Source organism: Gossypium hirsutum, chromosome A05 (genome assembly GCF_007990345.1).
Source record: "Gossypium hirsutum isolate 1008001.06 chromosome A05, Gossypium_hirsutum_v2.1, whole genome shotgun sequence".
In the NCBI taxonomy this organism is placed as follows: domain Eukaryota; kingdom Viridiplantae; phylum Streptophyta; class Magnoliopsida; order Malvales; family Malvaceae; genus Gossypium; species Gossypium hirsutum.
Window position 1 is genome coordinate 19,148,243 of NC_053428.1, and position 60,948 is coordinate 19,209,190.

General features: G+C 32.4%; 3 protein-coding genes and 1 long non-coding RNA gene across 5 annotated transcripts; 1 reads left to right on the top strand and 3 right to left on the bottom strand.

Moving 5' to 3' along the window:
- The first annotated feature begins 9,091 nt into the window (after positions 1-9,091).
- On the top strand, positions 9,092-10,067 carry LOC121229443 (uncharacterized). The gene is made up of 2 exons (XR_005927180.1): positions 9,092-9,389; positions 9,515-10,067. It is a non-coding gene; the product is annotated as an uncharacterized lncRNA (long non-coding RNA).
- Positions 10,068-37,506: 27,439 nt separating this feature from the next.
- LOC121202885 (4-hydroxyphenylalkanoate adenylyltransferase) lies at positions 37,507-39,426 on the bottom strand. Its single transcript, XM_041111889.1, has one exon. The coding sequence runs from the start codon at positions 39,424-39,426 to the stop codon at positions 37,507-37,509; it is 1,920 nt and encodes a 639-aa protein (XP_040967823.1).
- A 750-nt stretch (positions 39,427-40,176) lies between these two features.
- Positions 40,177-44,004, bottom strand: LOC107960425 (probable DNA-3-methyladenine glycosylase 2). 2 transcript variants are annotated; one of them, XM_041113810.1, is made up of 2 exons: positions 42,516-44,004; positions 40,177-40,404 (listed from the first exon to the last, which is right to left on the bottom strand). In XM_041113810.1, exons 1-2 carry the CDS (start codon positions 43,679-43,681, stop codon positions 40,383-40,385), a joined length of 1,188 nt encoding a protein of 395 aa, XP_040969744.1. In that variant the 5' UTR covers positions 43,682-44,004; the 3' UTR covers positions 40,177-40,382. The 2 variants fall into 2 exon arrangements, with proteins under 2 accessions (XP_040969744.1, XP_040969745.1); XM_041113811.1 differs by lacking the exon at positions 40,177-40,404 and adding an exon at positions 41,020-41,255 and having other exon boundaries at positions 42,516-43,996.
- A 1,093-nt stretch (positions 44,005-45,097) lies between these two features.
- LOC107960424 (3-ketoacyl-CoA synthase 4) lies at positions 45,098-47,390 on the bottom strand. Its single transcript, XM_016896776.2, has one exon. The coding sequence runs from the start codon at positions 46,973-46,975 to the stop codon at positions 45,428-45,430; it is 1,548 nt and encodes a 515-aa protein (XP_016752265.2). The 5' UTR covers positions 46,976-47,390; the 3' UTR covers positions 45,098-45,427.
- Between the last annotated feature and the right edge of the window lie 13,558 nt (positions 47,391-60,948).

Below are 60,948 nucleotides of genomic sequence, written 5' to 3' on the forward strand. Positions count from 1 at the left end.
TGGTGTTTTTGCTGATGAGAATGCAGAAAAATAAAGAGAAATCTAGATAATTCCACTTTAGTCCTAGCTTTATTAAGTAAATTTTGCAATTTTCCAATTTTGCCCTTAATTCCCCTTATTTTCTTGGTGATTTCATGCTCTTGCCGTCCAGCCCAAATATACCTTGGGTATATTTGCCTTTTAAACCCTCTTTCTTTTATCATTTAAGCTATTTAATCATTTCCCACAATTTTGCATTTGATACAATTTAGTCATTTTTGTTCAATTAGCTATCAGTACTTTAAAATTTCTTGACGAAACTTTAATACTAACTTATTAACACTCCATAAATATTTATAAAAATATTTATGGCTCGATTTAAAATTCCTGAGGTCTCGATACCTCGTTTTCAATTCTAATTATTTTAATATATATATTTAGTACATTTCACTATTTCAAAATTTTTCCTAACTTCACATTTAACTTATACTCACTAAATTAATAATATTTCCTACTCATTTGTTGGATTTAGTGATCTCGAATCACTGTTCCGACACCACTGAAAATTAGGTTGTTACATCAATACTCCAACCAATGATTAAGTATACTCAATTACATCCAATTTATATCAAATAATAATTTAATACCTTAGTTTAAACAATATAACATGTTAGTATATATGTATAATTAATAATATTTATTTCATTTCAATTATTTAATACCAAATCTACCATTTCATAACTTCATATCATATTCATAATCCAAAACATTATAATCATTTATATACAACCAAAATCATTTAACTTAATGTATACATATAATTTATATGCAACTACCTAGTACATGCCACTTAACCAAAGGAAGAAATACATCACCAAAATCTTTTTGTTGGAGTCGGGTTTGTTTTGGATGCTAGACCGGATCCGAAACTCTAATAACCTGCGCACGGAAACAACCGTACGCTGAGTATTTCATACTCAGTGGTATTACTATAAATCAGGACTATTTAACATTAATAAATTACAAGCATCAACCATAAATTTTATAATTATTTAAACTAATTTTATATATAATTATTTTACTTCATAAATCTTAAATTCATAATTCATTTTTCTCATACCAACTCAATTCATATTTTAGTTCATACATTCTTTCTCATACTTTTCAATAGTGCCAAAACAAATAATCTTAGTTTCAAAATTTCATTTCAATTATTTACCCTATTAACAAGGCTCGGACTCTGACAGATACGCGAATTCCACCCAAACACACCAGAATGTCCAACCCAAACACACCTAGAATATTATAAATCCTCCATAACACACCAGTAAGGCATTAAGTGCCTCTTCGGATAAACCGAAGTATATAATAACAGAAACATCTTCTCGGCCGAACTACAATCTCCTCATCACATCACAAATCCAATGGCATGCCATTTGTATCAAATCTAGTCCGACAAGTTAATAGGGTATTATTTTACTTTTTCTAATTTCAATTTCATTTACACAAAAATTTTCAATGCTCAATCAATTCAAATATCTATTATCTTAATTCATATACAAATTAATTTTCACACATACTTATATTTAAATTTAAATATAATACTTGCCTTATCTTAATTATTCCATAACTATAAATTCAATATACATTTAATAAATAGTTTGAGTTATAGTAATACAAACCCGAAACACGAGTTTACTCCTCAACGATCTTTTCTTTTCCTTTGGATGCCGATGCCTCGTTTTCCTTGTTAGCAAACAAGTTTGAAGCTTCAAAATCCCAATTTTCCCCTTTTCTTTTCTTTCCCTTTTCTTCCCCTGTTTTTCGAATGCTCTCTGTTTCTTATTCTGTTTGTTTCTTTTTATTTCATTCTTTTATTCTTTTATTTACTTTATTTATTTAATTAACATATATTATAATATATTTATTTTAAATATCTATTAAGCATTTAATTATATACACACAAGTGTACACCATCAATACCATACATTTGTCACAATTTATTTTATTTTATTTTATTCACACAATTATTTAATAATTTAATTATTTAATTAACAAATATCTTTTACTTTAATATTAAGTAACTTAATTATTTTATTACAAGTGTACATGTATCTATTTATTACAAATGTACCAATATTTTTATTACAATTGTCATTATTCAATTTGTTTGTCAAACAAAAATTTCATAAATTAATTATTTAATTAATAAATATCTTTAACTTAATAATAATAATAATAATAATAATAATATAAAACCATACTAATAATTAATATTAATAATAAAATCTTAGATTTTTTTTAATGCATATGGCGCCTAATCTTTTGTAAATGGTTTAATTTCCATTTTAATCCTTTTTATTTTCTATTACTTTAGAATTAAACTTTTACCCCTTATTCAATTTAGTTCTTTTTACTAATTTCTCTAAATTAAGCTAAATTCACTTAATTAAAACCTAATTAGACACGCTACTAAACTCATAAATATTTCTAATAAGTATTTTCGAACTTATTTCACTAAGGCTGAAGCCCTATAGCTCACTTTTTCGGTGCCCGTGAATTTTGGGTCATTACAAATACCATAAAATATTGGGTCATTACAATTTAAAAGTTTTTTTTTGTTAAAAGGAAAAGGTAAATTACATCAAATCAAATGCACAAAAAGCACCACTCTCTTTATCTTTTTGAAATAACTCTAAAATTTCTTTGGGGGCCTCATCAAAGACCTATAGACTTGCTTTCACGTCAGACTCAGTTTAGCCAGTCTATTCACAACCAAGTTCTGTTCTCTCGGCATATGTCTGATCTTCCATTGCCCTTTAGCTCTTATTATCCGCTGGTCCTTCTAAGCACAATAATACCTGGATCTTCCAATCCAAATTCAGTCAAGGCCTGAACTACTTCAAGATTGCCAGTGTGAATTGTGACAACTTATTAAACATTCAAACATAAATTCATATGTGATGAATGATTAATACATTACCATAATTAATGCACAAAATACTCATTTTAATTAAAGAATTCATATGTGATTTGAATAAATTTTATTTTTTATAAAGTTAAATTTACATTATTAGATAGGTTTTATTAATAAATTGGCCCTTAAACTATATCTTAATTTTCAAATTAGTACTTAAAGATATTTGTAATACCCCAAAAGTTGTTATAGTAAGAAAGTGAGATATTGCCCTTGATATAGTAAAATAATGGAATAAAGTGACAAAAAGGGAAATTTTGAGTTATATCAACAAAATTTATTTGGGAAGCATATTATGATATATTAATTCAAGAAAGGAATAAATTGCAAAAGTGAGAAACGTTTTGTGGCCTAAGAGTAAATACTCAAAATTTAAAGGGTTAAAAAGTAAATATGAAAAATTTGAAGGACCAATAGTGCAAATATTTAAGGGTGGAAGGATCTAGAAGCTAAGAAAAATGAATGAATTGGACCAAATTGAATAAGTGGAAAAAGTATGAAGGGTTAAATCACAATTTTACTGAAATGAGTGATGAATCAATGGAGGAATTTTAAAGGATCATAAGGGGCAAAATGGTCATTTAATAAGGAAAATAATTTTGAAGAGTAATAATGATGTTGGTGATATTTTAGAATAAATAAATAAATATTAGTTGATTAATACGTTGATTTGACATTTATTTATATTTTATTTATTTTTGTTTAGTATATAAAGAAAGAAAGATGATGAATTATAGTCACCTTTCCATGCTACTAACGTGAGAAGAAGAAAGAAGGAAAGAAATTTTCTTTTCTTTACAATTTGGCCCTTTCACAAAAAATTCACCATTCACTTAGAAATTAAAAGAATTACCATAGCTACCAAGAGAGAAAGATAATAAGGAGACTATGAGGAGCTAGAATGTCAAGTTAGATTCAAGAAATAGAAGCTGGAGGAGAGAAAAAGTTAGGTTAAAGTTTGGTTTCGAGAGAATAAGATATGGACGTTAAGGTTTTATGTTATTTTTAAGTTTAGTAGTGATAGAAAAACATAAAAATGAAAAAATAGGTTTTATTGAATGCCATGAATATTTATCTAGCATGGGTTTGCATTAAAAATGGTTAATGTGCATGTTTTAGACTCATGGACTAAATTGAATAAAAGTAAAATTTTAGGGTAATTCTGTAAAAATGTAAAAAATGACCAAATTGTATGAAATGAATTGTTTTATTGAATAAATTAATTTATTGAATGAAATTATTAATTTATATCAAGGTTGAGTGGAAAATCGAGGAAAATGGAAAATTTTCAAAATGCCCCTGAATATTGGTATTTCTGCAATTTAACCAGGTATGTTCGTATGAACTGTATTCTGTATAATTTTGATTAAAGTGAATGTTAATTAGTGATTGGTAATATATATATATATATATATATGTTCTGTTGTTGGAATTGAATTATTGTTGGAAAAATATTATCGAAATTAATACTCAGTTTGGATTGAACGCGGGATTTGAGTACATTCGTGATTTGGCGTTTAACAACCCGATTTTGGGCTTAGTCGGAATAGTGATTTTGGGACCACAAATCCGACGTAAGAAAATTCATTTTTATTATATTTTTATGGTCTAAAATTTCACAGAATAATTTCGTGAAAATATTGTTCGAAAATTTTGATGTTTGGGCACTCAATTTAGTCAAAAGAACTAAATTTTGATGTCTGAGGTAAGTCCTTAAGTAATTAAATTTGATTTGTTGCGCGCTTAAGATTATATAATATGATATGTAATTATTTGACCTTTACAAGTTCGATTTGCAATAAGTATATTGAATTTAGGCTATAAAGCCGAATATGAAATGAATGATTTATGTATATAATGTGGCCGAATGACTATTAAGTGATGATGTGAAAGTGTGTAATATGTGTATACAATTTTATTGTACTTGTTTGTATAAAGTCGAATGTGAATTGAATGGTATATATGTGGTGACCGAACAGCTATTATGAAACAAAGTCAAAGAATGGGATATTGGTATAATAGAAGAATTGTGACTATTGTTCCTACTGGATCGAGGTTGTGTGTGAAATAATTTGTGAATATGGCATATAGCCGAATGGTTATTAAAAGTGAAACTGGGATAGTGAAAAGATTTTGTGTTCCTTGTGTATGATTATTGAACCGAAAGTTAAAGGGTAGGTGTACATTTTGTGCTTATATTCGAATGAAGCAATTGAATTGCTAATGTGATATGTTATGTGAAATGTGTTAACATGTGAATAAATATGCAAGGCACTGGAAATGTATCCGGGCTAAAGTCCCGCAGGCTTCGTGCTGGAAATGTATCCGGGCTAAAGTTCCGCAGGCTTCGTGCTGGAAATGTGTCCGGGCTAAAGACCCGCAGGCTTCGTGCTGGTGCTGGTAATATAATTTCGGGTTTTATACCTAGCAGGCCAAGTGCCGATGAATTTGATAAAAGTATACAACTACAAGATCCTACACTAAGTTGACAAATTGAAAGTGCATTACATATTAAGTTGGCCAGGTACGTATCATGTACTCGTATGCGATTTGATTTGAATTAAATTATAAATATATAAAGTGATTCATCTGTGAATAAGTGTTATGACTATAAATGTGATCGTGATATATTCGGTAAATGTGTGAAGTTATGTGAAGTGATTCTATGTTTATATTCAAATATAAACACTTGGTCCTTGTGGAAAGGTTTGTGGAAGTATATGATTTATTTTTAGGTGATTACGATCATGGAAAATTAAATGTGAATATGATATTGTATTTTATTCGTTTCAATTGAACTAAAGCTGTTAGTGAAGCATTTTAATGCCTATGTTATATGAGTTCGAACTTGAATGACATGATATACATGTTTAGATAATTTGAATGCAAGGAATGTGTGAAAGAGCAAATTTGTAATAAATCTGCTTGGGACAGCAACAGTAGCTTAATTTTGGAAAATCACCATAAATTGTAGAAATTGAATTAGAAGCTGAATAAATTATTTAATTAAAGCTTAATGAGTATAGTTTCTTATAAAAGAAACCTTGTAAGCAAAAGAATTGTAGATAATGAGATATTTGAAGTGGCGTGAGATAGAGTCAAAATGACTTTGAAATCCCCTGTTCTGTTTTTAGAAAATCATTGTAAATTGTACAATGATGATTATAAGATAAAATTTATATACTTAGACTCCTTAATGAGTCTAGTTTCAAATGAAATAAACGATAACATATTTCAAATTCTGTATAATGAGAAAATTGATTCGTAGTGAAGAGTGGTCAGAATAGTCAAACAGTAAAACAGGGGAAACTTCAATAAAAATCTGGTATTGATTGGTGAAACCAAAAATTCTGAAAATTTGATGGATGGAAGATATATGAGTCTATTTTCAGGAAAAATTAACGGCACTTGAATTGGAGTTTCTTAGCTCCAGTTATAAATAATTTAGTGACTGTTGCTCAGGAAGACAGCTTGTAGTGAATTTGTGATTTTGTTGCAAACATGGTTAAAACTAGTTAATGAGATGCTTTTCGAGTTCTTATGATCTTATTTGTGATTTCAATATTTGGTTTTAATTGATTTCAGATTCAAGTGAGGTGAATTTGCTAAATATGCGTTATGTTCATGGATACTTGGCCAAAATGGCAATTATCTAGGAATGATTTCTTGAAAATTTAAAGTAATCGATCTATAAGTAAATTAATTGTTTGCATTGCTTAAAACTTACTAAGCATTGAAGCTTACTCCGTGTTCTCTTTTCTACTTCTTATAGGTTTATACTTTAGCTCGAGTTGAAAGAGCAGGAGATATCATCACACTATCGAGTCATTAGGTGAGTTGAGAAGATTGTATATCATCATGGTTTAAGGCATGTATAGGATAGACTATAGGTAAAATGATATTTCGACTTTGTATACATTATAGCCATGCGAAGATGGCTTGCTCATTTTGTTTAGGGAAGCCTTATAATTGAACTAAAGTGTTGAAATTTTTTTATTATAACTTGATAGTAGTTAATTTGTTATTAGATATTCGGTTATATTTTGATAGTGAGTCATTTTAGAAATTTTATAAGAGCTCTTATGGAAAATCAATGAGACAGGTTTGCATTGTTGATAATTTATGTCTGGTAAGTATCTTTGAACTTATAGAAGTTTTGTTCAGTCAAGTAATACCTCATAACCTTGTTCCGGCAACGGATACGAGTTAGGAGTGTTACATATATACAAATTTAACAACTAAAGTTTCGTTTATCCTAGATATATGCCATAACCAATCCTGATATGTGCGGTACATGATCTTTTATAGGTGATGTGATCCAAAAGTTGATACAATCCTCAACAAATCTCTTTACGAGATCGACATCTAATCTATGCATTAAAAACAATCCAACTTGCTAAGCATTCAAGCATGCTAAGTAATGGTCAAATAAAATTCCAAATTACCTTACCTTTATGCAAGTATCAACTAAAACATAATATCATTCTTCTCAACCATTAGGGACTTAATTAATTCAATTATTACATCATTTTTAAACATACCATGATCTTCACTTAATTAATTCAAGTTATACTTTTTTTTATTTTAAAAATAGTTATATTTATTAATTATAGTTTCCTAAAAAATGAGGGCATTTAATTTTGCAATAATTAAGATTACAAAAATAGAAGAATTTATTTTTAAAATATTTTGAATTTATTATTACTTTACATTTATATTTTAATTATGAAACTGAGTCTAGCGGGAAAGTTAAGTCTTCAGGTTTTTCATAGTGTCCCGATTGAAGTCCTAGAGCTCTTTCGACAATATAAGACTAATGATGCTTTTGCTCAATTCAACTTGATGTAATTCTATTAATATTCCTATATATTTCACCTAAAAAAAAAGAAGAATTTATTTTTAAAATATTTTGAATTTATTACTACTTTACATTTATATTTTAATTATGAAAAAAATCAAAACTAATTCCTAACTTAAAAAAGTTCAAGTTAATTTTGTATTTTGCATTTATTACAATTGGTTATAATTATAAGAATAATAAATTTGAATTTAACATATTATACATATATATAATGCCTATATTAATATAATAATTCCATGCCTAAAATTAAGGTGTTCTTTCAATTTTAGAACTAAATGGTTTATATTTAATTCAATAAAAATGGTTTATATTTAAAGGAAGGAAACATATTTTCATTTAAAAGGTTGAAGTCGATAAAATTTTAATTATGATAAAATATATTAATTAAAGGAAATATCCCAGTTTGAATAATTTTCATCGAAACAAATTAGTATGTAATACATTTTTTTTAGTTTCTAAAATTTTAACCCGATTTTCTACCTTGGTACTCAAAATTTTAATTATGATACAATTTTAATAGCTTCCAATAATTAAAATAATCCAATCATAGAAATACTAATAATAATATTCAAAGTAAGTCATACATGCACCTACAATAATAATGCTAAGAATATCAATATAACATAAAATCATATATATAATAAATGATTAAAACAAATAACCAAGATAAATAGCTATAGAGATGAATTGAATAAATAAAAACTGAAATCAAAAGCTTAGTGGCATAGGCCGCAAACTATAAAGGACTAAAATGTAATTATCCCATCCTATAAAAATTATGTCTGACGGTAGGTTATTATGGTTTTCAATTTTTGTTTTTAAATTCATTTATTTCATTTGTTTTTCTAAAACAACCCCAAAGTTCTTTTTTTTTTATCTCCCTCGTTCTTCCAACATCACCATCAACTATATATATAAAAACAAAATATATTTTTCGGTCTTCAAGGGATTCTAGATCACAAAAAGTTCCTTTTATTTTTTTGAAATTTGATTTTGTACTCCTAAGCTTTCTATATCATTTTCTTAACATGTATTGACACTCTTTCTAAATCTATCAGTTTCACCAATTTTTCGAGTTTCTTCACATTCATCATCAATCTCACTGCTTCCCTATTCAAGCCGACATTAAATTTTTTAATCGTTTGAACTGATACACCCAACTATAACACTTAGTTCACAACTTTGAGATCATGTAACTCTTAAGTGGACTTATGAAATACCATAAACTTACAGCATGTTTGGTTGGCTATAATACTAAGCCATTACAGGTCAATTCTGTGGCTCATCCCTATTTCATTGTTTGGTTGGCTGTAATGGGCTATTACAGCACTATTCCATACAGCCTTATTTAGGACAAAACTGTCGTTTACAATTTAGCACTCCCCCACGGAATACCAATTCAGCATGAAAAATTTAGGTCAGAGTTCAACTTTACCCTTCCATTTCTTTCTCAGGTCTAGACCTTTCTTCATCCATTTCTTTCTCACCTTTGGAGCTTTCTTCTTTTTTTCATTCTTTTCCCCATTTCCTTCCAACCTCTTCCCAAGTTCCAACGAAGGATTTTTCAATTAGGTATTCTATCTAATGACAGCTTATAGTTGGTGATTTGTTTGAGTTCCTGTTCCTTTTCTTCTCTTTTGTCTGTGTTTATTTTTTTCATCAATTGACTTTAAGGAATGTGTATATTTGGATGACAGGAAAGGTCTACCACTGTGGGACTCATCGGCGATCCATTTCTCGACAAAGAAAACTCATAAACCTCAAAAATACAAAACCCCCAAACCCAAAAAAAAAGCTTAAGCTTGAAGAAATTTGGGAAATTTAATGGTCGGTGGATCAAGATCCAGTAATAGTTGATAGTATTTCAGTTTTTTTTCCTCCTTTTTGATTGAAGAAATTTGGGAACTTAAGCTTATGGTTTACATTTTTCTTATTTTCTATTTTCACTTCAATCTAAAAATCGAAACTTTACTTTTAACAAATGGAGTTTTTGGATTTCAAAAAACGGAGTTTGCAATTTTCTTCATGGTCAGAATATTTTAGCTTCTTAAAAAAGGTATAATTCTTCGAAGGTTGTGCAGAACTTTTATGGTTTTGAGCATGGTTCAGTTTTGATTTACTGTCTAAGGTAACATGCTGAAAGTCAATGATTTGTTATTGATTTTCTACTTTTCTTGGAAGCAAGAATCGAGAGTTGTTTGATTGATTTCTTTTTTAATTTGGTATTTTAAGTTATCATCCGTTCAACGCCTTTTTTGAATCCTTAAGTAATTATTTGTATAAATTCTGACATATTAAGAATGAGCAGTATGGTATAGTGTGTGGTCTCTGTGATTGCTACCTTTATCTCTTTCTGTTCTTGGGTTAACAATTCTTTTCTTAGTCTGAAACGTAACCTTTTTTTGCAATCACTAGTTGGAGTTTAGAATTCAGTAGTACTGATAGGGCACATTTCTGGACAGTTTCACTGGTCACCTCTATTGCCTTCTACATGAAGGTGAAGGATCATGTTAAAGCCTTCACTATCTTTTTGAAAATATTGAAATAAAATGTATTTTTAAGATGTAGCGACCTAAAAATTTTAGCACGGGCGCTAATCGAAATAAATATTGAAAATTTGAAAACAGAATCTCGATCTATTTGAAAAGGGAGTCGCCACCGATCTTTTTTCATAGGTGTGATCGGACACCTAATGGATTCTCTTTTTAGAAGAAAAATTTATTTTTAAACTTTTAGGTCTACGTGAAAATCCAGAGAAAATCAGAGTTCGGGAGTCGGTTACGCGCGAGGAAGGTATTAGCACCCTCGCGACGCCCAAAATTGGTATCTCGTTAAACGCATGTTGTCTTAATTTTCAAAATACGAGTTCCATTTAATATTTAGTCGTGATCCGATTGAAAAATGAAAACTTTTTTTTAAGACACGAGAATTTTGAAGCACGAAAATTTTTTTTAAAAAATGAAAGTTTTTTTTAAAAACACGAGAATTTTTAAACACGGAAATTTCAGAAACACGAAAATTTTTAAAACACGACATTTTTGAAACACGAGAATTTTTAAAACAAGACATTTTTTGAAACACAATTTTTTTCTTAAAAAAATTTAAAATACGAGAATTTTTAAAACACGAAAATTTTTAAAACACGAAAATTTTTGAAACAGGGAAATTTTTTAGAAAACGATTTTTTTAAATCACCGGAGTTTTTGAAAACACGAAAATCTTTGAAACACCGAAATTTTTGAAAACACGAAGATTTTTGAAACACGAAATTTTTTTGAAAATACGAAGATTTTTTTTAACACGGGAATTTTTGAAACACGGTCATTTTTTTTTTGAAAACACGAAAATTTTTGAAAGACATGATTTTTTTGAAAATACGGAAATTTATAAAACACGAAATTTTTTTCTAAAAACAAGAAAATTTTTGAAACACTAGAATTTTGAAAACACGAAAATTTTTGAAACATGAGAATTTTTAAAAGCACGAGGATTATTGAAATTACAATTTTTTTGAATATTTTTTTATTTTTAAAAGGGCGTATCGAGTTTAACGCAAACCGGTGATATTCACCCAACATAGCGATGAAATCAACGATTTTATGTTAAATCGATTCGTTGCCTTATTTATTAAAATTATTTAAAATAAAATAAAATAAAAATCAAATTAAATTAAAAATATAAATATAAATATGCATAAAATGCTAATAATATTAAAACGAAATAACATAAAAATACGAGCATTAAAATAAAATAAACGAAATTACCGAAAAGCTACCGAAACACGAGCTTCGTTGAACGGGTTACACGAACTGAACCTCTTTTTTTTCTTTTTTTCCTTCTTTTTTCCTTCTCTTTTTCTTCTTTTTCTTTTCTTTTTTTCTTTTTTTTCTCTGCTGGGCCAACCCGTTGGACCTGCTTCTGCTGGGCTGGTGCGTGCGGGCCTGGCCTGCTGGTGCTGGCCTGCTAGGCTGCGCTGGGCCTAGGCTTGGGCTGCTGCTGGTCTGCTAAGAAATGGCCTGCTCTTTTTTTGGAGGGGGCTTGTTTCTTTTTTTTTGTTTTTGTTTTTGTTGTTTTTTCTTGGGCTGCTGGGTCGGATCGGGTCGTAGGTGGGTCGGGTCGGGTTGACCCGACTGTTATAAAATTTTTTATTATTTCTTTTCTTTTTCTTTTTTCTTTCTTTCTTCTTCCTCTTTTCTTCTTCCTTCTTCTTCCTTCTTCTTCTTCAAAGTCTAGCCTCCACCGTTGCTTGCTCCGTCGTCGACTGCTGCCGCCAACGCCACGGTGCCGCCGTCGACTCCTCCTCTTCTCTTCTTCCTTTCTTCCTCTTCTTTCTCTTTTCTTCTTTTCGAAGCTTTTTCTCTCTCTTTTTGCAAGTTTTTTTTGATTTTTTCGTGGGTGTGGGGGTTTGATTTTGGGGTTTTAAACCCATTTTATAGTTGATATTTGCTTCCTTTTTGCAGGTGGTAGGTGAAGAAGGAGCAGCCACCCATGTTTGTGGCCTGAAAATCTGGGAAGTGGGTGCCCCAAATCACGTAACCTGTCTGAAGGACCAAATCACAAATGCAGCAAAACTTCTGGGGCTAAATGTAATTTTTAGAAAATTTAGGATTAAAATGAAATTTAATGAAAGTTTAGGGGTCTAAGTGAAATTTAAAGAAAGTTTAAGGGTCAAAATGAAATTTAGGAAAAGTTTAGGGGTCAAAATGCAATTTTTATTTTTTAAATTTTTTTTTTGAAATTTTGAAAATTAAACACAAATTCTAGTGGGACAAAAATTTAGTGCTTACAACTGCCCCTCTTTGCTCATCATTGTGAAACAAGGATAGTGCAAAAACTTAAAAGCACTAAATTTTGTTCAATTGTCCAATCTTTATTCTTTACTCGGCATGTGATCCTGAGCTCAACTCATTTCTCGCAATATGAATTGACTCTTTAAAACTAGACATTAAAAATAGAAATTGAAAATAGCTCAGCACGTGAGCCAAGGCTCAACTCACTTCTCGCAATATGAGTTGATTTTTGAAAACAGAATTTGCAAAAGGCTCAACTCACCTCTCGCAATATGATTTGATTTTTTGAAAAATAGAAAAAGGCTCAACTCACCTCTCGCAATATGAGTTGGTTTTTGAAAAATAGAAATTAAAAGGCTCAACTCACCTCTCGGAATATGAGTTGATTTTTGAAAAACAGAAATTGAAAAGTAGAAATTGAAAATACCTCAGCGTGCCCTGAGGCTCAACTCACCTCTTGCAATATGAGTTGACTTTTTTTTGAAACACAGAAATTAAAAAAAATAGAAATTAAAAATAGAATTTGAAAAGACCTCAGCGTGTGGCCTGAGACTCAACTCACCTCTTGCAATATGAGTTGATTTGAAAAGTAGAATTAGTAAAGCAGAAATTGAAAATACCTCAGCGTGCCTTGAGGCTCAACTCACCTCTCGCAATATAAGTTGATTTTTGAAAAGCATAGATTGAAAAAAACATAAATTGAAAATACCTCAGCATGTGAGCCGAGGCTCAACTCACCTCTTGCAATATGAGTTGATTTTTGAAAAACAAAAATTAAAAGGCTTAACTCACCTCTCGCAATATGAGTCAATTTAAAACATAATCTAAAAATACCTCGGCGTGCCCCGAGGCTCAACTCATTTCTCGCAATATGAGTTGATTTTTTTAAAAAAAAATTTAAAAATACCTCAACGTGTCTTGAGGCTCAACTCATTTCTCGCAATATGAGTTGATTTTGAAAAACAAAAATTAAAAGGCTTAACTCACCTCCCGCAATATGAGTCAATTTAAAACATAAACTAAAAATACCTCGGCGTGCCCCGAGGCTCAACTCACTTCTCGCAATATGAGTTGATTTTTTTAAAAAAATTTAAAAATACCTCAACGTGTCTTGAGGCTCAACTCATTTCTCGCAATATGAGTTGATTTTGAAAAACAAAAATTAAAAGGCTTAACTCACCTCTCGCAATATGAGTCAATTTAAAACATAAACTAAAAATACCTCGGCGTGCCCCGAGGCTCAACTCACTTCTCGCAATATGAGTTGATTTTTTTAAAAAATTTAAAAATACCTCAACGTGTCTTGAGGCTCAACTCATTTCTCGCAATATGAGTTGATTTTGAAAAACAAAAATTAAAAGGCTTAACTCACCTCTCGCAATATGAGTCAATTTAAAACATAAACTAAAAATACCTCGGCGTGCCCCGAGGCTCAACTCACTTCTCGCAATATGAGTTGATTTTTTTAAAAATTTAAAAATACCTCAACGTGTCTTGAGGCTCAACTCATTTCTCGCAATATGAGTTGATTTTCCTTGGAAAGCATGAATATTAAACATCAAAATACCAAAACCAGTCCTTTGGTAGAACTCGGGTATCTTTTCCTTTGATTCAGTGCGGGTATCATGATATGCACATGTTTGTCTTAAATGCCTTTATGCCTACATGATTATGCAGTGCTCCTTAAGCATATTGGTCGTATGTCATTTTCGCCATGATTGTTGAGGATCTGCGTTCATTGCTTTGATTCTCGACCTTCTCTTCAGGCCTCATACCTGTCTTCGAGCTTTACGAGTAATCAACGTTTCTCAGATATCACCCTTTTTGCCCTTGGTTAAACTTTGTTCTTGCTTTGAAGATCTTGCACTTATCAAATTCTTATCCGGGTAATGCTTGACATTTCTTTTGTTTAGAGTATGTCATTTCACTATTTATCATTAAATAAACACATAATGAGATGCATGAAAATGGTCAGGTAGGGACACAAAGGATATCTCATATTCTTTTATTTCAAGTGTGGCAAACAAAGAAAGTTAACCAATGAGAGTAAAAATGTCAAAAAGAAAGAAAAGGTCGTATTCAACGGATACAAATGCTCTAGATATTCAACACATGAACTCTTCCACGTTCCTCAATCAATAATCTTTTCGAGCATGGCTTCTTGCGTAGAAAATTTCGATCTTTCAGAAGTGCTTCAAATACTGTAGTCTCACTACTTGACCTATCGTTCGACCGCCAGGTTTGTTTCATTAGGACGCCCTCTCGGGTTTTCATCCTAATCTTTTTGTACTAATCAAGACGCCCTTTTCGGGTTTTCGCCCTTTTTTTTTTAAGATGCCCTTTCCGGGTTTTCATCTTAAGCATAATATTTCTTCACCGCATCCGAATTTACCGGATTCGGTAACTCCTTCCCATCCATCTCGGTAAGGATTAAAGCTCTTCCTGAGAATGCCTGTTTTACAACGTATGATCCTTCCCAATTTGGTGCCCATTTTCCTCGCAGGTCTTTTTGTATTGGGAGAATCTTTCTCAGAACGAGTTCTCCTTCATGGAACTCTCTTGGTCGTACCTTCTTGTCATGGGCTGCGATCATTCTCTTTTGGTACATTTGCCCATGACAAATTGCCCTTAGACGTTTTTCTTCAATGAGGTTCAACTGATCATATCGAGCTCGAACCCATTCTGCTTCTTCTAACTTTGATTCCATCAATACTCGCAGAGAGGGGATCTCAACCTCGATAGGTAGCACAGCTTCCATTCCATAGACTAGAGAGAAAGGAGTTGCTCCCGTAGATGTTCGCACAGATGTCCGATATGCAAACAAAGCAAATGGAAGTTTCTCGTGCCAATCTTTATATGTCTCAGTCATTTTCCCAATGATCCTCTTAATGTTCTTGTTAGCTGCTTCAACAGCCCCGTTCATCTTTGGGCGATAGGGCGAGGAATTATGATGCTTTATTTGGAACTGCTCGCACACTTCTTTCATCATCTTATTGTTCAGATTCGTGGCATTATCTGAGATGATTCTTTCAGGCAAACCATATCGGCAAATGATTTCCTTTTTCAAAAACTTGCACACTGCAGTCTTCATCACATTGGCAAACAAAGCGGCTTCAATCAATTTTGTGAAGTAATCGATAACCACAAAAATGAATCGATGTCCATTTGAAGCTTTTGGAGAAATTGGCCCTATGACATCCATGCCCCACATAGAAAAAGGCCACGGAGAAGTCATGACATGAAGGGGTGAAGGGGCTACATGAATTTTATCGCCGTAGATTTGACATTTGTGGCATTTTCTGGCAAAATTGATGCAGTCACTTTCCATTGTCAGCCAATAATAACCGAGTCTCATGATCTTTCTGGCCATATTGAAACCATTGGCATGCGTTCCGCAAATTCCCTTATGGACCTCTTCAAGTATTTTTCTGGTTTCAACATCATCCACACATCTCAAAAGCATCTGATCCTTTCCTCTTTTATACAGGATATCCCCATCAAGAACAAATCCCGCTGCCATTCTTCTAATTGTTCTTTTATCATTCTCATTCGCTTGTTCGGGATACCTTTGATTCTTGATATATTCTAATATATCATGGAACCAAGGACGTCCGTCTACTTCTTTCTCAATGCTACAACAGTGTGCAGGGACCTCGTATATGCTCATTTTGAGGGGCATTATTTCTGCTTCTCTACTTGCTTTGAACATTGAAGCCAAAGTGGCTAGGGCATCAGCCAGTTGGTTCTCTTCTCGTGGGAAGTAATGAAAAGTTATTTCTTTGAATTCCTTGATCAATCCAGCCACTAAATCGCTGTACTTAATCAATTTTGAGTCCCTCACTTCCCATTCTCCACGGATTTGGTAAATCATTAGGGCTGAGTCCCCGTACACCTCCAAGATCTCGATATTTCGTTCGATAGCTGCATGAAGCCCCATGATACAGGCCTCATATTCTGCGATATTATTGGTACAGAAGAAGTTCAGTCTTGCAGTGAACGGATAATGATTCCCGTTTGGTGATACCAGGATTGCTCCAATTCCATACCCTAAAGCATTTGACGCACCATCAAAGCACATCTTCCATTACTTCTCTTTTGATGACTTAGATTCTATTTCTGTGATGCACATTAAGTCTTCGTCTGGGAAATCGAATCTTAAAGGCTCATATTCCTCTGTCGTTCGAGTTGCTAAGAAGTCAGCTATTGCGCTCCCTTTTATTGACTTCTGACTTACATAGGCAATGTCATATTCCGAAAGGAGGAGCTGCCATCGTGCCATTCTTCCTGATAGTGCCGGCGATTCCATCATGTATTTTATTGGGTCCAGCTTTGAAATTAGCCATGTCGTGTGATACAACATATATTGTCTGAGTCTCCGAGCTACCCAAACCAGAGCGCAACAATATTTCTCAACGGACGAATATTTTGCCTCATATTCAGTGAACTTTTTGCTGAGGTAGTAGATCGCCTTTTCTTTCTTTCCTGACTCGTCATGTTGTCCCAATACGCAACCCATTGAACTTTCGAACACTGTCAGATACAAAATTAATGGTCTTCTCGGAGTTGGCGGTACTAGCACTGGAGGACTGGACAAATATTGTTTTATCTTATCAAAGGTCACTTGGCATTCCTCGTTCCATTCTCCCGGGTTATGTTTTCGAAGAAGCCGAAAGATTTGGTCGTATTGGTTGGTAAGTTGAGCGATAAATCGGGCGATGTAATTTAATCTCCCTAAAAATCCTCTAACTTCCTTTTGCGTGCGCGGAGGTGGTAATTCTTGGATGGCTTTTATTTTATTTGGATCAACTTCGATACCTCTTTCACTGACAATGAAGCCTAGCAACTTTCCCGAGGTAGCCTCGAATGTACATTTGGCTGGATTAAGCTTTAGCTGAAACTTTCTCAGCCTTTCAAACAACTTCTTGAGGTTCATTACATGCTCTTCTTCTTCCCGAGATTTGGCAATCATATCATCGACATAAACTTCTATTTCTTTGTGCATCATATCATGGAACAACGTCACCATGGCTCTCTGATATGTTGCCCCAGCATTCTTTAATCCGAATGGCATTACCTTGTAACAGAAGGTTCCCCACATTGTTATGAATGTAGTTTTTTCCATGTCCTCGGGAGCCATCTTTATCTGATTATACCCCGAGAATCCATCCATGAAAGAAAACAATGAATGTTTTGCTGTGTTGTCCACCAACGTGTCAATATGTGGCAAGGAAAAATTATCTTTTGGGCTTGCTTGATTCAGGTCACGATAATCCACGCACATTCATACTTTTCCATCTTTCTTTGGTACCGGGACTATGTTAGCCACCCATTCTGGATATTTGGAGGCTTGTAGGAAGCCAGCGTCAAATTGCTTCTTGACTTCCTCTTTTATTTTCAACAGCATTTCGGGCCTCATCCGTCTTAATTTTTGCTGGATGGGCTTGCATTCTGGCTTTAATAGGAGCTTATGGACCACTAAATCTTCATCTAGCCCTGGCATGTCCTGGTATGACCACGCGAAAACATCTTTGTATTCGTGGAGTAAAGTGATCAAACTACACCTGGTACTTTCTGAAATAGAAGTCCCAATCTTCACTTCTTGTTTCCTCTCTTCAGTGCCCAAATTTATTGTTTCTACAGATTCTTCATGAGGCAGAACCTGTTTATCCTCTTGTTCCACCATTCTTAACAATTCAGGAGACGAGACATAATCTTCAGCATTTTCTTCGGCTTCAAATTCTCCTAAGCAAACAGCCTTCTCAACATCAATTTCAAGATTCGTAACGGGTTTATTCATGTCGTCAATATCTGAGCACCTGAAAGTTGAATGGAAAAGGAAGCTATCGGGGGGCATCCAAGTATTGGAAACAACAAACAAAATGTTATGTCATGGCAATGAGGCAAATGTAAGGATAGGCTATGAAATGAGAAAATGATTATGAAATTAGTGATAATGCGAAAAATCATGACAAAATACATCTTCATTGAAATTTATTTAAATGATAAAGAGCGAATGCAAACTCTTACAAAAGAACTTTATTATATCTAAGGACACAATAGAAGGTTGATGTTTGGCATTACTCTTAAGGCTTATAAACTACAAGAAGCTCCTCAGCAATCCAATTGTTCAACATGAAACCAGGAGAGCAAGGGCGTATCCTCGAGACATCTTTACTTGCACCAGCTTCTTTGTCAATGACATTTATACTAGCATTCTGAAAATCCTTTTCAATTAATCCCAGCATGTTTCGTGGATCCTCTTGTCCAAGGTACATCATTCCCGCAGATCTAAATGTTTTTGACAAAGGAGGGTACTCTATTGGTTCCCATTCTGGTTCTCGACCCAAAGTTCTTGCTATTCTTCTATCTTGATCCTTCTTCCACTGTCTTCTTCTTTGGCGCATGTCAGGCTAGAACCCCAAACCGTATCGGGCCTTATGGTGCACTGGCTTTAAAGCCCTCACTATTCCTTGCAGATGTCTCCCTAAACCTCTTCTCGCACGAGCTCCTCTTCCTACGGTCAACTTGACACCCATTCTGGTATTTCTCGACAGTTTTGGCATCGAAATTCTATTTCCCTCAGCGACGAAAGTGGTATTGATGAATTCAAGGGATCGAAAGGAACATTCCACTGCATCTTTGTTCACTTCTAAGTACGGTGCATCGGCAGAGACGGATGCGACAATGTCTTCTTCTCCTTCGATAGTGACCAAACAACCGTCCATGATAAATTTCACCTTTTGATGGAGGGATGATGGGACTGCTTCAGCGGAATGGATCCAGGGTCTTCCCAAAAGGCAGTTATAAGAGGGTGTAATGTCCATGACTTGGAACTCGACATCATAAATGTAAGGGCCCACTTCCAAAGGGATTTCGATCTTTCCCATGACTTCGCGCCTCGTCCCGTCGAATGCCCTTACCGTGGAATGACAGGGCCTTAAGTAGGACAAATCCATCGGTATTCTAGAAAGCGTGGCCAATGGCATAACATTTAACGCTGACCCATTATCGATGAGTACGTTCGGTATTATGTAGCCCTTGCAGTGAGTCGTGATATGTAGCGCTTTCACCGAGCCTCTACCATTTGGCGGTATCTCATCATCACTAAAAGAGATGAAATTATCTGTATTTAGATTATTTACCCACCTATCAAGCTTCTCAATGGATATGTTGTTGGCCACATAAGCTTGATTTAACACCTTCAATAAAGAATTCCTGAGCTTCTTCCTCATTCATAGGCTTTTTGGTTTCTTGCACGGGTGGAATTTCTTACTCGACTTCGACTTCGTGCATCACTGCTTTTCCTTTCTGTTTCAAGTCACTGTTCTATTTTATCTCCTTTAAATAACATCTTCCACTACGAGTGAAATGACCTACTTCTCCGACGCTTCCAGTTATGGCTTTGGGTTTTTCATCTTCAGGTGTGACGATATTAACGTCATATTTCCATGGTACTGTTTTATTGTCCTTGTAAGGGAAAGGAGACGGTACTTAAATTATCATTTTTGGTTTCACCATTTCCTTCCTTGTATCGTAATAAATTATGAATGGTCGATCGGCGCTATACGGACAACCTGACGATTGATTGTCAGAGGCACATACTTCTTTCTCATTGGCCCCTCCTTCATTAATGATCTCAATCTCCTTATTATCTATCCGGTCTTGCAGTAACCTTTTAAATTCCTCACATGATTGAATGTCGTGCCCTACAATTCCATGAAAATCATAAAGAACCTGACATTCTTTTCTGAGATTATCGCCGGGGCGACAGAGCAATCCATTCTTAACCAGTGCCTCTCAGATTTTCTGCAGAGGCGTCCTTATTTCTGAAACACATCTTCTGACTTGCCATTCATCTTCTTTCCCCACTGTGCTCACATTCCCTTCAGTATGGTTAGGGAACGGGTTCCCAGTTGCATTACTGGTACTATCGAATCATAGGATACCCGCATCAATTAGTCCTTGAACTCTCCTCTTAAAGGCTAGGCAATTTTCCGTTGAATGTCCCTGGTTTCCCGTATGGTATGCACAACTAGCGAATTGTATGTTTTAACCTCAGCGAACGAGTATGGAATATGCAATGAATGAATGAATGCATGAATGTCAAATGACTGTTAGTCATGAAAGAAATGCAAGAAATTGGTGTTAATTTCAAGATAGCCCCTATTTAGGCATTTCCTTAATCAAAAGAGTCTATTACACAACGTTTCGGTCACTCGTGTAATTGACTCCTCTATCAGAAACCCCTTTTTGGCAACCAATCTCTAATCAACCCTTTCCTAACAAGATGTCTATGATGCATGATGAAAAATAGAAATACAGACAAACAACATTGGTTAGCAAAACACATATGATCAGAGAAAATTGTGGAAAATCTAACAAATTAAGCTACTTGGTCCAATGGACTCGATTCCCTTGCATAGAAAGCGAAAGTGCAAAAGGTAAGAGGCGTTCCTCCCGTGCACTTATTTTGGTGACTACTAAACGGACGGAGGTTCAGCATGGCTCTAGTTGGATGGCTCGTATGGTTCACTATATGCGGTTTTGGTTCTAGATGGGTACTCGAATCATCTGTACCGTTATCTACTAAAATTAGTACAGAGCCTCAGTCATGGCCCATCATAGGCTTACGAGATCAATTCGAGGGATTACATTTACTTATGCCTATGCGGAGGGACAAGTTAACTCACGAAAGCATAAGTCATATGTAACTCGAAAGTATTCACTAGCCTGTGCGGAGGGACGAGTTAACTCACGAAGGCGTAGCGTTTACTTTCACTTAAACGGACGGAGCCCGGGTATAGAGCTCATGTTATGGAAAGATGTATGTGCACGGTGTGTGGGGAGAAACTCACAAACCTTTACGTTTTATTTAAAAACTAAACCAAACTAAAATCACAAAAATTTAAAGCTGAAAAACAACCGAATAAAACAAGTTAGAATATATACAACACGATGCAAATGCATGATTTTTTGAAAACAAAAAATTTGAGGATCACGACTAAATGTTAATTTGAACAAGGAACTTTGAAAATTTTGACAACGCTAGTTTAATTCCAGACACGACTCTCAAAAAGGGTCCCCAGTGGAGTCGCCAGCTGTAGCGACCTAAAAATTTTAGCACGGGCGCTAATCGAAATAAATATTGAAAATTTGAAAACAGAATCTTGATCTATTTGAAAAGGGAGTCGCCACCGATCTTTTTTCATAGGTGTGATCGGACACCTAATGGATTCTCTTTTTAGAAGAAAAATTTATTTTTAAACTTTTCTAAAAAGAGGTAATTTTAGGTCTACGTGAAAATCCAGAGAAAATCAGAGTTCGGGAGTCGGTTACGCGCGAGGAAGGTATTAGCACCCTCGCGACGCCCAAAATTGGTATCTCGTTAAACGCATGTTGTCTTAATTTTCAAAAATACGAGTTCCATTTAATATTTAGTCGTGATCCGATTGAAAAATGAAAACTTTTTTTTAAGACACGAGAATTTTGAAGCACGGAAATTTTTTTTAAAAAATGAAATTTTTTTTAAAAACACGAGAATTTTTAAACACGGAAATTTCAGAAACACGAAAATTTTTAAAACACGACCTTTTTTGAAACACGAGAATTTTTAAAACAAGACATTTTTTGAAACACAATTTTTTTCTTAAAAAAAATTAAAATACGAGAATTTTTAAAACACGAAAATTTTTGAAACACGGAAATTTTTTAGAAAATGATTTTGTTTTAAAAATCACCGGAGTTTTTGAAAACATGAAAATCTTTGAAACACCGAAATTTTTGAAAACACGAAGATTTTTGAAACACCGAATTTTTTTTGAAAATACGAATATTTTTTTTAACACGGAAATTTTTGAAACACGGTCTTTTTTTTTTGAAAACACGAAAATTTTTGAAAGACATGATTTTTTTTTGAAAATACGGAAATTTATAAAACACGAAAATTTTTTCTGAAAACAAGAAAATTTTTGAAACACTAGAATTTTGAAAACACGAAGATTTTTGGAACATGAGAATTTTTAAAAGCACGAGGATTATTGAAATTACAATTTTTTTGAATATTTTTTATTTTTAAAAGGGCGTATCGAGTTTAACGCAAACCGGTGATATTCACCCAACATAGCGATGAAATCAACGATTTTATGTTAAATCGATTCGTTGCCTTATTTATTAAAATTATTTAAAATAAAATAAATTAAAAATCAAATTAAATTAAAAATATAAATATAAATATGCATAAAATGCTAATAATATTAAAACGAAATAACATAAAAATACGAGCATTAAAATAAAATAAACGAAATTACCGAAAAGCTACCGAAACACGAGCTTCGTCGAACGGGTTATACGAATTGAACCTCTTTTTTTTCTTTTTTTCCTTCTTTTTTCCTTCTCTTTTTCTTCTTTTTCTTTTCTTTTTTTCTTTTTTTTTCTCTGCTGGGCCAACCCGTTGGACCTGCTTCTGCTGGGCTGGTGCGTGCGGGCCTGGCCTGCTGGTGCTGGCCTGCTAGGCTGCGCTGGGCCTAGGCTTGGGCTGCTGCTGGTCTGCTAAGAAATGGCCTGGTCTTTTTTTTTTTGGGGGCTTGTTTCTTTTTTTTTGTTTTTGTTTTTGTTGTTTTTTCTTGGGCTGCTGGGTCAGATCGGGTCGTAGGTGGGTCGGGTCGGGTTGACCCGACTGTTATAATATTTTTATTATTTCTTTTCTTTTTCTTTTTTCTTTCTTTCTTCTTCCTCTTTTCTTCTTCCTTCTTCTTCCTTCTTCTTCTTCAAAGTCTAGCCTCTACCGTTGCTTGCTCCGCTGTCGACTGCTGCCGCCAACGCCACGGTGCTGCCGCCGACTCCTCCTCTTCTCTTCTTCCTTTATTCCTCTCCTTTCTCTTTTCTTCTTTTCGAAGCTTTTTCTCTCTCTTTTTGCAAGTTTTTTTTGATTTTTTCGTGGGTGTGGGGGTTTGATTTTGGGGTTTTAAACCCATTTTATAGTTGATATTTGCTTCCTTTTTGCAGGTGGTAGGTGAAGAAGGAGCAGCCACCCATGTTTGTGGCCTGAAAATCTGGGAAGTGGGTGCCCCAAATCACGTAACCTGTCTGAAGGACCAAATCACAAATGCAGCAAAACTTCTGGGGCTAAATGTAATTTTTAGAAAATTTAGGATTAAAATGAAATTTAATGAAAGTTTAGGGGTCTAAGTGAAATTTAAAGAAAGTTTAAGGGTCAAAATGAAATTTAGGAAAAGTTTAGGGGTCAAAATGCAATTTTTATTTTTTAAAATTTTTTTTTGAAATTTTGAAAATTAAACACAAATTCTAGTCGGACAAAAATTTAGTGCTTACATAAGAGGATGATAGAACTAAGCAATGAGTTTGCAGACATAAAATTTTCTTTAAGAAGGGATCATTATCCATAAAGAGTTTCTTTAATGCATCTTTTGGAAATTGCCTTATTTTTGAAGTAGTCACTAGCAGTTGTTGCTTGTAAAATCTTTAGAATTATAGTTTTCATCAAGTATTACAATAATATTCTTAGATGACCATACTATGAGCTATAACATCAGCTGATGGCAGGCTTCAGAATGTCTTGCTTACCGATTTCTAGAAATTTAGTTCCTCATCAATCTTGCTATTCTTGTTTATTGTTGACATCTGCACTCTGTTTAATGTGATTCACTTTTAGACATCCATCCATTAAGGTTTCTTTTTATTGATTTTCTTTAATGTTGGATTATGTATATTATGTATGTAACCTTAGAAGCAAGATTTTTAATAATGCAAATGCAAGTTTATGTGGAAATTGTGGTACTGATGATACTTTATCAACTGTTGTTCCTGGACCTTCAGTCTTGATTATCGATTTCCACAGTCTTAAGGATTATTTTAGTGTAATTTTCAATACCTAAATCTCTTGGAACTTGTCATTGTTGTGAATGCTGATAAAAAATTTCTGAAATTTTGTTTTGTTTTTATCATTTATATGAAGGTAATAACTAAGAATAAATTTGGTATGAAATGAATGTGGTTCTTATTCTAAAGTGATAGCTCAATAGAATCTTATGTATTGATTAATAATAGATGTTTCTTCAAAGAATATATAACATTTGAGCTTGGATTTGGTACATAATTTCATATACTCACACCATTTTAATAATAAAATAATGTATTTTTTTATTATCTTTTCATAGTTTCATTTTTGTTTTTAGGGGTTTAGCTAAGTAAATTATATCTGAGAAATGGCTGATTCCTTAACTTATTTTTTGGGCAAGGGCTTTGAGTTCCTTGATCTTGGAATAATAATTAGCATATAATATCAGCTCCATCTCTTTCAATGGCAATAAAACTTCATTTGTTTTTCTTTATATGTCTGTGTTTCTAGTTTTGCTGGATTTGCCATGTCAAACAGTTTTTATTTTTCTTTTTGTGTGTGTGTATGTGTATGTATTCTCTTTAGCTTTGAAGGATGGACCTAATAATTGTACAAAGGGTCAATCTAAACTCTATTACTGCTGATTTTTTTGTTAGATTAGAGTGAATTAGATATTAAAGATGGGTTTGCTAATGAGTCCCCTTAAGAAACTCTTTAAACTTAGTTAATATTCTATTTATGGTCATAACATTATACTGAATGTAGTAATTGATAACTTATCATTTTTAGTTGGAACCATTATGTGTTAAATGCGTAGTGGTATATTATTATTTCAACAAGGGGCATGTAGTTTAATAAGGTTGTGTTTTCTTTGACAGAATTGACTTCAAGATAAGGACCATAGAGCTTGATAGAAAAATGATCAAGTTGCAAAATTTGTTGGGCAAGAGAGGTTTCGTACAATAATTATTGGGTATTGTTTTGCATAAATCTGTTATTTGCATAATTATTGGGAGGAATAATGCAATTTTTTAAATATAAACTATCAAATAATATTGCTAGCAAAAATAGTTTGAAAGAAAATTGATAAGCAAGATCTTTGGCATTATATAAAAGATATGTTTTACCATTTATGAGGATTGATGTAAGTAATGAGAATTTCTAAGATATTTCATCAAGATGATGAGATAGATATAAAAACAAATTGCAATTTGCACCTTAAAAGAAAGGGAAAGAACTATTTTGGCATATATGCCTTCATATCACTTACTCATGCTGAGTTTTCTATACATATCAATCTTTTGGTTTTTCCTCAATTAACATTCCTACATTTTATCTCATATTAAATAAATAATCGGTTAGTATTTGATATACTAATAATATGTTTTTTTATTATTCCACTAACAAATTTTAAAAATTGTCACACATCTCCTTTTTTAATATTTTATTATACTTTTTTAAGACACTTGTTAATCTCTTGACCCTACTTAATGAAATTTAAAAACTCCTATAAATAAAATAAAAAGCATAAATAAAATATAAAACAAAAGATTATAAATTTATTAAAATGTATTTTTATTAAAAATTGTGAATTGAGTTTTATATATATATATTTATTAGTAGTTTATTATTTCATATCTTTGTTATGGAATATTATTTATAAAATATCTAAAATATAATGATCTTATTTCATGATTTAAAAGTTTACGTACTCATGGAATATTTAAATTATTTATTTCACTAATGATATTTTAGCACATTAAATATGCATTGTAGTTTAAATATAATAAAGTAGATTACATATTATTTTATAGTGTTATATATTATGGTTTTTTAATTCATATAATAATTATATTAAGAATTTTATTAAATTATATATCATTTTATTAAATTATAATGAATAATAATTATGTCAAAACATGGTTAAATTATTTATTATATTTATTAAATTATTTTTAATAATAATCTTATTAAAATTTAATAAAAATAATAATAATCATCTACCTAAAAAAATTTTTTGCTAAAGGTATTCAGGTCATTTTAGTTTTTTTCCTTATGCTATTACAACATCATTCCATTCAACCAATCACAAGAATACTATTACAGTTCTATTCCATTCCATTCAACCAAACAGTTGAATTACTGATTATAACTCTATTACATTACAGCCAACCAAACATACCCTTATAGTTCTAATTCATGACTCCACCAAATTGAGCGGGCATTGTTAAAGACTAAGAGCTTGTTTGGTTTGGTGTATTGGCTAAGCCAATACACCCCTAATCGGTGGGGCCCACCTAATACCAATCTAAGACGCCGTTTGGTTGAGCGTATTGCTAATACGCGTCTATCCCCTTACTTCCCTAATCGGTGAAAAACACCGATTTCTACTCCCCCCCTTATTCTCAGATTAGATGACCCTTCCCTAAACCTTCCCTCTTTTACCCCTAATCGATCCCCTCTGTTTCTCTTCCGTTTCCCACCTTCATCCGAATTGCTTCCTTGTTTCATTGCTTTTTCCCAGTTATTTTCTTCCCTTTTCTGCCGATTTGCTCCCCCGATTATTTTCTTTTCTATTTCGGCCGATTTGCTCACAGTTTCTGCCGATTTGCGTCATTGGTTAGTCTATGTTTCCCGATAGATTAATATCCTTTGCTATTGTAGATGAAAACCAATACTTTCGAGGTAAATATGATCTATTGTTTTTCACTAATCGGTTTCCCCTTTTGCTTTTTTCAGGTTCTTCATTGTGCCCCGATTTGCTAATAGGTTAGTTTTAGCCAATTTTATTCTGTTTGTATTGCATGTTGAATTGAAATGTGTTTTCTGTTGTTGGTTAGGCTTAAGAAATGCATGCCGTTCGAAGTTGTTCTCTCTTCTCTGCTAATCTTCGATTTCTGTTTGTTCTGTTGTAATTTTCGAGTCCTTTTCTGATCTTCAAAACCGCGAATGAGATTTCTTCCAATGTTTGTTTGTTTAAGTGCCTGAACTGAGTAGCAAAAATAGGTAAGATCATTGAGTTCTTTTGGTCCTCTGAAAGTAGCAAAAATAGGTAAGAATGCTGCTAAAGAATGCTGTTAAATTGCATATACCCCTCCTTCCTTGAGTCAAAATAGATGACCTTCCCAATGAACAGAGATTATGTCATTGATCTAGAATTAAAAAGCTCATCACCAAGTTATTTCAATCCATCAACTTATTGCAATCACTAAAACACTTGTAAGGTGTGTAATGGAAAAAACATAAGGCTCAAAGATGTCCGATGAAATAATTTAGTGTTAGAATTTGCAATTTGTGTATCCAAGGCTTGTTCATTTGTTTTCTGTGTCATAATCATGTTTAAGGTGTCATGTATTTATTATAAGTTTTGACATTTTAAAAATAAGTGGTGTTATATTGATTTTGATATGCTTTTGTGCTTGTGTAATATTGTATTTTAGCTATTTTTCTTGTGTCTGTTTAGTAACAATATTATCTCTACTTTTGCCCATAAATTTTATCGTAGTCTGGTTTTATTTTGTGAAACTTTTTGATGTTGAACAAAAGTTTCCAAATCTTTATTGAATTAAATTAAATTATCATTCATCTAACTAAATTACTCCCGACTCATTCAGACAATAATAGTGCCTCAAATCCTCTTTTGTTTGTTTGTTCTGTTGTAATTTGGTCATCTGAAAGTAGCAAAAATAGGTAAGATGAAAATGTTAGATGATAACGAATGTTCAAAACAATTTATAATGTTAAGAATATTGAATTTCATGCTGAGTGCAGATCAGTGAAACTAGAAGCTGTTAGATATCGAACTGTGTAGTCTGGCTTTGGGGTTTAGGGGTGAAGATACTGATACTGGTACTTAGAGGTCTTTCATGTATTCCATTTTTTCTAAATAGTTAATTAGGATGAACAGAAATATGATTTTTTTAAGATATTAAACATTTTGGAATTTGACAGCTTGTTATTGATTGAATAGGATGTTTGATATGAGTAAGAATTTCTATTTTCTTTTTGTGTTTTAATCTATGAATTTGGGCAAAATATGAATTTGAGTCATATGTATATAACTACTTTGTTGTAAATTACGAATAAAATTTGATATTTCAGCCTTTGATAAACAGAAAAGCTAGTAATATCACAAGATTTTGTTGGTTTGTTCTGGACATTGTTTTGATAGTCTGCTGGAAAATGTTATTTTAGTTTGTTAGTGAGTATAAGATGAAACTGTTGTGGAAGATGAAATGTTATTTTAGTCTGCTGGACCTTGTTCTTGATTTGTTAGTCAATAGAATTTGTTATTTTAGTTCTTTTGGACCTTGTCTGCTGGAAAATTTTGAGTGGTAATACTCTAATGTTTGGTTGTCTACTATGTTACTCGGACTTCGGTGTGAGTGGCAGATTTGGGTATGTATCTAACACAGATATGTTCAATTCTTTCTTAGTTTTTCCATATATTTGGAGGGTCCTTGGAGGGGGGTATATCCTTGTACCCTTGTCCAAAAATGTGCTGGACACGGGTGGTTCAAGAAAAACGAAAAGTCAGAACAACATAGGTTGTCTGTACCATACTGTCTTATGCCGAAAATATTCTGTTTATGGAACCCACCTTTGGTTCATTAGTCCAATAAATTTAGTATTGCTCAATGCCTGCGAAATGATTATCTAGTTGTATTTACTTATTTATCTTGGTTGACTTGAGCATAGCCATGTTTGTTAGCTTTATGCATTGAAGCAAACACTTGCCCTTTCTCTTTTTGCATTCGAAATTTTTACCTAAGATAATTGTTGCCTTACGGACATAGGCCATGGCCCCCAACTAAACAAGTAAACCCATTGCAAAGCCTAAATTGTTCTGTCAAGTTGGAACCGAGGTTTCCAAGATTTATCAAGTGTAATTGGTGACTGATTTTTCCAAAGTGGGAATCTAGCATTGAACTTTTATTTATTTCAGTCAAGTAATTGGGTGGATTTACCATTAAAGGGACAGCTAGAATAAATTGAACTAGGTATAAGCATGTTGAAGTTCGGTGTTAAACATTTTATTTGCTGATTTTTGGAACTTGGCTTGTTCTCTGTTTTAGCTAATGGGATTCTTGCTGCTTGCATAAATTGTTATTTGCTATTTCTGAATTAGGGGATGTTGAGTCAGTTTTAAAATTACACTATTTGATCTGCACTAACTCCTAAGTGATAAAGGAAGTTGAAATTTAAGCTTATGCTTTGTGCCTCTATGCACTTATTCTGTGGTGGTTATATAGACTTCTTAACAAATAGGCAATTATTGTGGTGTTTTTAAAGTCCCAAAATGGCAATTAGCCTAATTGCAATTATACTATGTAAACCTAGAATCTAATTTTAAAAAATAAAAATAAACATGCAAGTTTCTTAACAAAATATGATAAGCCGACAATTGTAGAAACCCCTTATATCATAGGCTTAGTATGATTTGATTTTCCTAAAAGAATTAATAATTCCTCGTTGCAACTACTTAAATCATTATATCATATAGATTGGGATAAGAGTATGATTTCAAGAGCATGTGTTTTGAACAAAGGCCATGATAATACAAAGGAAAAAGTCAGCCATTAAAATCAAACAAGTAATTAATTTCATCAAAGAGCATTCAAAAAAAGCATTCAAATTGGCTTTCAAAAAAATTGTAAAAGCATTCGAGAAAACTTGTAAAAGCAAGTAATTAATTTCATTAAAATACCTTTCCTTTAATTAATTTTCATGCCCTTCATGATGTTTTAGGGTGAAAGAGTTTGTAATCTATTTCTAAAGCTAAATTATCATTATATTTTCCTTTATATGACATTTCACCGACCAAAGTAAGCTAATTCACTGATATATATACATCTAAATCTAGATCAAAATAAATCATATATAATAAAACTAAATTAAAATAAGACCTAAATGAATGAAAGTCAAAAAAAATAATGTTGCTTAGACAATCTTTGATTAAACTAATCATAAATAAATATTTATTAATCAATGTTCAAACTTTGAACATGCTTTATTAAACTAATCAATGCTAAAACTTTGAACATGCTTTAATGAACTAATCAATATATTTATACTTAACAAAATGTTATAAAAGTTTTAAAACTTGAATTATACATATACCAACAATTAATTTTAGGTCAATTATACATACACCAACAATTAATTTTAGGTCAATTATACATGCTTTATAATTTCTTTATTGTTTGGGTGATTCATAAAGAAATGAAATTAAAGTTGCAACGATATCATTTAGTATCAACTATTTTGCTTCGTGTGTTCTAAATTTGTATTGTTTATTTTTATTTTATAATGTGTAATTGCAACTTCAATTCATTGATAGTGTGTGTTATAATTTTAATATGTTGCAGTAATGGCTCGTCTGCCTTTAATTGCACAAAGTGTGAGGCGTAAAAGAATTGGTCTTGCTTTGACATTATGGTTGGAAATCTGTAGAATTGCGATTTGGTTCTTGTTTAGAATGGGTGCCAGCCTTAGCCTACAGACTTATCAACCAAGGATTAGGTCCTACACCTTAGATTTTTATGCAAAACGGGATTATGTGAAGAGGCTTGTCTATGCTAGTGACGAGACTTGTATTGAACAAGTTAGGATGAATAGAACTGCCTTTTGTAAACTATGTGAGATGTTAGAATCGATAGGGGGATTGAAGTCGTCAAGGTTCATGCTTGTTGATGAGCAAGTAGCAATGTTTTTACATATCATCTCCCATCACCTGAAAAATCGAGTTATCAAGCATCACTTTAGAAGGTCCGGGGAAACTGTAAGCAGAGCATTTCATAGTGTTTTAGATGCTGTCATACGCTTACAAGATGTCTTATTTAAAAATCCGGAGCCAATTACAGCCGACTCTTCTGACACAAGGTGGAAATGGTTTAAGGTAGTAGACTGAGTTTTAGATATAGCTTGTACAACATTTTTAGTTGACTTAGATTTAAATTAGTATTCTAACACAAGGTTTTATATCATGTGATATAGAATTGCTTAGGTGCTCTTGATGGAACCCACATAAGGATTAGGGTGCCAACAGCTGATAAACCTAGATATCGAACCCGAAAAGGTGACATAGCAACAAATATGCTAGGTGTTTGTACACCTGATATGCAATTTGTTTATGTTCTTCCTGGTTGGGAAGGTTCAGTTGCCGATGGACGGGTGCTCCGAGATGCCATCAGTAGAAGACATGGACTTAAAGTTCCTCATGGTACAGTGTATACTTAGAGGAATTTGAATTACTCATTAAGATCAAACTTTGTTTGCTGAATTAATCATTTTTTAAAAAATTATTTTATAGGTTGTTATTATCTAGTTGATGCTGGATACACAAATTGTGAGGGATTTCTTGCACCATTTAGAGGACAGCGATATCATCTGAACGAGTGGCGTCAGGGTTATCAGCCAAGTTCTCCGCAAGAGTTTTTTAATATGAAACATGCCTCAGCACGTAATGTCATTGAAAGATGCTTTGGCTTATTAAAACTTAGATGGAGAATACTTAGGAGTCCATCGTTTTATCCTGTAAGGGTGCACAATAGAATTATTATTGCATGTTGTTTGCTCCATAATTTTATTCGAACCCATATGAGTATTGATCCCATTGAAGCGGAGGTGGGAGAAGGATTACCTACTAATGTGGTGGATGACGATGAACCGAATATCACAAATATTCATCCATCGGATGCTTGGGCAACTTGGAGGATGGAACTAGCCAACCAAATGTTCGATGAATGGCAAGCATCTAGAAATTAGTTAGGTTTAGGGACAAATTCAGTTTGAATTGATTTGTTGATGTTTTTTTATGTATAAACTTTGTGAAACTTTGGTGGTCTTTATGAAACTTTATGAAACTTTGTTGAATTATAATGTAATTATCTTTTCATTAAGCATGTGTTATAAATTTAAATTTAGTATTGAACTACCGATATAATATTATAAACTGTTCACCCAACAATTAAATGATATTCAAATAGTAAATAATGTTAATTTGTTTTTTTTTTAAGAACAATATGTCAGGTGTTCCACCAACGGGTGCTTCTTCTCAAGCTTCTCGAGGAAGCAAAAGAAAATGGGTTCCAGAGGAGGATGCAGCCTTGGTTTCTTGCATGGTGGATTTGCACAATGTAGGAACATTTAATGCTGATACCGGGTTCAAAGCCGGTTATTTGAACGAGCTAGAGAAAATGCTAGAAAAGGCTTTACCAAGAGCAATGTTGAAGGCGAAACCAAATATTGAATCTCGGATTAGGTGCCTAAAAAGGGAATGGTCAGTCGTCTACGACATGCTTAATGGCCAAAACAACAGTGGTTTTGGTTGGGACGAGCATAGGCAGCTCGTTGTTGCTGAAGATGGAGTTTGGGAATCCTATGTAAAGGTAAAATGTATTTCAAGTATTTATTTGTTTTTTTACAAAACTTATAACTAATATGATTTCCTCATTTTTTTTAGAGTCACAAAGAAGCCTCTCAGTTCAGACATCGTTCTTTCCCTTACTACAACCAGCTTACTGCCATATACGCAAGAGATCGGGCGACTGGGAAAGACGCTCAAACAGCTGCTGATGTTCTTGAAGAAATACATGCTGAGGATGATCGTACTACAGATATGAATGAAGAGAGAAACACATTCTATGACTGCGAAGCTGACGTCTCTTTAGACGACATGGATGTTTCCGGTATGGATCCGCGAGGAGATAGAGATCAAGGGGGTTCCTCATCTTCAAACAAGAGAAAAAAGAAATATGATGCTCGTGATAATGTGTATGCTTCATTTGAGGAGGCTGCCACCTTGTTGGGGGAAAAAATCCAGGCCGTTGGCGATCAAATCAGTAGGACTATGGCCTCCGAGGTGGTAGTTCAGCAGAAGTCTGAAGAAAAGATGGAAGAGAAAGCTTCAAATTTATATTCAGCCTTATGGTCAATTGAAGGTTTAACCGACGATCAGCGGTATGATGCTTTGAGTAAAATTCCCGATCATCCAACTCAAATGATCGTTTTCTTCAGTTTACCTTCTGTTGCCCGATTGGAATGGGTCAGAAGATTTCTTTCTCACCATTAAATATCAATGTTCAAACTTTTTGATGTTGTAAAACTTTTGAACATATTGATTATGATGTACAATTTCATTTTCATCTAACTTTTTCTTAGTATAAGTTAATTATGTTTATGCAGAATATAATTTTCAAGTTATATATTTAATAATAATTATGTTAATTTATATTTTACAGTATCATATATTATGATTTCAGTAAATTAATATAAGAATATTATCCAACTAAGAATTTCATTAAATTATATATTTTAATTAAAATATATTTAATAATAATTATGTTAATTTATATTTTACAGTATCATATATTATGATTTCAGTAAATTAATATAAGAATATTATCCAATTAAGAATTTCATTAAATTATATATTTTAATTAAAATATATTTAATAATAATTATGTTAATTTATATTTTACAGTATCATATATTATGATTTGAGTAAATTAATATAAGAATATTAATTATTAAGAATTTCATTAAATTATATAGTTTAATTAAAATATATTTAATAATAATTATGTTAATTTATATTTTACAGTATCATATATTATGATTTGAGTAAATTAATATAAGAATATTAATTATTAAGAATTTTTTTAAATTATATAGTTTAATTAAAATAAAGTAACAATAATAATTATGTTAATTTATATTTTACAGTATCATATATTATGATTTCAGTAAATTAATATTCTTATATTATCCAATTAAGAATTTCATTAAATTATATATTTTAATTAAAATATATTTAATAATAATTATGTTAATTTATATTTTACAGTATCATATATTATGATTTCAGTAAATTAATATAAGAATATTATCCAATTAAGAATTTCATTAAATTATATATTTTAATTAAAATATATTTAATAATAATTATGTTAATTTATATTTTACAGTATCATATATTATGATTTCAGTAAATTAATATAAGAATATTATCCAATTAAGAATTTCATTAAATTATATATTTTAATTAAAATATATTTAATAATAATTATGTTAATTTATATTTTACAGTATCATATATTATGATTTGAGTAAATTAATATAAGAATATTAATTATTAAGAATTTTATTAAATTATATATTTTAATTAAAATATATTTAATAATAATTATGTTTAAATATGATTAAAATATTTATTATTGATAATAATAATCTTATTATAATTTAAATAACAATAACAATAATCATTTACCAAAACAAATTTATGCTAAGGGTATTCTAGTCATTTTAGTTTTTTCCATTATGCTATTACACCTCTATTCCATTCAACCAAACACAAGATTACTATTACGCCTCTATTCCATTACATTCAACCAAACAGTGGATTAGCTATTACACCTCTAATCCAATACACCTCTAATCCCAATACACCTCTAATCCAATACGCCTCTAATCCAATACAGCGAACCAAACGTGCCCTAAGTGTAATTAGAAATACTTCTGATCAAACATTTTAAATTTAAATATAGGCGTTGTGAAATTTATACTAGTGAGATTGTTTCGTATTCAATATTTTAAAATATTATTCAATAAATAATTGAAAACAATTTATTCAAAAACCCATATTGTGATGACTTTCCAATATGCACTTCTAACTCTCTTTTATCTTTGACGATATATTAATGCTACCCTCTGACTTTTCTATTCCCAATGTAGAGCAAGTGCTTGGGGCTTCCCTTTTCTTCTCATTCAAAAAAGATAAGCTAAATGCTAAGAAACCTACAGATTGTGATTAAAAATTATTGTTAGCAATCACCTATTTATAACCCTGAATAAAGACACGGTAATTAAAGATTTTAAATAAGGGATTTTAAAAATTCTCATTATGTAATTAAAATTTAATTATTAAATATAATAATTATCCAAATTATTATATTTAATATTATTATTTAATTAAGTAAATATTTTTATAATAAAATGGATAATATATAAAAAAAATTTAATGTAAAATTTACTTATATTTTAATATTACTTAAGTTATCCAAATTATATAATTAATTTTTAAAATTAAATTAAAATTTTTAAAATATAATATTATTGATAATATATAAATAAATATTTAATTTAAATAAAATGGATAGCTATCTATTTAATTTTCTTATTTAATTAAATTTTAAATTCTGATTATCTAATTAAAATTTAAATAAAATTTAATTATTAAATATAATAGAAATGTAAATTTTACTTAAATTATCCAAATTATATCCAATTTTGATAATTATTTAAAAAAATTTAAGTTAAAATCAAAATATAGAATAGATAATAAATAAATAAATATTTAAGTTAAAAGAAAATGGATATTTGTCTAATTAATTTTCTTATTTAATTAAATATTTATTTTTAAATAAATTTAAACGGTTTATTTTTAGATAAAAAATAAATAAACTGCAAATTAAATAAAAATTTAATTCAATTTGATTAAAAAAATTTAAAAAAAAAAATGAAAAATATATTGCACGCAATTATAGTGCATGTAACTTGCTATTGTTTATATATATGCGATAAATCATCTTCCACTTTTTCAATTAAAGAAATTTTAGATATCTCTTTAACCACAATCTTTTTAATATATACAATGTTGAGATGTGGAATCATTTTTTTATTATAACAACATTCCAATTGGAGCTTAAACATTCATTTACCAACTTTAAACATTGTTGTCATGTCATCTTCACACAATATCCCAACCTTCCACCCTTTCCTTTATTCAAAGTCCTACTCTTTCCCTTCATTCCTACCAAAGCTTTCTTCCTCTCCCTCTTCCTCTTTAAAATACACACAGTAACACGATTAATCTTATTTATACCAAATACAGGACATTAAACATAAAAATATAAACTTATTCATTACTTCTCAATTTGGATACTAAGCTCAAAACCAATTTCTTTTTCTCGCTTTCTCATCGACTGACCTTTTCTTTCTTATCTCTCTTTACCATCTCACACACACTAGGCAAGTGGGTTAGGAAGGCGTCCATTGTCTGTTTCATTCATCCCGGAAATTATAAACGAACTTCTATCCATAATAATCCAAGGGTCATTCATATATTTAGCTAAACTAATGGTGATCCAAAGGATGATATTTATCCTTCCGTTAACCGTAAGACATGTATTTTAGCTAACAAAATGTCCACTTAACCAACATTAATTCATTTAATCCAAGGGCTTTCCAAAATATATAGTCAAATTCCCTTTTATGTCCTCCCATTATTCAGGTGGAGAAATGGGATTATATCCCTCATGCATCTCTTCAATTCCAATTTCCCATCTCGAGCCCAGATTAACATTGTTGAGAATGTACCAAGCACATTCATTTTTTACCCCCCCCCCAAAAAAAAAAACACTTACTATTTGAACTCTGAAATAATATCATCTTCGACACCGGAAATTCTTATACAAATTATTTTTAATACTTTCAAGAACCAAATTTTTTGAGTTAGGATGCTGAATGAATGTTACGGAAAATAGGAGATTGAAAACTAGTTATTTTATAAATATTTTTAATGATATTTAACAATCATTATTTTAATAATTCCATTTTATGCTTTTATAGAAATATTTTTGTCATTAAAAACATTATAAACTCCCCCCCCCCCCTGGAGACTTGGGCCCAATAAACTGAATTTCATATCCAAACCAAAACATCATTCATAAATTAATAGTTTACTTGGGTATGATAAAAAGATTTTCAGGTTTTGTTAGTTTAAATGCAGAGACAAAAAGCTTAAATAGTAAGCAATATATTATGAACTCAGTCATGCAACGAGCCATATAGTTGGCTTGCAACCACATACAAATTAACCACTGTCGACTCTCTAGTTCTCAACCCGTGGTCGATAATCACAAAGAAATAGATGCAAAAGGGCGTTTAAGAGAACTACGCTTTTACACTAATTTGGCCTTTGGGGGCACGACACCAGTAAAACACAACATCCTTTTCTTATATAGATTCTTAATGCACTTACTTACAATCGAGCCAAGCATGGAGCACTTGAGAGTGAATAAGCAACCTCTTCTTTTTCTTCGGCTATCACTGCTCTTCCTTCTTCCCCTTCTCCGTAGCTTCCTCTTCCATTACCTGACCGCAAGAATCCGCCATCGTTATCAAACTTGAGTTCCATTAAAGCATTCATTTTACCTCTTAGAAAATACTGCTTAGCCGCCCACCTTTGAATTTTACCCGAAGTTGTTTTCGGGACACTTCTACTTTTTACAAGAACTACCATCCCTACATCAACTTTTTCGTTTTCGAAAACATTTTCTCTGATTCTTTCACATATATTCCTCAAAATCTTATTATCTTTTTCACTCCTCTGCATTTCTGCAACAAGAGCGATCATTCTTGAAACATCAAATGCAGCGAGACAACCCCTTCTTATGAACTGTGGGCAACTATTGTAAGCTGCAGTCTCTATGTAATGAGGGTGTATGTCCTTACCGTTTGGGAGCTTAATCACCTCTGCGCAACGACCTGTTACGAAGAGAAATCTTTCTTCCCCTTTAACAATCCCTTTATCCCCGGTCCGGACGAAACACCGACTGACCTTGTTACTAAGTCTACCTTTGAATATGTCTTGAGTTAAGAAAGGATGGCCTAAGTAACCTGAGGCGTTGCTTGGAGACGAAACCCAAATCTCGCCTTCGATTCCGTCATCAACAGGTTCGTGTGTGTGCTCGTTCACTACAATGATGTCCATGTCCTCTTCTTCTTCTTCACTGGCAAGTCTCGCTATAGGTAAGAGCTTGTTGTGGGAAGGGAAAACGGGGAAACAGGAGTTTCCAGAGTTGTCATCGTTTCTCCATGCTGTGGAAACGAAAGTGCAATTCTCTGCTAAGCCATAAGAGGGGGAGATGGACGATGGGTTTAATCCAAAAGGCTTGAACACATGAAGAAATTCTTCAACTGATGCCTTGTAAATGGGCTCATTAATGATAATGAGGTTTCTCAAACTCCATAGATTGATAGGTGAGCTTCCTGTTTCCACTCCACCACGCTTCACGACTAGTGGCAAGGTGAATGATGGAACCGGAGTACAAGTGGCCTTAAACTGTGTAATGAGCTCGATCCATAGACTAGGCCGGTTGACAAAAGCTGCGGGTGACGTTAGCACGCATGTTGCACCAGATACAATGGTCAATAACAGAAACATTAGGCCACAATCATGGTACTGAGGCAACCAAGAGACGATTACACTATTTGGATGTAAGTCATAAGCTTTCCTTGCTGTTCTAACATTGTGAGCTGCTGATCCGGCTGTCACAAGCACTGGCTTTGGGATCCCTGTTGCACCTGAGGTGTATTGAATCAAGTAAGTTTCATCAGGTTTGCAACCGTCATAAGACATAGAATCCAGTCTTGAATCTGCATTTTTATGTTTGACATCTTCAGTAGGAACCCACTTCAGGTTCTGTAACATCTGGGCAAGCTTCTTGTCTTTGGAGGGCAAAGAGAGATATTGCTGAACTTTTGTGATATAATCATGGTGAGCAATGGCAGCTTTAGGCTTTGTCTGGGAGAGAGCTCTGAGCAGGTGATGATGGTTTTGTTTGGAAAAAGAAGGGTCAGGTGGGAATATGGGCACGCTCAAAAGGCCGGCTCTTTGACACCCAAAAATAATCTCAACCAGCTCCAGCCCAGGCGTGCATAAAATGATTACAGTGTCGCCTCTTTGTAGTGAGTGCAGCAGCTGGATAGAAATGGACTGCACTGAATCATTGAGCTGAGCATAGGTAAGTGTTGAGCCATTGCTTACATTGGTCGTGCCATCTTCGGACCAAATGAAAGCTGGCTTGGACCTAAAGGCTGACAGGCTAGCCCATAGGGGAAGGTATTGGTCAACAACTGGTTGGTCAGGGAAAATAGGGTCGTAGTTCTCATAATTCATATTTCTTGGTCTTGTGCTTTTTGATGTTTTGTCTACCTGTTAATCCACTTTTATAGCGAGGAAAGCGAGGTCAACGCTGGGGGATAAGGTGCGTATATCGTCAGCATTGATTGAAGACATCATATAGTAAAACTGAGCACAACAAAATATTCGTGAGAATATCCAAGTATGATCCTGGAATGATTTACCCGTAAATAGGTAATAATGTCACCTTCTTCATGTTTGTACATAATTGTCCCTGTTACATCCCAGACGGCTTTTGCTTGATTATTAGATGCTGTCCCAGCTTCTCACCGAAGCGGATTAACAATAGAATATTAGGTGAATATAACAAATTAAATGTTGGATCTTACCATAAACCCCTGCAAACAGTTTGCGGGAATTCCAAGGGCTTAATGCCAATAATGATATGGAATATGCGGCAAATAGATGATTAAGTCTAGGTATCGTTTGGTTAGTTCATGTCTTCAAATCAAATGGCATGATAACGAAACCCTGTTTGGTTAATGGTAATCCTGTTACATTAATCTTTGCACTTTAGCTACTAAAACTATTCTCCATCTAGATTTTCAACATTTCCGGTTTATATCACCAGGAACCCAGTATTCCCTTGCGGCTCTCAATTAATTCGGAGTGGGCCCTGATTAATTAACATGCGGCCAGATATTAGACGACTCAAGAGACACAAAGCCACTCCAACAGTGAATTGCAATCCATTAATGTCTTGTATGAGACAGCTGACAGCTAAAATAAGAAGACCAAAGAACCGGGCAGTGTGTTTATTCAATCTCAAAGCAGATTTAGGAGACCAAAGTTAAAAAGACTTTACTCTTAAGGCTTATAATTTTAATGGCTTTCAGAACAATAATTTTCACGCAAACATTTTTCCTTTCAAGTGCCTGCCTTTCAGATCCATGGATTGTGACAAACGCCAAACATTCCATCTCCAATGACAATCATTGCCCCCAGGCACAGGCCCTGATCATATAACAGACAGAAAAATCATTACATAAACATTATACATAAATTTTAGAGCCAAGCAAGCAAGAAATAAAGAAGAAAAAGATAGCTTTCAGGTTGCATGGATCATATAACCTCATGATGATATTGTACTTTACCATGTAAATCTATAGCATAAGTTAGTAGATTGGGATTCTAAGAGGAGCCAATTATGCATTACTATCCTTGTTGATATCTTAATATCAATTTGATAGTTTAGATCTATGTTGAAGATTACTTCTTTACCTAGGATACCACAGGGTAATCTAACTGAACTTTGAACAGAGGACAACAACCATTCTTTTGAAAATTATAGAAACTTTACGGCACTTGGAGAACAATATTAAAGAAACAAGGGAAAAATAATAAAGGATATCTCCTTAGGCTAATTTTTATTCAGGCTTTTTTCCTTAAACTAGTGAAAGAGATGCAACTTCATAACAAACTAAGAATATAACTAAACTGGTCATAGAAAAAAAAAAAAAGAAGAGAATATAACTAAAGAACAGATGCTACTTTGCATAGACAATCAATCAGCAGTAAGATTGTCTAAACTTTGCATAAAACTTCATTAAATAGAATGGGAATCCAAACCTCAAAATTTGTTACAGTTGCCTTTGTGGACAGACAGGTCAAAGGCACCAAGCATGGAAAGATTCCAATTTATAGAGGTTAAGACTCTCTTCCTTACGAATCTGAGATTAGAAGCTCCCTTCGACCAGTTTCAAGGTTAGGAGCTCCCTTCGACAAGTTCCATGTATTATTCATAAATTATTCATGTGACAGAAACCACAAGGGAAAGGCTTCATCAAATTAAATCGGACTTTCCCCTGAATCACCAGGTAACTAGATTCATAATCCATGACCATAATAAGAGTCTACCACAATTCCCAGCAATGTAGCATAAGAATTCAGGCACAAAAAACTTATAAGGCTGAAAAGCATATAATGATGGACAGGTTCTATTTGCTATTTATCTCCAATTCAAACCTTGACTTGCACCATTATCAAGCTACATATGACATATAATCATAAAACGGTGATCTGTTTGAACATGGTGTCACGCCTCACGAGTATCCACAACAGTCCCAAACTTCATTCCCAGAAAAAGTGTCCCCAAAGTTTATGCAGCTTGCAATGTTACAATTTCGGGCAAACTAACATCTATTTCTACTTCTGTTTAACTCTAACTGCAGTGATGACCAAACATTAATTCATTGTCTTCTTTCAAATGCAAAACATGAACAAGTTATCATTAAGGTGTTTTCATGCCAACATAAACATAGATCTAAACATGCTCTCCCAAATCCATATTACTATTCTGTAATTACTATCAAGATTTGATATTTTTAATAGATAATATATATAATAACACTAAAGAACCAAGGTCAAAGATAAAGGGATAAACTGGATTCCCATAGCATGTAAATTGAAAGAATATAGAAATGAAAACAAAAAATTGAATTTGCTTTACTGGTATAAAATTCTAAAAAATGTTAGTTAAAGTATACCCTTAGCACCTCTATTTAGTAATTTTCGATAAAAATCATATCCTTTAACAAAGCGTTCTATAAATTCATATAGCATTTCAGAGCACTTTTCGAAGTTGACACAAATCCTGCCAGTTGCCTTAAGTTAGGAGGCCAGTTCCCTTTTCTAGATTTGTTTTCCCCCAGATAATGATAACACATTGCAGGGTATATATAATATCCATGCATGTAAATATTTAATCCTAACAGGAGATTTGTATTCTAAGACTTCCATAACTTTCTTAAGACCTAAAGACAACAAAGTAATAAATTTCAAGTCTAACAAACAGCACTTGAAATACATATAAAAAATAGCCCCTGGTTACTATCAATCCTACATAGAAAATATAACTGTTGAAATGAATCTTCTAATAGGCACAAAAAGGTAAAACGGGGCAAGGTCATAGAAAATGTCAAATGTCTCTTAATGGGCATCAACCAGCTACTATAAGGCGAGGAAAAAACAATCCATTTTTTTTTTTAAGATGGCAACTAATACTAGTAACACCAAAACATGCAACAAAGGACACATTTTTCTTTTCTCCAAGAAAGAGATCATACCCAAGGTTGAGAATGCTATTAATGGGGTCCATAAGCGGGGGCTGTTGCTGATGTTGTTGCGGCTCCTCTTGTTGCTGCAGCGGTGGAAGACTAGCACCAGCAGCAACCGCGGCAGCACTCGAAGGCGCTCCTTTGGCCTCCACATACCTCCAAAGATACCAGGAAGCAACCGACCTGTATGGCCTCCATTTCTCACACAATTGATCCATCTGCGAAGGCCTTGGCAACTCCTCCAAATTGTAGAGCAATTGAACCCCTTTTCGAACCCCGAGATCATTAATTGGCAAAACATCGGGTCTATGAAGCGAAAAAATCATGAACATATGAACCGACCAAGAACCAATCCCATTGACCATCGTAAGCATGGTGAAAAGTGATTTGTCATCCATATTTACAATCGCCGAGTCCGATAATATCCCCGTCTGGTATTTTCTCGCGAGATCATGAAGGTAACTCGCTTTTCGTCCCGAGACACCAATTTGTCGCAGCTGTTGAGAGGTTAAAGAAAGAACAGTTTCAGGAACAACCCCGTTTTCGCCTCCGCAGAGAGAGATGAAGCGGGTGTAGATGGAGGTTCCGGCTTTGAAAGCGAGCTGTTGGTAGAGAATGCTCCGAGTGAGCGCGAGGAAAGGGGCATGGAAAGTGTCGAAGGTCGGAGGTGGATGGAGGTCGATTAAGGAAGCGAGGAGGGGATCGGCGTCGCGAAGGTGGCGGATGGCGGTTTCGACCTCGCCCTCGCAAGAGAGGGACCGAGCAATGATTCGTGGAGCCACAACCGCTAGGGCTCGATGTTGACTGAGTTTTGTTTTGGAAGTTCTGCCGACAGTTTTACGCTGTTCGGTCAGGGATGTGGAGGAGGAGGTCGTTGCTTGTTGGGAGGCATTAGGGTCGAAGCTCAGGTCAGGGGAGAGTTTCCGGATTTTTCGAGGGCGGGAAGGGATTTTCGAAGGAGGAGACGAGGTTGGGAGAGGAACATTGACTAGCTCCGTCGGACCACATGCTACAATAGCGGTACAGGCGGTGGTAACGGTGGAAACAGCGGCCGTGGAGGTATTACTCGGGTCTCCAGATTGGTTTTGAACTTGGGCTTGAGTCGTAGTAGAGGAGTCATTAGGTGGCTGAGATTGAACCTGCGGCTGAGGCTGCGACGGGGTTTGTTCGCCCATTTGAAATCGATCAAAATCTGAGATATAATTTAAAAATCTTTGGAGAATGAAAGCGGCGTTGGCGTTGGCGTTGGCGTTGACGTTGACGATGGGCAGCGGGGTTAAGGGTCGAAGTAGTGGAAGGAAAATAGATGAGCGAGTGGAGGTATTGTGAGAGCAAGTCCAATGACTCCAAACATAGATCAGTGGAGTGACTGATCCCTTTTTTTATTATTTAATCCATAAAATTGTCAATCTAATTCTGAACTGTGTTCTTAATTTTGCATCTCAGTTCAGTTGCCGAACAAGTGTTGTCTCCCGAGAAGGTAAAGTTTTATCGCTTATTCATATTCCACTCCCATTTACAGCGCGTGCTTATCACTTCACACCAAACGGTTGCTCAAATCAAGCCGGCCTAGGACTAGCCCTAGTTACGTAACGTACCACCTATTGCGCAGGTTTTGGCCCATCAACATTTACTTCAGTCCACAGCCGGAAATTATTTAAGGAAAAATGGAGTTAATTATACTCGTGCTATTGCTGTTTTTAACCTTCGTTACTAAATGCAACATCAAACACTGATATTATGTTATACTAGGACTTTGACTGTGCAACTGGTCCTTTGTTTATAATGACTGGACAGCCAGACAAGGTTGATAGTGTTAACAAAAAGTAAAAATTTGAATATCAAATTATGAAATCTCAAATAACTAACATGGACACCATAATTGAAGCAATGTTTTGTTTTGGCTTCCTGACAAACTCGATCTCCCTTCACCCTCATGATTCAATGGTTGCAATTTCCCTTTGACTTAAAAGAAGCCAAGCCAGTTCCTACAATTCGCATTTTGTCACAGTAATTTTCATTTTGTCACATATCTCAATAGATGTATAATTTTTTGATGTTATTTTCTTCTTCTGGCATGGAAAAAGGCACACGCTCTAGCCAGCACCCTTTGTTGCTGGCTTGTATTTCTACAAGGCTTAATTTCATCGTCAAATAAATATCTGTATTGTCTTTACCTATTTTAGTGATATTAACTCATTCATACGAAAGTGCTTTGCCTTGAACAAAATACGAAAGTGCTTTGCCTTGAACAAAAACGAAACAAACACTACAACCTTTCTTTCTCCCTCGTCTTCCAATCACAACCTATAAATGACTGGTCTTTACCATGTGTTGGGACAATATTATTATTGCGTGTCAGATACAATAAGTTCATCTAAATCAGTTACCTTAGGAATAAACGTATTGACCGAAATAGAAACAGCAGGAAAGCAAGGACCACTAATCTCAGTTCATGCTATAACTACTTTCCACGTTTAGCCGCAGCTGAAATGTATGTCATTTATGAACGTACATGATAATTTTATGTCAGACATTGTTTGGCATGAATACTTTTAAGAGAAATTGATAACAAAAAATTGAGAAATGAATAATCTAAATAGCATCTAATGCAATGATGCCATAATGATGAAAATTTTCAAAAAAAAAAAAACTACCAGTCTCAAACAGGTCAATTACTAGTACATGGAGAATTATAGTACAAAATGAGCAAGTCTCACACGATGGTACTCCAGATATGCATGCAAGCGCAAGTAAATGAGAGAAAAAAGATAAAAATAAAACACATTTGACAACATGCCGAGAATAAGAATGACACAACAGTACACATCAAGAACTATAGAAAAACCAAGGCACAGCGGTTCTGCCTACCAATGAAATCCTCTATTTGAATGTAGAATCTAACTCAAAATATTGCTCAGCTAGGTGTTTATTTTCACAGGATACATATCAATGCAATCTTCCCAAGGACCATTGCTAGATGACTTAACATTCCGAAGAGCTTCCCAAACTGCACTATTACATTTGAAGCCACTCCCAAATGCGATTTGCCAAACACGGTTTCGCTTCCGCATCCTCCCCTTGGCCTCAATGTAGGCCAATTCATACCAAATGGAACTTGAAGAAGTATTTCCAAAACGATGGAGTGTCATTCTAGAAGCCTCCACGTGTATTGGTAGCAGCTGCAGGTTTTTCTCCAGCTCATCAATCACAGCTCTACCCCCAGCATGTATACAGAAATGATCAAATGCCAACTTGAAATCTGGAATATAAGGCTTAATACCGGCATTGAACAATTTCTTCACCACCAAGGTTGTGAAAAACAAAAGCTGCTCGCTGATTGGTAGCACGAGAGGACCCAAAGTAGTGATATTGGTCTTCAGTGCACCTCCGGCAATGGCCATCAAATCTTTAGACAGTGAAACACCTGTCTTCCCTGCATCGTCCTGTTCCTGATACACACACCTAAATGCCTTATCATCTGCTCCTCGATGTGTTCGAACCACATGAATAAGCTTATACTTAGCCCGCCTCCTATCCTTAGACTTATTTGAAAGCAAAACAGCGGAACCCCCGACGCGAAACAAACAATTGGGGATCAACATGGACTTCTTGTTCCCAAAATACCAGTTCTGAGTGATGTTCTCAGTACTCACAACAACAGCATACGTATTCCTATGTACCTGCAACATATCCTTAGCAAGATCTACGGCGATCACCCCAGCACTACACCCCATCCCACCTAAATTAAAACTCCTAATATTTCCCCTCAGCTTGTACTTGTTCACAATCATGGCAGACAATGAAGGTGTTGGATTAAACAAACTACAATTCACAACAAGAATACCAATATCTTTGGGTTTGACATTTGTGTTATGGAAAAGAATATCCAGTGCCCCAAACATAACCTCCTCAGCTTCTTCCCTCGCCGCCGCCATGGAGGGCGTTGGAGGGATGTTATGCATAGCTTTAGGCACATAAGTCTCTTCCCCGAGCCCCGAGCGCTCCAAAATCTTGCGCTGGAACTCCAGAGACGATTCATCAAAATCACCGGTCAACTTAGAGTGATCCATAAAACGACCGTAGGGCGCCTTAAGATGGTCGGGAGCACGGTAGCAAGAATAGTTAACAAGGTAAACGGGTCTGGGTCGAGTCATGATGTAGACTGTTAACCCAAAGACTAAGATAGCAGAACAAATGATTATGCTAGCCAGGTTGTACTGAAGGTGAACCCATAACTGGCGTAAATCATCGAGATTCATTTGAGAAACTTCGATTGAGATCACCGCGATGAGAGGAATAAAACACAGGGTCAAAAGATTGGAAATTAAATAGTGATAGCCTAGTTTTACGTACTTGAGATTAACGCTTTGAAGGAAATCCGGGAGCCTTCGGGATTGATGGATCTGAACGCCGACTGAGCCGCTTCCCGAGCCACCGTTCGTGGTGGCTACGCCCCCTTGGTTCATGGTGCCGACCTGGTCTGTTAACAGTAATGAGCCCAGGGGTCTGGTCAGATTTTGACGCTTGGGATAAGAAGATCGTTAATTTCCTCAGACCAGTAGATGCTTTCGGGACCAGCAAAATCTAAGAGTTAGATTTACAGCAGGTCCTTGCCCAAGGGCATCAACTTTGTTCCAGAAATATGGAAGCTCCAAAGAAGGGTAAAAACAAAGGGCAAAGATGGAATATAATCTCAAGTTTTAAAGCCCCCTCCCCAGGAGAAAAATCTCTTTTCCTTGTATTGGACGTGGTTTAGACGTACTTTCCTTATTTGTTACTATTTGTTTAGACCTTACATTTCAGCTTTTCTAATAGGTTTTTGCTTCCCTTTTTTCACTTTTTTTTTTTCGGCAAACATAAACCTCGTGAATTTCCGCGGCTTTAAATCTGTTCTTCAATACTTATGTCGAAATGCCAGCTATGAAAACTGAGTCAGCCGGTCGTTAAATTGCAATAATACAAAATTGCCAACCTGCATGGGAAAATGGTACGTTACTGGGATCATCGGGGGCCAGCTGGGAAGCCCCACTGTCTGTGGCTGAGCCGGGGGCTGGTGGGGTCGATCTTAAAATGAAACTTTTTTTTAAAAATCTTTTATAATTTATAAAATTTTAAATTAAAAAATATAAACTATTAAAATGATAAACTTGTATTTTTACTATTAAAATAATAAACTTGTATTTTTACTATCATCAAAATATACTATTTAATTTCAGCCAAAAAAAATTTTATGCCTCCACCTACCCTAAGATATAAGGACGTCAAGCTTTACGACCAAAATTGATCCACGTCAATTCTTTTGATTGCATGATAGACTTCCCTGAAAAATATTGGCGCACGTGTAAACGAGGTGCTCTACCAACTGAGCTATAGCCCTTGTGTTTGTGATACATATTTTATCATATTATGTAGATAATTTCTTGTCAAGATGAATATTACATGATCCAACATCATAATCATACCATTTTGGTCGGTTTGATTGGTATTGCTTAGAAGTAATATTGGATTATATAAACTATTAAAATAATAAACTTGTATTTTTACTATCATCAAAATATACTATTTAATTTCAGCTAAAAAAAATTTTATGCCTCCACCTACCCTAAAATATAAGGACGTCAAGCTTTACGACCAAAACTAGTCCACTTCAACTCTGCAATGTTTCTATTATTTTTATCTAGATTCCAATTGTGTGTCATTTCTTATAAGACTCATTTTTAAGTACTACAAATTTGATGTTTAGATTATCTTGAGTTTACATTTTTTTAAATATTTTTTAAAAATTATTTTTAATAAAATAATCATGACATAAAATTATATTTATTACAAAGTACTATAGATATGTTTTTTATTTGATAATCGAAATTCATTTTTAAATATAATATTTATGCTTAATTAAAATTTAATTTGAAATTATATATTAAATATAGTGTTAGTATTTGGTACACTAGTAGTGTATTCTCTCTTTTTTTATTTTACAAGCAACCTTAAAAAATTAATATTTCTCTTTTTTTAATATTTATTATTTTAATATTTTACTGTGTCTCTATAAGTCATTTGTCAACCCCTTGATCCTACTTGTAGTGTTTAAAAACTCTACTAGCAGCGGGGGCGAAGCAAGAAAACATTTTTAGGGGGCAAAATTAAATTGTAATTTTTATGATGGTAAAAATACTATTTTTAAAAGATTAAATTAAAATTTTATATTTTTAAATGGTTAAAGTGTAATTTTACTTTTCCTAATTTTAAATGGCCAAAATAGAAATTTTTTCATTTTAAGAGGGTGGAGCCCTTGCCAACCCTCCCTAGATTCACCCGTAAGGCACCAAATATTACTCCTTAAATATATATTAAATATATATATATAAGAGTAAATAGTGGCACATTAAAACTAAAGGAAAAAATCAAACTAAACAACTTTTAAACAAATACTTATATCTATATATATTTTTAAAATAGTTATATTATACACTATAAAACATTTATTACTAACTATGTATAAATTAAAATATATTTATTATTAAAATATTGAGAAAAAAATCAAAAAATATTAAGAATAATATTTAAAATTATCATTAATTTTAAATTTTATTATTAAAATAAATTGTACTATAAAACATTTATTAAAATAATAATTAATTCATTATATTAATAATTTATTATATGATAAAATATAAATATTTATGTTTAATAGTATTAGAAAATTATAATACTTGAGATCAATATTTTAATATTTTTAAAGATTAAGATTTAAAAAATAGAATAATATTTAGTTTTATTGAAGTTAATTCTTATATTAAAAATCAAGTTACTTGTAGAAAAGTTTTTTCTTCAAAGAATAACTTACACCATTAAAAAAAAGTAATTCAATTTAAAAAAAATGTATTTTCCATTATCTACGAGTCAAATTTTACTATAAAAAAAAGACAAAAAAATGTAAAAAGTAAATTTTAATAACTATAAACCAAACACAATCTTAAATTTAAAATATAATCAAAGTCAGAATTAGCATTTATTCAAATGCGTTACCACTAACAATTCAGCGAGCTATTTCTCGTCATGACAATTTGTTTGTTGTTTAATTTCGATTAAATTTATTTAAATCTCGCCAACTGGTGGTCAAAGTCATTCCTCTTATGTCGGTGAAAGCAAATGGGTTCATCAAATGATGGTGGCGTGGAAGATGGTCAAAAGTTATCTATAAATTACATTGGTATTTTTAACTAAATTTATAAGAATTTGAATTTAAATATGTAAAAAAATTTATATAAATAAAATTAAAATTATAAATTTGTAATTAATTATTTGAAAATGTAATTTAAATTTAAATAATAGATACACAGGATATCCATCTTCATTTTTTCTAAATCAATAATGAATAATAATGTTAAAATTTGAATATAAGTATTCACAAAAAATCTAGTCACTTGATCCATAAAATGTGATATAATCAATTTAAAAACTTAAATCTAAATTTTAATTTAATGAATTCTATGGTTTGAGGCTAATTATAATAACATATGGAATATATCTATACGTATAATTTAAAAATATATAAAACACATCAAAATAAAGCTTTGATTAAGGGGTGAAAAGGTTTTATTAATTCAACAAATGTAGGTTTTGATACAATATCTAGAACTATCCATAACACCTTCCCAAACATTTAATAAGAAGATAGACGCATTTTAAAACACTTGAATCCACATCCTTTCGGACTGACAACAATATTGACGCCAATCAGACTATGATTGTGTTTGTTATATGTTAATTTGTTTATATTTTGCATACTTTATTATCATCCTCGTATTTGGTGAAAAAAATGTTTGATAAATAAAAATATAACTACATGAACTTTGTCAAATATATAATTTGATAAATGAATTTTGATTTTGTGCAATTATATATATGAAACTTGAATTGTATTTCATATGTATACATTAAACTTTGATTTTAACTTCAATCATATTCATCTAAAGAAATAAATACATATATTTATTTTTCATATTGGATTAATATAATTATTTACGTATGTAATATATCAACATAAAATTGTGCTAATTCGATAATATTGTCAATAATTTGTGAAAATTAAACCAAATCAAAATTCCATATATAAAACACAAAATTAAAACTCATATATAATATTAACATTGAATATTGAATTAAAATAACATTGCATATATTTAAAATGTCAACTTTTATATAAATGTCACGATAATTTATTTAAAATATCTGCGTTGTTTAACATCTTCGTGTTCATGATTTGTTTTTCTTTCACATTCAAAGTATTACAAATTTATATAGTTGTTTACACATTAGTTGTTTGTTTTATATAAAATTTTATTTGTTTGATATCACTGTTTATGTCCTTTCTCGTGTTTTAATTATTTTGTTATTTTTCTTTTCATGTTTGTCATGTTTTAATTATTTTATTTTATTATTCTCTTCTTTGATTAAAAAAAGTATTATTCTTTTATATTTCAACTCATCTCATATATTTATAGTTTATTATAATAATTTGATTTTAATTTCAATTTTATATACTTCAAATATAAAAAAAATTAAGTACAAAAAATTATTAAATATTTTTTTTATACAATGTCTAAAACTACTTATAACCCTTTTTCAGTTCTTAAATAAAAGGATAATACACTTCAAGACACTCAAACTCACATCCTCTTATACTAGCAATAATGTCAATACTAACGAAGTTAAGAATTAAATAATTTTTATAGTATTCTAATTTAGAGACATGTATTTTATTAAAAAAATTAATTTTTAAACCATCTATCTAAAGACAATGGGTATTATCCATATTTGACATGCGGGAAAAAATTATAATATATTTTTTATATAGTATTAGAGTGAGGGTTCGAGTATGAGGGTTTGAATTTATGTTAAATAAATGTCTTACAAAAGTTTTAATCATTTCTTCATATAAGTGAAATCATTAAAATATAAATTTTTTGTTGTTGTTGTTGTTGTTTTAAGTTGACTTAAATTTAAACCCCGAATTTGGCACATTTTCACAAACTGGTACTTATGGATTTTTTTTCAAGTTGGCACCCGAATTTTCATTTTGTATAGGGTTTTAGTATTTTTTTTTCTAATGGTATTAAGTCTGATACACGTGATAATTTTAGATAATGGCACATGGCAATATTGACATCATTAACATCATAATTCGATTTTTCAAAGAGAAATAAAAAAATAAAAAAATAAAAGTATATACAATTTTTTTAAATCATAAAAAACTAAAAATATATTAGAAGTTTTTAAAAACTACAAAATAAAATAATTTTTTAATAGAAGAGACAAAATACAATAAATGACTTTTCATGATACTTTAAACTATACCAGATATGGGTTTCACATGTGTTTGTTATGTACACTTGAAAGAATGTTGCTTGTCTACATACAATCCAAAGGTTGAGGGTGATAAACTATAAAATGTTTTTTCACCAATACTAGATTGAAACTGACAATCGAAGAATTAGGATTTGAAAGAAGGCAGGTGAGAAAAGAAACCTGCTTCAGAGGCAATGGCAAATCCAAATTACTCACGTCTATCGTGAAACTAATTGAGTAGTGGATCTAGTGGCGAACATATTCATCGATAAAAAAAAATGTCTAGGACTGAACACAAGTTGAAAAAATTGATAGTTGTAGTAAACTTAAGTTTCACCTTATACATGTATGGTTGAAGAATTAAGTTTTAATTTAATAGAGACTCCACCCAAGGAGTTGGAAAATGTTGTATTTAGTGATGCATCAAGGATCACTTTTAGTAAATATTGTATTATAATACTTAGCAGTTAGAACTTGTTCTCTTTACCATATTAAAAAAAAATTAAAATCCTCAACGAAGGTGGGCAAATTTCAGTAATTTGTTAAAAGTTAAGAACATTAAGTACATTTGAAGCGAAGTAAAATATTTAACACATATTATGAAGTGATCAATATAAATGTAAATAATGTCTATTGAGAGGGGATCGATTCTATTGGGAGAAATCTGCGAAGAGTGATCATCGAAAGTAAATGGACCCTTAAAATTTTAGTATTGTTTTTGGTGGGATCTTTTTTTCTTGACTCTATCAAGAGTTCAATTGTCTGAAAAGGTTAATTATAACGACCCGGTTTCTAGTGCTGTTGAAAAATGAGGTTTTAGGACCTCGTTTTCATAAACTAAATCCATAAATATTTATGGAGTTTGTATATAGATGAATTGAATTTTGGTTAAGTAATTTAGCTGAAATTGTGGTCAGTTAAGGCTTAGGACTAAATTGTAAAAATCTATTTGCTATAGATTTTTAATTAGGATATAGCTTTAGAATTTAAATTGCAATTAGCCAAGGGTCTAAAATGGTAACTAAACCCTTAATAAAAATGAGATAGTAGACGATAATGTTATATGTTGATTAACTATGTAAAATGATTAATTAAAATAAAACATAACCAATTACGTTAATTAACAAATTAACCTTAATATAAAAGGGAAATCAGTGGAAGGAGCGAAAAAATATCATCTTCTCCAACAGACCAAAAAAAAAAAACCAAGGAGGAGAACACCATTATTAGGTTTTTAGGTATTTGGCCCTTAATTCAAGTAAGTCCCTAGTCAATTTTTCTTTAATTTTTATGAAAATTGAATCATGGGAGCTTGATTTAGCTAGCTCATGTACTAATTTGTAAAAATTTTAAAGTTTTAAAAAGTTACCATTGATGAGAATTAGATGAAATTGGTGTGGAATTATTAGAAATTAATCTTAGATTAAGAAAAATGACTAAATTGTAAAACTTAATTGTTGATTTTTGTACATTAGGGACCAAATTGATTAAAATGTAAAAGTGTCATGAAATTTCGGTAGGAATAGAACATAGAAGGTCCCTAATGAATATATGTGAAATCGGATTTTAATTTGAAAAACTAGATTGAAAGTTATGTTTGTCTTAGATTTAAAGACTAAATTGAATAAATTATAAAATATGTTTGAATTTGTAATTTTATTTAGCTAATGTTGACTTAGAACCTTCGAGAGGGAAAAAAAATCGAAAATCATCGACGAGTAGCTCGAAAATTTGTTTTGTATTTCTATTATTCAAGACCAATTTATTTATTGCATATTCATAACATTTTACATTATATGGTATTGAAGTGATTTGGAAATGGTTGTCTGAATTGAATTACTATGATTGAGATTAAATTTCATTATATTGACTAAATTGAATAGAATAAAAAGTTGCATAACTTACTTGATATGTGATAATTGGTATGAAATTGGATTGAAGCATGTGATAAATGTTATGAAATTATGAATTGTTGATGAATTGAGAATATTGGTATATGAATTGAATTATATAATAAATCAGAAATTTGGTTACTTTATTAGCTGTTTGAATCGAGTCGAATATAGTTAGCATGCCATAAGATTAGATTATTAATTGAAAATCATCATTGCCACGCAACTTGGGATGGTAGATTGTGCATATAGATTCATCGTTGTCGGGCAACCCGAGGTGACAAATTAATCAAATTAAGAAAACCATTACCGCCAAGCAACCCGGAGTGGTAATATGTACATGTATAGCATCACCGTTGCTAGGTGGCCCTGGGTGATAGATCCACATATCCATTTTGAGTCTATGTCCGGTTATTAGGGTTATAAACATATGAATTGGTTAAATGATATAGGAATGAAATGATATTGAATTGTAAAATACGATAACATGTGAAAGATTGGCCGAAACAATTTGAAAACGTCCTAGGGCCCGATTGAATATGAATGAGCTTATAGGCTCGGAAATGACTAAAATGGCAACAGGAATTGAGTATATACATTTATTAATAAATACAACTTAATTATTGCATGCTTGTAAATTACAATGTGAAATAAGTGAAAGCGTGATATAGCAAATATATATTTAGATGGCATAGTTCAATTACATGAATTGGTTATTTTATTATTTTATTAATTAACTTGTTACAAATGAAAGAAATGATACTTAATGATGAATAACATGAATGGTATGTTTAGATACCCATATGATGAATTGAAGTGTAAAATGAATATGTGCAAGTTATGTAATAATGGTAGATTTGGCATGAACATGTTTATGAATTGATGTGTAAGATTGGTTATGTGCATAACCATAAGAAAATGAACATGTATGACATGAAATGGCATGAGATTAGATTATGAATTGAATTGTGCATTTGTATAAGCTTGTTTTATATTATCTTGAATAATGGAAATACCACTGAGCGTTTTCGCTCAGCGTACGATTTGTTTTCTTAGTGCGCAAAGTATAATAGATTCCCAAGAGTTCGAGTAGTAGATCCAGCAACTCAACAAAATTTATGTAAATCCCATCTTATTTTAAGTATGGCAGATACCTAGGTTGAGCCAATTTTTGGGTATAATATATGTTTATGTGAATGATTGAAACTTGAATCGATATTTTGCAAGTAGTTAAATGTTGCAAATGTGAATTTACTATAGAGTTTGAAATGTAAGGAATGTTATTACATTAATACAACGAAGTGTGAAACCATGTTACTTGTTTAATATAGTTAGAACCACGAATATTGTTTATTTGTTGAATGGAATTGGTTAGATACTTAAACTACAAATGTGATTGTATAGGTATGGTATAAAGGTTTGGAATTAAACTTGTTGATGTTGAGTATTTGGCTCGGAAATGTGGTTGAAAAATATAGGTTGGTTGTTTTATTTAATTGTAGGTTGGCGTCATCTTAACCTTTTCGAACTGTTTGTTACGTCACAATGTGAAGCATTGGTCGTCGACAAAGTTAAGTCAGTATGTGATGTCGCAATAAGGAACTTCTGAAGTCGCGACTTCAACCTCGAACTTTTAAACATTTACAAATTAGTCTTAACTTGATCTTGGGTTAACAATAAAGCTTTTGTAAACTTGTATAAGACCCATAAATGAATACATATGTAACAGCCTAATTTCGGTGAAATCGGAACAGTGGTCTTGGGACCATAAATTCGAGCTGAAAATAAAATTTATTTTTATTTTATTACATGCTCTGTAATATGATAGATATGTCATGTGAAATTTTTTATAAGAAAATTTTACCGATTATGTGTTTAATTACGGGAATAACCAAATCGCATAAAATCCAAAAGTTAAATTCTAATAGCTAGAATGATTAAATAGCTATGGAATTCAAAAATTGAGGTCCTTATATGGTAATTGGACCATTAATGAAAAGTTAGTAGATATTTTTGGATGATTCATCCATGGAAAATTAGAAAAAGGCTAAAGACTAATTTAGAAATCAAAATTATTAAAAGATGATAAATTATTAAATAGAAATAAAAATAATTTTTATCATCTTTTTCCTCAAAATAATATATGAAAACCCTAAGAGAAAGAGAAGAAACTTTCATGGCCAAATTAGGTAAGTTTCCTTGGCTTGTTTTTAATAAGTTTGATATTTTTTAAACTGGGATAACTTAATTTATTTATTTGGGGGATCAATTTGAAAAGTTATCAAGGTATGGAAATTGGGTCATGGATGAATATGCTGTAAATTTAAAATTTGTGGTAGAAAATGAAAGGTTGTTGATAGATAAACAACTTTTACAATGTGATTTTTGATGAAAACATGATTTAGGGACTAAAATGAAAGTTGTGAAATTGAAGAAAAATGTTAAATTTTTATGAATACATGTGTTGTAAATTTTGTAATAGAATTTTGGTTAGGCTTGAAATAGGGAGTAAATTGCACAAATTTTATTTTCCGAGCCTAGGAACGAAATGAGAATGTAACGGCTCAAATTTCAGTGATATCGGAACAGTGATTTAAAATCACTAAATCTGACATGTGAGTTTAGATATTAGTAAGTAAATGTTAAGTGTGGTTTTAGAAATAATTTTGAATTAAATGAAATTATGTAGTATAGGAAGTTGTAGATAAAACAGAATAAAAACGAGGTATCGAGACCTCAAATTCATAAATCGAGCCATAAATATTTTTAAAAATATTTATGGAGTGTAAATAAGTTAGTATTAAGTTTTCGTTAGAAAATTTTAACGTTTGGATAGTCAGTTAATTAAAAATGACTAAATTGAAAAAGGTACAAAACTTGATAAAATGATTAAATGGTTCAAGTGTTAAATGAGGGAGGACTTAAAAAGCAAATTAGCCTAAAGGGAATGGATGAGGCGGCATAAGCAAGAAAAAAATCTGGAATCAGGTGAACTAAGGGTAAAATGGTAAATTTTACAAAATTAAACAAATAAATTGAAATTGAAAGAGATTGCTAGGCCATTCTTCTCATAATTTCGGCCAGACAGCCATGGGAGAGAGATTTTAAGCTGGTTTTGCCCAATTTCACTGCATGTGAGTTTATTTCTTGCCCTTTTCTTATATTTTTTGTATTTTTAAGACTTTTGCAATTAGGTCCAATCATCTAATTCATTAGTTTTTGATTTGGTGGGTGAAATTGGAAGTTACCCTGGCTGAGTAAGGGCAGTATATGATGAATTATTATGAAATTGAAGTTCTAATTTCATATTAAGGTTATTTTATTAAGTCATTTTGATAGAAAATGGTATTTAGGACCTAATTGTGAAAAAGTTATGAATTAGATGTTAGTGTTGAAATTCAGAATATCAAAGGTTGTGAAATAATTTATAATGATAAAATAAAATGTTAATTGAGAAAAAAATTAGTTCAATTGATGGGTGAAATGAGCAGAGACTAAATTGTAAAAACTATAAATTTTGGGGTAAAAGTGCAATTTCGAAATTTGAACAGCATAAATTGTGAAGTGAAATAGAATTCAAATAAATGCTAATGAGTAGAAATGCTTTATATTATAGATCAAGAATCCAAAGAAGAACGAGAAAAAGAAAAAGTTACGGAATAGTCCCTAAATTTCAATATCTTCTACAAATCAGCCAGGTAAGTTCATATGTAAATGTTGGTAACATAGTTATTATTTTAAATATTTTTATGTTATTTAAATGATATGATAATTATTATGAAATATTATACTCGTGATAATTGTTTGATAATATGTCAAATTATGTGATATACTTGGAAAATGTGAAATACTACCGAGTATCGGTATCAGCATTCCGTAGGAGAAGGTTGGGACACATGATTGGGAAAAAGGTCCCGTTGAACTTTAGGAATGGATTAGGATACAAGTGACATGTCACTAGGATGGTTGAACATCCGAACTCGTTGAGTTGAGTCCGAGTTCACTTATGGATGCGAATGTCCGAACTCGTTGAGTTGAGTCCGAGTTCGAGAGATGTAACTAGGCATCCGAGCTCGTTGAGTTGAGTCCGAGTTCACTTATGGATGCGAACGCCCGAGCTCGTTGAGTTGAGTCCGAGTTCGCTTATGGGCGGGTTACATGGTAGCTTGGCTACATATGTGGCACTTATGTGCAAACTTTCCATGTATCCGAATTATATTCCGATGTGTTCAACGGGTAAAATTCTACTCAAATGGAGGAATACTAGAGATGAAAGGGACGTATTGGTAAGTGTCATAAAATGAATACTTTGAACAGGTTTGTACTTAACCCTCGGGTTGAAAACTCGACATAACAACAATATGGTAAGATTGTAAATGAAAATGTGATATGAATGTCTCGGTGATGATTATGAAAATGATGTTTTATGTTTGCTTATATAGTTGTATTACTTGCTATTTGCATGTGAACTTACTAAGCATTTATGCTTACTCCCTCCTTTTCATTCCTTGTAGTTTTGACAAGCCAGCTCGGAAATCAGGAACGATCGGAGGCTCGCTCACACTATCCGTGTATCATCTTGGTATAACGGTTTGTATATTTTGAGCATGGCATGTATAGCATTATAATCATTTTGTGTATATAGTCTTATGATATGGTTATTGAGTGGTATGAAAATGCTTGATAATGATTAGCTGTTGGAATGGCTAATCAAGGACATATTTGGTGTTATGTATGCCTAAATGCTAGTTATTCCATGGAAATCATGAAATAGGTAAAATTTACCATAAAATAGATTAAGACAGTAGCAGTGACGTGAGTTTGAAAAATCATTAAAAATAGTAGAGATATAATTAGATGATGAATAAAATATGGAATTGAAGAATTATGAGTCTATTTTCATATGAATGGAACAAAACAGGTATATGAGTTATATTTTATGAGATGTTTAATTTTTTGTGAAACAGGGCCAGAGCGATTTCTGGATCCCCTGTTCTGACTTTGTAAATTCACCATAAATTGTACAAAGATAATTAGAAGTCATGATTTATATGTAAAAATTCATTATTGAGTCTAGTTTTATTAGAAACAAATGACATAGTCATTGAAACTCTGTAAAGGGAGATATCTGATTCATAATCCACAGAGGTCAGAGCAGTCAAACCCTGAAACAGGGGATACTTTAACTAATAAACTATACTGATTGGCCCGAGAAAAAATTCTAGAAAAAAATTAGTAAATAGATATATGAGTCTAGTTTAAGAAAAAATTTACGGAATTGGATTTCGAATTTTAGAACTCGAGATATGAATTTTTAAGCAACTATGATGCAGTTGGACAGCTTGTCTGAATTTGTTTAAGTGCTCAAATAAGTTTAGTAATGCCTCGTGCTCGACTCCGGCGACAGTCTCGGGTAAGGGGGCGTTACAGAGAATTTATGTAAAAGTTAGGGGAAAAATGATAATTTTTCCTAGGATATAAATTGAGTCCAAATGAGTATGAAATATGATAAATTGATGTAAAATCTACTCGTATAGATCTGGATAGACCAAATTCGGAACTAGAATGAGGAAAGAGGAAAATGTCGGATTAGTAGATTTTACTTACACGAACATTGTCGAGGTAAGTTCATGTAACTAAATTGTGTTTATTTACATGCTTGCATTGATTGTGTAAAATGATTACATATTCGATCAAGCCCGATAAATTAAAAGGTTTAAATTAAATGATAATGTCTGATAGCTGATAAAGGATAAACGATGAGAATGTTATTTACATGCTTGAAATGAATGTGGAATGTGTTTATTTGAATTATATGAATGTTGTGGATGTATGAAATAATCACATGCCCGATAATGCTTGAGAAAAATGTTAAAATCCCGGTTGAATAAAATGGAAATTCGATGGATATGTGATTTCCTGAAATGAATGAGGTCTTGCATTTGTTGCTGACAGGATTTAGCTCGGATGAGTAATCCTATTGACCTTATTACATAAAGGATTTAGCCCAAATGGGTAATCCTGATATAAGTCCTCTCGAGCATATGTTATGGATTGGATTTAGCCCGAACGAGTAATCTAGATCAAGCTCCTTAGAGCATATGTCATAAAAAGGATTTAGCCTGGACTAGTAATCCTATTGTATACATGTGTGGATCGAGTATACTCCCTGAAATAATACCTTATGAGTACCATTGAATATGAATTGACAAATCCTGACTCGTACACCACGTGTGTACTTGTGTATCCATCGATATTTCAGATAAATTCAACGGGTAAAAGTTCTTGACATGAGAAGATATGAAAAAGAAATGAGTTATTACACATATCAACCTGAAATACGTGATAATTGATATATGGAAATATGAAATGATGATATTGTATATGGAATTTATTTGATGAGTATGTACACCGTTGATTAGACTTATACACCTTGAGTGTACTAATCATGACATTGACATTCCAAGTAATATGAGTAAAGTTCTAATATGAAATGATCTGAACATTGAAATGAACTAGTATCAAATTATACTTGTAATAATGAGATGAAATGATCTGAACATTGAAATGAACTAGTATCAAATTATACTTGTAATAATGAGATGAATTATGCATGTTGAATGAATACATGTTATAGAAAGTATATGTGCTTGGAATCTTGATTGTTGTTGAGCCCATATATGTTTTGATGTTATTATGGATTATATGACTAACAAGGGCAATGAGGATGTGTGTGTAGGACTTGAGGTCAAATTGATTGAATATGCTTTACATATTTACCTCATAATAGAATGAATGGCAAGTTAAGTACTATGTTATACGTACTTATTAAGTATTTTATGCTTACTTAATTTTATTTTCCTGTTTTGTTGTAAACCGGAAACTCGTTAGATTAAAAGCTTGGCGGGGATCACTCACACTATCCATTGGCCCATGTCGGTACAATATGGTAAATCAATTATGATTGTAATGGCATATATAGGATATATTGGTCATATTGGCATGTAAATGTAAATGATGCTTGTAATCTAGCCATTGGAATGGCTAGTAATGGTTTGTTTTAAAATACTTGTAATGTCAAACTATGGTAGCTACATATATGTTAAGTAGTTGATCAAACTATGTCTAACTTGAGGACTTAACTAAGGTTAAATTATAGACATGTATGCATGAATTGATATGCCATGATGAATGAT

Bases quoted from the DNA above. Each gene is read 5' to 3' on its own strand.
- LOC121202885 (XM_041111889.1), bottom strand. From the start codon at position 39,426: ATGAATTATGAGAACTACGACCCTATTTTCCCTGACCAACCAGTTGTT.
- LOC107960425 (XM_041113810.1), bottom strand. From the start codon at position 43,681: ATGGGCGAACAAACCCCGTCGCAGCCTCAGCCGCAGGTTCAATCTCAG. The intron at 40,405-42,515 runs GTATGATCTCTT...TTATATGATCAG, and splicing joins AATAGCATTCTCAACCTTGG to GGCCTGTGCCTGGGGGCAAT.
- LOC107960424 (XM_016896776.2), bottom strand. From the start codon at position 46,975: ATGAACCAAGGGGGCGTAGCCACCACGAACGGTGGCTCGGGAAGCGGC.